Consider the following 72,089-nt stretch of genomic DNA (forward strand, 5'->3'; position numbering starts at 1 on the left):
TCTTCTGTCAATGGGATAAGGTTCAAAACCTTTAAGTGATTCTCTCACCAAAAGAGGAGGCTCTGATGAAGAGATATGACACCTAAAAGTCCTCAATACCCCAGAACATGAAAGTAGATGTACAATAGTTTCTTCTCTGCTAAAGCATAACACATGATTACAGATGCTAACACTTGACTGGAGAATGAAACTCCATTTGATTCTATGATAACCTCACTTACTGCCATTTTCTATTTAAAAGAAAAGATGTAAGGAGAGGATAACATTACTTTCTGGGATTCTTCCTGGGTTTTGAACTTTGCTAGATGTTGGAATGCTCGCTGATGATCTATCATGTATTTGAAATAATACACTTCTCATTTCAAGAATGTGTTTAGTTTGATTTTGGCTGCTGGGGCTATGCATGTGTCACATCGCCTGTGGCATTTCCGTTCTTCTAACCATCTCCTTTGAAGTCACATAATAATCACTAATATTTGTCATTTGCATATTCATTCTAAACACGCTTGATGGTTCAATCCATAAATTTGTTCTTGCTGTAACTTCTTATATAGAATTATTCGTAATTACCTTACAATTACTCTTTCACTATATTCTTCACAGACGTCAGTCAGATTTATCAAGTGTAGCCTTAATGTCATCCAAACTTTATTGCCATAACTGCAAATACCCAGGGATGTCTTGCAGTACAAAGCCATTAGCACTAACTGCTCATGAAATTCCGTGCCTTCTAGAACCTAATGGACTTGCAGTCATTTCTCAGGAGCTAAAAAGCTGTGACCACCAGTGTGTTTCATGTTCACTTACTTATTTCTGATACACAATCATTTATTTTCTCCCTGAGCTTACAAACGTAGTACTACTCAGTTATTTACTCTCCATAAACCATCTAGTCACACTTATGAATATCAAATCATAATAGAGATGATAATACATGAATGCTTATAATAGGCTTATTAAAACAGGTCGTTACATTCTTATTATTGTTCAATATTGACATCAACAAAGTGAATGGCAATAAAATGATTATGTTTCAGAATATGTAATAAAAATGCACAAAAGAACGTAATAAAATGTTATTATGCACCATAAGGAAAATAAATAGTTTTAGGAATGAAACAGTTGAACCATTAAAAATGTTGCAAAACGGATTTCAAAGTCCTTTGTGGCTAAAATATAATATCAGATAAAACCATGACGTAAAAGTTACATGGAAAATTAAACTAGTTCATTTCAAAAGTTGAAACCATATAAAAGTTGGATAGCTGAAGAAAAATATATTTAAGTTTCTATCACACTCAAATACACATAAATGAATAGTGTAATTTTTCTTAAACCAAAAATGGTATATTTAATGATTCTGTTGATAAAATACCTTGTATTAAGTGAGACAAACATGAGTTGCTGAGATGTTTAAATGGTTCACAATTATGGAATTTGGAAGAAAACTGTTCCTGATGATATTTCAATAGGAAATGGAGATTTTATATATCTTAGCCAGTTATCATGAGTCATAACTGTAAAGAAGGATCAATGACAGTCTAAAGAAATGCCAGACAGTCTAGACAGGCTGACACCTATAAATTGCCTTTAAATGTGTATAATATAAAGTGGGGTGATGCAGAGTCACTAGACAATGTACAAGAAAAAAATCAAAATGATAAAACTTGTATAATGTAATGTGTGAGTCTCATTATAAACCACTCTGTAAGTCCTATGTAGGGAAGGAAAAATAATTTTCCCTCTACGTCTTCTGAGTTTTCAGCTGAGACTTCTGCAAGATAAATTAAAGAGAAAAAAGAAATAAGTATGTTAATATGTATATCTCATATATGCATGGGAGTAACTCCTGGGGTGGCTTAGAATTTAGGCTCAATGTAGGCCTTTTAGGGAGAGTCAGTGATTTTTAGGAAAGGTGAATGGGCCTTTGGAAGAACAGATGGGAGCTATGGTAGTTTGTGACAAAGTTTTCTGGATGGCGTGTCAACTTTTAGTCTCCTTTCCTGTGATACGAGTCGATCTTCCCTTGCTGATGAAGTGCTCTGAAAGGAGATTTTTGACCTGGAGTTCTTTTTGGAAGATATGCCAGTCTTTAGGTAGATTAAAGCGAATTCAGAGTGTAAAGAGCTACACTGAGACACATTAAAATTTTCAAAAGTTTTTTTGCACAAACATCGTTTTCAGGCAATGCCAAACCACAGGTGGTTAGGAGCTCTGGGAAAGGCTTTTATAGAGCAGATGAGGAAGGGAAGCAAGTAGATGTTTTGATTGACAATAGTTTAAGCAGTTGTCTCATTACGGGGAAGCCTTGTTGTTTGCCTGTGATTGGCTGTTTTCAGGTATGAGTTCTTCACCTCTATCCACTTATGGATATATGGATATATATATATATATATATATATATATATACACACACACATATATATATAACAATATATGGATATATGAATTTACTCTGATTTAGATTTCCTTTATTTCCTATGGGCTGTCAAGGCATTACAGCCCCCTCAGTCCTATGGTCTCTTGTTTAATTGCATTACCAAGAGAAGGCTTCTTGCTGTGTGTGCTGTTTTCAATTGCCTACGACTCAAAATAATCAATATACCTAAGTGATATATTCTGGGGATGAGATAATCTTTATATTCTTCTATTGTTCGCCTAAAAAATTTCCAGAAAATGTAGGGAGAAGGCTACTTGTTTAGAAGTCTGAAGGCATATACTGTATTAGATATCAAATATCAGGCCAGGACACAGCTTTACTAAGTGTGTCCAAAGAATATTTATTTTGAAAAAGTTTTGTAGGGAAAATATCTGATCTTAAGTCAGTCTGGGGAGTAGAACATAATACTTCCTATGCTAGGACCAGTATGGTAGCATCAGCATATCAAGTGCTTTTAGAAGGTCTGATGAAAAAACATTTAACTTCACTAGTCTTCTACTTCTCAAACTCATTATAACAACTATTCATGTTTTATGTAAGACATATAACTACTTTCTTAAATCATTAAGTCACTGTTTAGTGAGGAGTGTCTATTGGGAATGTCATGTCATTGACTTTTTTTTAAGATTTTATTTATTTATTCATGAGACAGAGAGATGCACAGAGAGGCAGAGACACAGACAGAGGGAGAAGCAGCTCCATGCAGGGAGCCTGACGTGGGACTCGATCCCAGGACTGGATCACACCCTGAGACAAAGGGAGATGCTCAACCACTGAGTCACCCAGGCATTCCTGTCATTAACTTCTTAAAACCAAATTTCATTGATTATTTACCAGACAGAGTAACCTATTTACATTTATTATCACAATAAAAACTAGTGGACTTAATAGTATTTAATTTAGTCGTTCTGTTTTATTCATTTATAGGCATATCTTGCTTTGCTGTTCTTCCCTTTCCTGCATTTCACATATATTCTGCTTTTTACAAATTTGAGGCTTGAGGCAATTCTGTGTCAAAGCAAGTCTATGGCACCGTTATTCTGACAGCATTTGCTCAGTACATATCTCCATGTCACATTTTGGTGGTTCTCACAATGTTTCCAACTTCTTCATTAATATTATATTATTATATTTGTTATAGTAATCAGTGATCAACAATGCTACTATTGTAATTATCGTGGGGCGCCATGAACCATGCACATGTAAGAAGGCAAACTGAATCCATAAACATGTGTGTTCTGACTGTTTTGCCTACCAGCTGTCCCCCTACCCTGTCTGTCTCTCTTTTCTTTTCCTGGGCCTTCCTCTTCCCTGAGGTACAATAATATTGAAATCAGGCCAATTAATAATCTTGCAATGGCCTCTAAGTGGTCAAGTGAATGGAAAAATTACACATATCTTACTTTATATGAAAAGGTAGAAATAATTAAGCTGAGTGAGGAAAGCAGGTCAAAAGCCAGAGAATCTGAAAGCTAAGCTTTTGGCACCAAACGGCCATGTGGTGATCGCAAAGGGCAAGTTCTTGAAGGAAATTAAAAGTGCTAGCTCCTCCAGGGAATACATGAACGACATGAAAACAATACAGCCTGTTGCTGAGATGGAGAAAGTTTTGGCGGTCTGCGGAGAAGCTCAGAGCAGCTACAATATCTCTTTATGCCAAAACCTAATCCAGACCAAGTACCCTAACTCTGTTCAGTTCTAGGAAGGCTGAGAGGAGTGAGGAAGCTGCAGAAGAAAAGTTGGAAGCTGGCAGAGGTTGGTTCATGAGGTTTTTTTTTTTAAAAAAAGAAGCTGTCTCCTTGACAGAAGAGGGCAAAATGAAGCAGCAGATGCTGAGGTTAGAAACAGCAGCAAGTTCTCCAGAAGATTGAGCTGTGATCATTAATAAAGTTGGCTACACTAAACAACAGATTTTCAATGAGACAAAACAGCCTTCTTTTAGAAGAAGATGCTATCTAGGACTTGCCTAGCCAAAGAGGAGAAGTCAATGTCTGGTTTGAAAGTTTTGAAGATTTCAAACAAGACTCTTTTGTTAAAGGGCTAATGTACATGGTGTCTAAGTTGAAGGTAGTTCGTTCACCATTCTGCAAATTGTAGGCCCCTCAAGAGTTATGCTACAATTAATTGCCCGTGCTTTCTAAATGGAAACAACAAAGCTTGGAGGGCAGCACATCTGTTTACAACATGGTTTACCAATTATTTTAAGCCTGCTGTGGAGACCTAGTGTTTAGAAAAAAAAAATTCCCTTCAAATAGGACTGCTCATCAACACTACATCTGGTCATCCAAGAGCTCTGATGGAGTTGGTACCACAAGATGAATGGTGTTTTCATGCATGCTGCCAGGTCATGCATTCTGCAGCCCATGGATCAAGGAATCATTTCAACTTTTCAACAAGTCTCATGATTTAAGAAATCCATTAAGAAAGAAGGAAGGAAGGAAGGAAGGAAGGAAGGAAGGAAGGAAGGAAGGAAGGAAGGAAGGAAGGAAGGAGAAAGAAAAGAAAAAGAAAGAAAGAGAGAAGAAAGAAAAGAAAGAAAAAAGAAAGAAAGAAAGAAAGAAAGAAAGAAAGAAAGAAAGAAAGAAAGAAGAGAAAAAAAGAAAGAAAGAAAAAAGAAAGAAAGAAAAAGAAAGAAAGAAAAGAAAAGACATTTCATATAGCTTCTACAGTTAGTGATTTTGCTGATGGATCTGCACAAAGAAAATTGAAAATCTTTCGGGAAGAACTCACCATTCTAGATGTCATTCATGATTCATGGAAAGAGGTCAAAATATCAATATTAACAAGAGTTTTGAAGAAGTTATTTGCAACCCTCACGTGTGGCTTTGAGGAGCTCAAGACTTCAGTGGCGGAAGTAACTACAAATGTGGCAGAAATAGCAAGATAACTAGAATTAGAAATGGAGCCTATAGATGGAACTGAATTGCTTCAATCTCATGATCAAATTGTAATGTACATTTTTTAGATTACTGTACATTTAATAGACTACAGTATAAACAACTTATACATGCACTGGGAAACCAAATAATTCATTTGACTCACTATATTGTGATATTTGGATTGCTGCAGTGGTCTGGAACTAAACCCATAATATCTCCAAGGCTTGGCTATTTATATGTCTTTCATCCCTTGTTTCCATCTTTGCCAGAGGGAATGCCCTATACATGTTTTTCTTTTTAGTAGTGTCACTAATGATAGAGATAGAAGCATAGATACATTAATACAGATATAGATGGTAGACTCAATTCAATTTTACTAAGGGACTGCTTTAAGCTTGTGAAAAAAACTTTTTTAAAGATTTTATTTATTTATTTAAGAGAGAGAGAGCACGAGCAAGGGGAGATCCTCCTGAGGATCTTTTTGAGATCTTCATACTCCCTCAACCTCTCTTCTCTTCAAAAGTCTGGACTTAAAAAAAATAAAAATTAAAAAAAAAAAAAAAGTCTGGGCTGGCCGTTAGTCCCTATGTATTATAAAAGAGGGGCTTTATGTCCATACAGGTACCTTAGAGTGAACAATATCAGGATGGTGGGGGACACTTTCTTACTATACTGTATTTTGCAGTCTGGATCTATATGTTATTATGACAAATCTACATCATTCTTCATTGTTCCAAAGACTTTCACATAATTAGGAAACAAGATGAGAGAGTAGAAATCATTGCTTGCCACACTTTGTAGTTATAATTTATATATGTCAAATATATTTTGTTGTTTCCTTGTCCTCTTATTACACAGTAGTTCAACTAAACACATTTTGAATTTTACTTTGAAAAAGAACTTGTGTATGTACAAACATATATAATATATATATTTTATATAATAGATATAGATATATATGCATATATATAGATATAGATAGATATAAAGAGTTTAGATTGATTCTATTTAAAGTAATACATTTCAAAAAAAATAAAGTAATACATTTCATGAAATGGTCATCTGAATTAAGCTGAATGATTAATGTGAATAAAAACAAAAACAAAACAGACAAAAAAAAAGAGAGAGTAGGTTTTAGACTTGAAGAAATTAAAACTCTTTATGTGGTAAATAAAATGACTCAAAGTGGCAAAACAGGTGACTTTTCTTATACCATTTGGAGGAATCAGCCCATCAGAAAACTGGTGCCCAGAATAGATGTGAATCAGAAGAGGTAACGTGAAAAATCAATGACTGCACTGTATCGAGAAGAAATACTTGTCAATGGGGAAAGAAAATAAAAGAGTATTAACTAATAGTGCCCCAGCCAGATAGAATATAACTATTATCAATTGACCCATGGTACTTCATTTCCTGGGCACATAAGGGAAGAGAGACAAAACCAATTTAGGAAAAGAAAATTTCTTCAAACTATTCACACATTGGAATGTGGCCAGTGTCAACAGACCTGTAATGAACAGGGAATCCTAGCATAGAGGCAAATAATATACAAGTGGAAGATTCTCCTTCACTTGAGTGATTTTAGGTAGAATTTTTTTCTTCCTCTATTGAGGCCATGGGAGAATTTAACCCGTATAAGGTGTATAGTAAAGAAAAGACATATTTACAGTTATGAGAAAATGTTAGAAGATGTTATTCCAGCAAAGGAGCATTGGTCTTTACTATGAAGGTTGGAGAATTGAAACAAAATACATAGAATTTTTAAAGGGGAAAATACAAAAAAAAAAAAAAAAAAAAAAACAACAATTATAACGTTTACAATGGAAAATCATGACTTATGATGTTCTTATTAATCAGTGATTCTAATAAATGTTATCTATTTTCAAAAATTTTGCAACTGGTAATATTTTCATTTAAATACTGTTTTTCATTTATTTGAAGGAACCCAGGGTTTTTTTTAAAGATTATTTACTTATTTATTCATGAGAGACAAAGAGAGAGACAGAGACATAGATAGAGGGTGAAGCAGGCTCCCTGCAGGGAATCAGATGTGGGAGTTGCTCCCAGGACCCCAAGATCACAACCTGAGCTGAAGGCAGACGCTCAACCACTGAGCCACCCAGGTGCCCCTAAGGAACCCAGTTTTTTTTATAATGTCTTTTAAATCGTATTACTAAAATTTTGCCATTTTTATATGTTTGATATTAAATTTAAAGGTATAATAAGTTCATGTTTTAGGAAGGATTTTTTTGTATTTAATATAATTAATATTCACAATCACATTTTTGCCCTTTAGTACTGTTTTTCTAAAATCCTTTTTAGAAGTTCTCATATAAAAAAGAAAAAAAAGAAGTTTTCATATGGAAGAATTATTCTACCTTAGATATATATATATATACACATATATATATATGTGTATATATATATATATAATATATATAATATAAATAATATTAACTCTCTGGGATTGTTTTGCTTTTTTTTAACAGTTTGAAAGGAAATACTGTAGTAGGATTTTATATTAAATTATCTAATTTTAATAAGCTTATAGTTTATAAATGTAAATAATCTTTAAGTTGGCAGTACTTCAATCAGCAAATATTTGTCAAGAGTGGACTAAGTAAAGGCCTGTTTTAAATTTTGAGAGAAAACAGTAAACAAAGAGATAGATTTAGCCCTCTTGGTCCCTGTAAAAATGGATAAATTTGATTTCAATGATAAATATTAAATCAAATAAACCCATCTGTGTGTAACCATGTACTTCTTGTAAAGAATACAAATAAATGAATGTATATAAAATAGATGATGTTTGAAAAGATTTTGCTGAGACATGTTCACATCTTTTGATCCATGTATAAGCATCTAGTTGGTTATATTACTTTGTATTTAGGAGAATTATAAGTAGAAAAAAAAAACAGGAAGAAAGAAAAAGTAATATTCTATTGTGTTACTACAAATGTATAACACAGAACTGTCACAGCAGACCCACGTGATCTTACTGAGCACCAAGCTTTATCAACTCAAGTGATACCATGAGCTCCGGAACAGAGAAACATTTTTTTTTCTTTAGGGAGCCAGAAACACATCAAAAGCTGCCGTCAAAAATTGTCTCTTCTCTTCTACATATTATAGTGCCTTTAGTTCTGTTAAGCATAATGTATATAAGCACACTGATCAACTAGGAGAGCTATTGATTTAACTTCTCCATTATCTCTCCTTTAAGTCTTCAGGAAAGGTGCTTAGGTGATTTCAGTTTTCAGTCAGCCCTGCCCCATAAATCTATAAATTTCAGGGTGATTTACAGGTATATCCTTATAAAAGTGTGACTTTGCTGTTTTTTAAGCCAATAATTATTAAGAAAGTCTGAGATTGTTCATTAGGGTATTAAGGAGATTTTTATTTCACAGATATAGAGGGAATGGGTTATAGGTCAATCCAATAATTTGGATAGCTTGATTAATCAATATGATTAATAAGTGCAAACTGGTTATCATAGAATTATGATACTTAAAACAAATTTAAATGAATCAGATAAAACCCATTATGTACTTATCACAACATTCAGCACATAATATGGTCTGAAAAATATTATTTACAAGTGTTCCAAAATGAACAATAATAAAATTAGTTTTCAAAGTTGTTTAAAGTGTTGAAAAATAATTATTTTTTGCACTAGCTAACATAAAATTTATGCTATATTGTAGGGATTTGCCTAGCACTTATTGTAAAAATAGTCTCACCTTGCTAACAAGGGATATAGGGAAAATCAAGTCCTAAGACTTTCTGTGTATCATTAAAGGTATATTTTATATATATAAAATAAATATCAGAAATAGAAAGTTAATAACAATAGAAAAGGAAATCAAGACTCTAAAGATATAAATGTATCTGCCTGTATATATTCCTAGAATAAATAAATACTCATTATATTAATTTTATTCTAGAAATATTTTGAGCAGTTTTATATAAGTGGTTTTTCTCTCAATTGATGGAATGCCTGTTATTCATTTATGAAACCAAAAATATGTGAATAATACAGAAAATCAATGTAATTCCTTAGATATTCTTCTAAAAAGAAGCATTTTTAGCCTCCCTGAACTATTGAATGAGATAGATCAAGGAACATATATTTGTAATGTCACAAATAGCTTACATATTAACCATATATATCTTACTGTCAAAATGCCTAAAATCATTAAAACTTTGACTTAAACTCAGTTTTACTAAATTTGTGATATTGTCCCATCTCTTTAAATAAATATCTCAAATTTCTTACCAATAAAATGAGAAAAACAATAATGAAGGATATCAGAATATGTCACTTTAAGATATTGATTATTCTGAGCTAAAGATAATTGGAAAAAAAAAAAAAAAAACACATCTGATCTCCTGACCCACAAGATTGTGATCTGAGCCAAAACCAAGAGTTGGATGCTTAACAGACTGTGTCACTCAGGTGCCCCACATCTTTTGCGAGTTTAGACAGAATTTGTGTCTGCAAAGCATAGCAATTTAATGAAATTAATTAATTAAAATAAATAGAGCGTGTGTATGCGTGTGTGTGTGTGTGTGTGTGTCTATATATTTTAGAGAATAAAGAGAAAGGAGGCTGGGATATGAAACATTCAAAGAACTCTGAGTACTTTCATTTGAATGGGTTGTATTCAAAAAACTAAAATTCAGTAGATTGTCAGACTCTTACGTGCATTGCAGGTCTAACATACTCATTTTGAATAAAGCTCAGGGTTTATATTTACTTAAAGTCGATTGTTAAATTATACATATTTATGGAGTAGCCTATGAAAAGTATATATATATATATATACACACACACATACATATACACACACACATACTATTCACACACACAATGGTGCATACACAACGTGGACAATATGACAGTGAATAATTAGAACTAATTTTAGAGTTTGTGATTTATATAACTGTTCATTCTATATGTAAATTCTACCGCATGACATATCCAAGAAAAAAAATGCTCTAAGGACAATAGTTCTAGATGTTTTAAGATTTAAAAAAAAAAATTGATGACTTTGTAGTTGAATTTTTTAAAAGCTGATACAGTGTTGTTAGGAGAAAAAACAAGAACCCATTTACTATACCTGCAATCAAGCCTATACCATGGAAATATCCTGATATATGTATGACAATAATAAAAAAAAAAACTAACTCAGCAAGAGTGATTGTGAAGTTTTTCTTTTAAGCACTATCTATCACAAAGGTGATCAAACTTTACACAAGTAAGCAAACCAAAAAAAGAAGCAAAGTACTTTTACAGGTATCATTGAACTGTATACATTAAAGGTAATACCTTAGTTGTTAAGGAGTTTATATCCAAAAAGAACTTACACAACTCAACACCAATCATCATCATCATCATCATCATCATCATCATCATCATCTAATTAAAAATGGATAGAAAACCTGAATAGACACTTTTTTTCCCAAACAGGGTATATGGATAGCCAATAAACTCATGAAAAGTTGCTCAACTCCTTAATCATCAGGAAAATACAAATTAAAATCATAATGTGATATAACCTTACATCTAGCAAATGGCTAGAATCAAAAAGTCAGGAAATAACGAATGTTGGCAAGGATGTGGAGAAAAAGGAACACTTGTTTATTGTTGATAGGAAGGCCAATTGGTATAGCCATTATGGAAAACAGTATGGAGTTTTCTCAAAACAAATAAAAATAGAATTACCATATAATCCAAAAATTCCATTACTGAATATTTATCCAAAGAAAATGAAAACATTAATTTGAAAAAAAATGTGCACTTCTGTGTTTATTGCAATATTGTTTACAATAGTCAAGATATATGAAGAAATCCAAGTGTCCACCCATAGATAAATGTATAAAGAAACTGTGATATGTATGCATGTATGCATATAAAAAGAGATATTACTCAGCGATAAAAAAGAACAAACTCTTGCCATTAGCAATAACATGGATGGACTTACAAGGTTTGAGAGTAAGTGAAATAAGTCACACAGAGAAAGACAAAAATCCTACAATTTAACTCATGTGTAGAATTTAAGACACAAAACAAAGAAACAAAGAGACAAAAACAGACTCAAATACAGAGAACAAACTGGTGGTTAGCAGACGGCAGTTGGGTAGTGAGATGAGTGAAATAGATAAAGGGGATTAAGAAGTACGAATTTCCAGTTACAAAATAAATAAGTCACAGAGATGAAAAGTAGAGCATAGGGAATATAGCTATAGGCAATAAGATGCTACTAACATTGTTTGGTAACCTGGTGACTATGCTTGTAACAGGGAGCACTGAGTAAAGTATAGACTGCTAAATCACTATATTGTATATTTGAAACTAATATAACACTATATGTTAATTATACCTCAGTAATAACAGTATTATATCAATATTGGTTCATCAATTGTAGCAAACAAATCACATTAATGTGAGAATCTAAGAATAAGAAAAAATGTGTGTGTGTGTGTGTGTGTGTGTGTAAGAGATATGGGAGCTGTCAGTACTTTCTACTCACTGTCTCTATAAACATAAAATTGCTCTAAAAGCAAAGTCCATCACTTATTTTTTGAGGGAGTAATGGCTCTGATATAGTTGAGAAAATATTCTTTTTAGAGTCAGAAGTAAGGGATACGGGACACCTATTTGGCTCATTAGTAGAGCATGTGACTCTTGATCTAGGGGTTGCAAGTTAAAGCCCCGTGGAGAGTGTAGAGATTACTTAAAAATGAATTTAAAAAAAAGAAGTAAGGAAGTAATATAAGGAGTTGGTTTTGTTTTTGTTTGTTTGGTTGTGTTTTCATTTTGTTTTGTTTTGTTTTTGCTAAACTACCTTCCATCTTTAGCCACAAGCAGCAGGTTCATCCATTCTTTAACCATCTTTATTAAATATGTTATTCTTCCAAAAGTCTTTTTCATTTTAAAAGCATTTTTTGAAAGACTTTACACATATTAACTTATAGGCATCATTCCATGTATTCCTACATCTTGGGTACCATTTTATCTCATGTTACAATTTATTTTGTATCCATTCGTTTATATATGTATGTCTTTTATTGAAGTATAATATAAAAAGGTAATTTCATAATTTGGGGGGAATATAATGAGGGAAGCAATGAGATTTTATGACCGGTTAACAGAGTATTTTACGAATTGGGGTTTCTGGATTAGCTACACATGGTTAATATCTAATAGGGGCACAACGCTTTGGAGTCATCTGTTTTGTTTTTTTTTTTAATTTTTATTTATTTATGATAGTCACACAGAGAGAGAGAGAGAGGCAGAGACACAGGCAGAGGGAGAAGCAGGCTCCATGCAGGGAGCCCGACGTGGGACTCGATCCCGGGTCTCCAGGATTGCGCCCTGGGCCAAAGGCAGGCGCTAAACCGCTGCGCCACCCAGGGATCCCTGGAGTCATCTGTTTTACTGAGAATCATTCGGTACCACTACTGAACAAAAACCTACAAATTATCATGTAATTTTAATAAGTCTGGGAACTTTAAGCAGTAAGAAACAGTGAATTTAGATAAGTACATTTTCCCAAACGATCGTTGGATGGACTTCACCTCACGTGACATTGAAAGGATGTACCATCCATATTATCGTATTATTTCCCGATTTCAAATATTTTTGAGATGTATTAAATCTATATTTATTAAAGAAGTCTCTAAGCAAATACTTTTCTTTTTTTTTAAGCAAATACTTTTCTTCCTCAAAGTGGCTTTCCCTTTCCTAGAAAACCGTAGATTGTTAGTTGCTTTAACACCTTGATCCATATATTACCTTGATGAGTTGCAGAGAATTTAAGTTACTGGTTTCCTATATAAACATTTTCCTCACTTGGAGTTCACATATTTTACTTTATCAAGGAAATGGATTGAAAATTTACATATCTAAGTGATTATAAAATGTAGGTTGATATCACATTCCTCTGACATGGTAAATGTCATAAAAAAGCAGAAATTTAGGAACATTAGGTGGAAAGTATGTTTTATACAATGTTAACATTTGAATATATTTTCAAAAGTTATGGAAAAATTTAGAAGCTTAAGAAATTTGTGATATTCAAAAAGGAACCTTCATAAAAGACTAAAGTTTAATTTTATAACATATCTTGGTTAACTGTATTTCTGATACCATGTACACTCGGATTACATGAATTGGATCTTATTGTTAATAGTGGTAATAGTAGTACAAATGTTATTTGTATTTGACTAGTAAAGTTAGAACAAGATAATGCAAAATAGAATTGAAGTTTCATCTCATATAGACCATAGCACAATTATAATATGAGTATTTGCCACTACTTTTTTTTCATAAAATCTGCTAAATTAATACTCTGTTTAAAAGAAACCTCTTTATGGATGAAAACCAAATTGTTTATAACTATCCTAGAAGCAAGATCTTTGAAATGACCTTCTACTATCTTAGAAAATACGCCCATGTTGGACTTTCCTTCAATGTGCTTTGATAGTCATTCAAGCTTGTCTGATTTAAAATTAAAATTAGTCATGAGAAGAATTATTCCTTTAGAACTCTTAAAAAAATCCATTCACCTCACTGCCAGCTCTCAGACTCTACCATTTGGATTATCTCAAGACCTCATGTAAATGTATGTTTTTAGATATCTCCATATGGAGAATAGTTAATTTTAAAAATAAGGAGAGACTCTGAACTGGCCTATAACTTTTGTATGCTAAACCTTCTACAGAAAAATAATTTTTGGATAAGAATTTGGCAAATGTACAGACATCCTATTTAAATTCAACATGTTCAAAATTCTATTAAGACATATTCTTAAAATTAAGAAGGTAATCCTGATGTATGGGTGGCAAATTTGTTTTAAAATGAGGGAGGATTTCTCACTGAATAGTCAAGAAAGGATTGACATCTATCTACCTTCAGTCTGTTGGAACAGCTTCTCTTCTAAATATATACGTTGCCTAGAGTACTGATAAGGTTGTTATGAGAAGGTTTCAGACTAATAAGAGAGAAAAAAAAGCATACTTTAATGATATAAAAAAAGGATTTGAAGTAAGAAATGCCTGCGTTCAAATTTTAACTATAATGCTCGTTGGACCATTACTCTGAGAAAAATAAATTGACCACTTTCATAATCTTTAAAATATATTTAATACTATCTCATTAATATATGCATATATTAAGATATACATATATTACTGTTTTAATGTATTAAAATTATTAATTTAATGAATTATAAGTGGCAGAGGCTCAGTTGTTAGAATTAACGGTCGATACTATTTCTATTGCATTATAGAACACATTTAATTGAGCAAGTGCATTCTCTTTAATTCAAGGAAAACTTTTCTAAAAGGAAACCGGAGTTTCAAAGTTTTTTTCCAGTTTGCAAGTTCACTTAAGTTTGCACCAGACACTATATCTAGTTATGAGATAAAGAAAGGCAGGAAGTCTTGTAAAATGGATAGGAAGGGGTGTAAGAAATAATCCAGTTATCAGTCTTTCTATCTACCTCAATTTGCTTTCCATTGAGGCACATTTAAATGTAATCATTGATCCTCTTCAGGGGATCATGCCAATCTCCAAATGACACTTTGCATATTGATTATGTTGAGCTAATGTTACTTGAGAAACAGCAGTTGCAGGAAGCATTCTCTGACCTCTGGTTTCTACCTAAACACATAATAAAATTTCCCATGAGAAAGATGTCCTTCCTGTACCAGGAAGAGAACATTCTTATCACTGGATACTGAGTTGATGGATCTGTACAAACAACCTTACTAAAACAATCCTTATCTTTCATTGGTTTCCCCCATATATTTCCTAGTCCCTTTCCCACATTTACTGCCCTAGCCCAAACCCATTTGTCTTGTCACTTTTCTAAAAATGGATCAATTCTTTGTTAAAGAAAAAAAAAAGTATATAAACTCTCAGTCCTGACTGCCCTTTTGAGTCTTCATTTTCCTTCTGAAGATTTCTGTGTGAATGTAAAATTATCAAATAAAATCGGTATGTTTTTCTTTTGTTAATCTGTCTTATACCAGTTTGTCAGACCCAGTGACAAAATCTAGGCGGGAAGAGGAAATTGCCCTTTATCAACTCAGATACCTCAGGAGAGTAAGTTGACTAAAAAAATGCAACTCAGTAGCTAGGTTCAATGTGGGAGGAGGAGGAGGCAAATGGAAACCAAAACATCTTTCCCAAGAAGGTTTCTGGGAAAATAGAAGGATTTTGAGACTTAAGCAGTAAATAATGAAGGAAGCAATAAATAGCATTTATATTATACAAAACACTGGAAAGAAAAGAATAGAGGCAGAAATTTGCCAGATTGGGTGTGAAACTGAATCATTGGAATTTAGGATGACAATATATGGGACACATGATAGGGAAGCCTGACCAGGAGGGGGTGGTATGAGGAAAACAAAAAAAAAAAAAAAAGAGGAAAATCAGCACAAAATGGTTGCCTAGGTACATTGCACAAGCATCTAAATCATCAGCAAGGAAGTGAACTTATGAAACCTTATCGACATGTCTTCTTTTTGCCATGAAGTGGGTTCAATTATCCACTCCTGCTCAATTCAAATCACTCTCTCTGAACACTCTTCAATAACTAGGATGCTTATCAACCCAGTCCCTTCATTACATATAAATCAAGTATGAGTTCTTGACTCTTAAGTTTATAGTCAGAAAGGGAATGTCATTGGGCAGTATTAATAATTGGGCGGGTCTGCTGAACACCAGCTTAAATTTTCCTTGGAGTCAAAAAAGAAGACCTCGTCTTACATTATATGCATAAACCTTACCACACCAAATGTACTATAAGAATATTCAAAAGCTAAGGAAATGATATTTGAATATGTGCTGAGACATGAGAAGATAAAGACTATTAATTTGATTTCTGTATTTTCCTAAATTAGACTGCCCTGGAAACATAGCAGATATTTACTATCATAGTGAACAGTTTCAAAAAGGAGCATAGTATGGTAAACTTTTGTAAGCAGTAAAAAAGTGTCTAAAATGAGAAATTATGTAAACTGTGATCGAGTTTATGGTATATGATGACCTATTTATTTTTATATTTTATGTACTCAAATTCCAGAGACAACACAGGAATTAGTTACTAGTGCTAAGCACCTATGGGTTCTAATATTGGATTTGGCAAATGATATCTCCACATCTAGCTTTTGCTCTCATAAACAGTGATAATAAAGCAAGTCTTGTTCTGCTTATCTCAGATATAAGATGAAAGGAAAAATTAGAAGGACACATATGAGGATTCCTTGAACATTACCTAAGTAGTAACTATCTTAACTAGCATATCCGATGAATCAGATGAGTAACAGCAGGATGCTAGAAAGAGATTATTTTTAAACTGCTTGGATTTGAAGGAAGAAAATCGTTGATTGCTTTATTTATTGCAATTCCTTTTTAATCTGTATATGTGTATACGCTTTAAACTTAAGCCTTTTTTTTTAATTGAACTAATTCAGGTTGAAAACCTTGTAAGCAATGCATTTAGAGGATTATAAATCTCATTTTAAATAAAGAACTTGCTTTTAGTATATCATTTAACTGAGAGTTGGAAGGTCAGCATTTGAAATATTGGAGTATTATTTTCCTAATTAGCAAAATAAATTAAACACATTAAAATATTTGGCAATCTTTTAGTAGTCTTGTATTTTGAAGTAGAATAGAAATGAAATTTAATTTAAACAGAATATGATAAAATTTAGCATTATTAACTTTAATAAATTAATAATTATAGAGAGGACATGTGTTTTGAAAAGGACATTATTAGCTTTACTTTTACAAAATTCAGTATTTTCATAGTTGATGCATAATTCATTTATGCAAACTAGATGTATGACATTAGACAAAAGAATTTTTCATTTAAGTATATGATTGGTAAATGATAATATTCTGGAATTCATTATTTTAACATATTAGTTTCTAAACATCTAGAAATAATTTTCTTCAAATTGTAATTCAAAACTCAATATGCTTTGGGTTATATTTTTGCATTATAATACTATCTAAAGTTTGATGATTCGTATGGAAAGCATTAGCTCTTCCTTTAAAAAATAAATGGATTTTTCAGCTTAATGAAAATCACAGTTCATATAATCTGATTTCTATTAGTTTTACTCAGAAGAAATGCTAAATCATTAGAATGTTTTTATTTTTACTGTTATTGATTAGTTTCTAAGTTCTTCTAAGACAGATTTAAGCAGCCAACTTGCTAAATGTAATGACAAATTTAGCTCAGGCAATTAAATATTCAATAAAAAAAAAAATCCTTGAAGTCCACACTTCAAACAAACAATCTTATTGGAGAGAATAGCTTTTATATTATTGTAGAGACAACTTAGTATTTGATGAAATTGTGCTTGACATTTGTTTTTGGATATTCAACATGTTCAAATTGTCTTGCTCTAAAACACTAAAGAAAATATTTGAAAATTCAAAACACCTGGAATATTTAATTAATGATTCTTGGCACATTTTATTAAAGTTGAAAAAATAATAAACAATGAAGTAGAATTATGCTAAGAAAATGATTTAAAAGGATATTTAGATATCCTTTTGTCTATTATTATGTTTTCACCTCCTCACTGGATGAGTAAATTGTCAGTTATCTCATTTGCCTCTTACAAGAAAATTGAGTGGTAATTTTAGAAAGGGCCTTAACAAAATAGCGAATTTTGTCATAAGTATCTAACACATGGTAGTCGTTCAATAAAGAATGAGAAAGGAAACTACCAAAACATGGACAAGAATACTGTTGGCATCCAATAATGATTTTATAGAGAAATTTTAAAGAGCATGAAGTCAGATTTTTCTTCATTTCCATATTTACCTTGGAGGCAAAGATTGAGGGAAAAAAAAACTGTGCATCATATCTTATTATTTGTATTACTTCATTTTGGCTCTGTGGATTCTTTTCACAACATGCAGTAACATGGCAGATGTGTTGTAGAAGGGTGTTTTTCTTCTCAGAAAGCATAATTTTGCTCTCTACATCAATGTTGGCACCATATCTCCACAGAAAGTGCTGAGACATAGAAGACATGTAGAGAGATATTTACAGAAAGTGCAAGAACTCAGGCTCCTAGTGATGTCTCAATTTGAAAAGAAATCAACCATGACTTACTTCTATTTAAAAAGTGAGAGTCTGACTAATAGTAATCTACCAATAAAAATGTGTTAAAATATAAATTTTATTTATTCTTTACTGCAAAAATATTCATTAAATATTACTATGGGTTATCTCCAAACTTTGAATCTATGTAGAATAAGGTGACAAGTTATATGTTGATTCGACATTTACTCTATTTATTAAATGCTTACTTAACATAATCCGTATATTATCATTATCACTGAAATATAACCAATATCAAAATGGTCAACAATTTCTTTTTTGAAGAAAATTACAATGATGTAAAAAGAGAAACCATAAAAGAGAATAGGTCTACCATATGGTATGTTAAATGGTAATAGGTATTAGGGAAAAGTAATAATAAAGGGAAGGAGGGCGGAATGGCAGCAAAGAAATGGTGGTGGAAATTTAAATAGGGAAGTCAAAGTAATGAAAGATATTGAGAAAGTGACTCAGGTAGGCAAACCGTGAAAAGGCATTTTAGGCAGAGAGGGAAAAAATGCAAAAAAAATGCAAAAATGCAAATCCATTTAAGATCTGAATATACCCTGTGAGCTCTTTTTTTTTTTTTTTTTCAAATTTTTATTTATTTATGATAGTCACAGAGAGAGAGAGAGGAGGCAGAGACACAGGCAGAGGGAGAAGCAGGCTCCATGCACCGGGAACCCGACGTGGGATTCGATCCCGGGTATCCGGGATCACGCCCTGGGCCAAAGGCAGGCGCCAAACCGCTGCGCCACCCAGGGATCCCTGTGAGCTCTTATTTGAGGAAGAGCTAGAGATTTCTGTGAAGAAAATGAGGAGGGTAATAGTTTGTGTGTGCCTGGATAGAAAGGATAGAAAAGATGTTAGATTGTGTATACCCATAGAAGCGTCACCACTGTAAGATAATCAGCTTTCATTTAGAGACATATAGGGTGCCACAGGAGGGCATTGAGCGGGAGAACATACTCCGATTAATGTTTTTTTTTTTTTTTTTTTTTTTTTTTTTTTTTTTTTCAGGATCACTGTGATTGCTTTGTGTGGAATAGGTTAAAGGGGAATTAAACAAAGTAGAAGGAAAACAACTTCTGAGATTTGTAACAATCTTAGTGATAAGTGACTTGGACCAAGGTGGCCTAGAAATGACATGTCTTGGGATGGACATAGAAGGCCTTATGGGTACAGACAAAAGAAGACACATGGAGAAAATGTGACCTAAAAATTGGAAGACTAGAGAAAACGTTTAACTAAACTGTGGAAGTCATTGGGAGGAGGAGATATTTTGTTTACTTGTTTGTTTGTTATAAGAGTTAGGAGTTAGGTTTTTGATAAATCCCATATGCCTACTAGATAGCTGAATACATGATTTTTGATGCCAGCATAGAGGTTTTGATAAAAATATAAATTTAGGGATTATTAGCATGCTGATGGTATTTACATCCAGGAACTGTAAGGGAGGATCAAGAAAGAGACTATCCATGGGAAAGATACATGGGCCCCAAAGACTTGGGGCTTTAGTCACACCAATGTTAACATTGGGAGAGTTGGGGAGAAAGCACCTTACCAGCCTGAGATGGAGCACAGGAAATAATCCTTTAAGTCAAGTGAAGACATTTTTCAAGGGAAAAGAAGACACAAAGTTGTGTCAAACACTACTAATAGGTCAAATAAGATGAGTTCTGAGATTGGATTTAGCGGCAGGAAGGTAATTGGTGAACTTGACAATGGAGGTTTCAATGGATTAGTAGCAAAAGCCAGGCTGAAATACTTTCAAAAGAAAATGGGAGAGGGATTTGAGCCAGTGAGTGGGGAATGAAAAACCTCTCAGTTTAGCTGCAAAGGAAAGAGAGAAACAGTGATAGTTGTAAAAAGGGTCAAGAGGGATTTTTTGTTCCCCCTAAGATGGGAGAAATAATGCCATGTCCTCATGCTAAGAGGAAGGTCTGAGTAGAAGGGGGAAAGCTTGGAACCTGGCATATTTGTTAAATATGCTCCAGAGGGTCCCAGGTCTCTCAGTAGTCGCCACTGCCACCATGAGGTGGCGGGGACAGTTGCAATGGCCCAGCTGGTGAGGGGGGAGCGCCAATGCCACCTGACTTATTTATTGCCCCTGGGCCGGAGCTGGAGAAGGTGTCCCTGCCTGCTGCCACTCCAAGGATGCACTTTTCATTTTTGCTGCAACTCCTGGAGAATGTGTGTGACAGGCTGACAGCTCACACGCTCACTGTGGCCTCTGCTCTGTTGCCCCAGGCCTCTTCCTAAAACCTCAGCTCAGCTGCCTCAGCTGGGATCCAGGGCAACTAGGAAGTGAGAGAGGCAGGGGGCAAAACGAATACATCTTCCACTTGTGCTTGGAGGGACAATTCTGGGGATATATCTCACACAGGTCTTGCACAGTTGACGGAGACATTGAGTGTAGCCGTCCACAGGAATTAAATCTATAACTCCCTTTTTATTTGCCTTTTCCATTCCCTAGCTCCCTTCTCTCCCACCCTCCTCCCCTGCTCCCTGAGTTCACTTACCCTGGGAAGTACAAGCACCCAGGCCTTCCTCCTGGCTCTGTTTTGTGAGGCACTCAAATTAGGCAAAGTCCAAGGATTTTAATTCTAATATTATGTATAATGTTAAAAATATAGGCAGCATTTAAAACCGTGAAGAATGAGTTAAACATAATTAAATGTTATGCAGTCATTAAAATATTTTTTTGAAGAAAATCCAAAATGTTCATAAAAGCTAAATCTGGGGGAGTATCTATAGTTGTGTTTTACATTAATTCTTTTTTTAATTAAAAACAGTTTCTTAAGTAATTTATGCCATCTTTATAAACATGAAAATACAATAAATATTAGTTATGGAGATAAATGCCATCAGCAAAGCATAAAATGCAGGGAGAAAGTCTGTGTATTCTTTTCCTTGCCTGCAGGCAAACTGCACAAATGATTGGGTTTTAACTAGTTCAAAAGGTAGAGTGAAAAGAATGAATATATATTTAAGGAACTGGAATGTAGCAAATAATGTGCCAGAAGGAAAAAAAAAAAAAAAAAAACCTCAGGTAATAGCAGCTTTGAAAAATTTCTTATTTTTATTTATGTAATTGAATCTATACTGTGTAATGACCAATATTATTGACAATAAATAATATATACAATTATAGAGGTAAATGGTAAGACTTTTTCATGCAACATACATGCTTACAGCCTTTTTATGTGTTTTAGTTCCTGAGGAGACATCCACATTTATTTAATCACACTAATGTCTTTATACTTTTTTTTCTTTCTTAGTTGATGGCTAATTTAGAGGCTATCCATAGATCTAAATCATTTACACTGTTTCATTCCGTGTTTATTATCTGGTCCTTATCTATGCCATACATCAAAATTAATGTTTTTATGAGGGTTTTAGTGCATTACTGGAATCATGACATGTTAATGAAAATTATGGTATTTTATTTTATTATATAAATGGGTAATCTCCTACCAACATGTTGCCAGAGAAATCCTTATAGTCTATTATGTTAATAACTCAAGGGTATGTAAAATCCCCAACTGAAAATAATGGACTATAACCTAGAATAAATAAATAATAGATTACAGAGATATATTTAACCATCTTATTTCAGTTACCAATAAGATGCTTTTAAAAATGAAGAGGAATGTATTGTCCTTATAGGGTCTTTGTATCCTTGAGATTTAGTAGATCATATCATATTTAAGACTATAATTGTTCCCTTATAACATTTATAATGACTCCATGAATATTTGAAATTTCTATGATTTTATATGAATGTTGAATCTGCTTATATATACAGTGTAAAACTTGATTATGATTTCCTATTTAGGCAAAACAATGAATTATGTTTGAAAATAAGACTAAAGAATATTATTATGGATTAATTAAATAATGAATTAAATAATGAATTCATTAAATAATGAATTCATTAATTTTGTGTTGTTATTCTTTTATTCTGCAATTATTTGCTAAATATCTTGTATTTGCCAGGCAGTGTTTTGTGCACCAGGTTAGAAGAGAAAACAAAACAGGCCAAAGTTACTGCTCTCAATCTAGTGAAAGGAGACAATCCGTAAACTAGAATTAGAAAACTATAGGACTCCAAATGAAGATCAATGTCAGAGAAAAATGAATGGGAAGGGGAAGGGGTTAGGGATTAGGGTGAGAGTGGCACCAGAATTTTAAAAGGGAGTGGAAAGGAAGTCTTCACTGAGGGTAACCCTGGCAGAGGGAAGAGAGCCAGCAGGAGGAAAACTATTTCAAAGAGAGTGAAAGGGAAAATAAGGGAAGGTAGAAGAAATGTGTGGGAAATATCAGAAAGGGAGACAGAACGTAAAGACTGCTAACTCTGGGAAACGAACTAGGGGTGGTAGAAGGGGAGGAGGGCGGGGGGTGGGAGTGAATGGGTGACGGGCACTGGGTGTTATTCTGTATGTTAGTAAATTGAACACCAATAAAAAAATAAAAAAAAAAAAAAAAAAAAAGAGTGCAAAAGCCCTGAATTGAGGCAGGAGATGATTTGGTGTGTTTGAGGATTAGACATGAGCTTTGTAATTTTGAAACAGACTCAGTGAGGGAGAAGGGGGCTATCTGAAAAAAGATTGGCAGATGTTATAAGATTCTGTAGACCACAACAAGGAGTGATCTGCACTGAACCTTCAATTCTTTATCAGAGTCCTAAAGCCACAAGATCATCTTCTGTACTTCCAAAATAAAGGCTTGGAGTCTCTATTAAGGAGAATATTCTTCATGAAAACTCAAGAATCGCCATTAAACTACATGAATCGAGCAACATGGATCATATAGATCCATGAATATCCCAACGGAATGTCAGTATCTATAATTACTTTGAGTTTCTTGATCCAGACCATTTGTCAGCATATGGAAATTGGGTCTCTTTATCCAGAAATTTAAAGCATTATTAAATTTAATGGATTTATATAATTGTAAATCACTTTCATTTGTTATAATGAAGACAGAGCTTTTACTTAAACTATTAACTTTGACAATAGCAATCTGAAGACTAGCAAAAAATTATAAAACTGCTAAGCCATATTCACTCATTTTAGATCCCAGCAGGAGATACACATTTAGCATGCTATATTAAAAACAGGGAAGAGGAGGCTGACATCGCAAATGTGGATTTATTTCATTTGTTGTTAATTATTATTCAATTTTTATGTTAATATTTGCAAATCCAATGAAACTTACATAAATAATGGCTACTATATAGCATCTGTTATATGTAATGCATTGCGCAAAGCATTTTACATTTGTTACCGCATTTTTGAATTGTAATAGTGAATATATTTTAAATGAATGTTTTATATTAGAACAGCTTTAGGTTTACAGAGAAAATTCCAAAGATAGTGTAAAAATTCTCATCTGTCCCACAGTTTCTAGTATTATTAACATATTATATTAATTATGACACATTTGTTACAATTAATAAGCTAATATTAATATATTAACTTAAGTCTATATTTTATTTAGATTTCCTTAGTTTTATCTGATGTTCTTTTGTGTTCCAGGATTATGTGTAAGACATCATATTACACTGAATTACAGGTCTCCTTAGGCTCCTTGTTACTGTGACAGTATCTCAGACTTTTTGTATTTTTCATGACCTTTATAGTTTTGAGGAATATTGGTCAAGTATTTTGTAAAGAAATCCTTCAGTTGTGACTTTTCTGTTTTGTTTTGTTTTGCTTTGCTTTGCTTTTTAATGATTAAAATGGGATTATGGTTTTTTAGAAGGAAAACCACAAAATTAAAGTGCCATTTTCATCACATTATATCAAGGGCCATGATATGGGTTGAATTATATCTCCCTCCCCCCACCCCCCAAAAAAAAACAAAGTCCTTAATCTCAGTATCTCAAAATTTGTGATCTTACCTGCAAAGAGGTTTGTTGCAAAGGTAATTGGTTAAAATGTGTCCTTCTGGAGTAGGAGGGGCTCCTAATCCAATATGCCTAGTATCCTTCTAAGAAGACAGCCAGGTGAAAACAGACACAGAGGAACAAACACCATGTGCTGATGAAATAAAAAATCAAAGTTATGCAGCTATAAGCCAAGGAATGACAAGGATTGCCAGGGACACCAGAAGCTAAGAAAAGCATGGAATCCCCTAGAGACTTTGAAACTTCAATAGAACATGGCCCTGATGATGCCTTGATTTCAGATTTCTAGACTTCAGAACTGTGAAACAATACATTTATTATATTTATATAATGTAATACTCAATCTATGGCACTTCGTTACAACATCCCTAGGAAACTAATATGGGTGCATACTATTCATATTATTTATCGCTATTGTTATTAACCTTGATCACCAGGCACAGGTAGTGTTTGTCAGGTTTCTCAACCTTAAATTACTCATTTTTCCCCTTTTCTATCCTGCACTTTTTGAAAGAAGTCACTATGGATAACCCACATGCAAGGAATGGGGAGTTCTGGTCCACCTTCTTGTAGATGGAGCATATACATACATTATTTCGAATTCCTCTGTATAGGAGATTTGTCAAATCTCCTCATGTATCTTAGTCACTCGTGCAATCAATCATTTAGTTATATCACTATAAACTCATGGGAATTTTAAAATATTTTTTGGTTATAATACAGTAATACATTATTTTGTGGCTCGTATCGTTCCATGTTTGGCCATTAGAAGCTCTTTTGGTTGATAAATAATGTGCATACATAACCCCATTTTAATTTAACTAATTACTTCTGCAAGAACCCTATTTCCAAATAAGATCACACATTGAGGTACTGAGAGCTAGGATTTTAATTTATCTTTTTTTGGGGGGGACACCATTCAATCCATAGCAGTGCCTTTGATATGATGTGATAAAAATAACACTTTACTTCTTTGGTCTTTTTCCTAAAAATTCATAATCCCATTCTAATCATGAAAAAAAAAAAGACAAAGCAACATTAGACAAATCCCAAATAAGGGATAATATACAATATGGGTATAAGTAGTGATATAAACTGCATATATGTAGTGATTTTATGAAAAGTTTTAGGCATTATCATAACTCTAAATCACTTATAATTTGCTTTCATTTTTTCTTCTTTGCCAAGTTTCTTCATCCTTCATTAAGAATCTCTGACATCTATACTTTAGTTCTAAGCTTATTGTCAAGTTTCTGCTTCAGAAGATTCTACTATCTTGTCTATGGTGTTCTCATGTTCCATATCCACTGCAGTGATATTAAGCATTTTTCCCTAAAGTAAAACAATGCCCATGCCATGCCCTTATGGAAAAATGTCCCCTGGCTTTCCATCACCAATCAAATAAAATTCTACTCCCACTCAAGGTTTATATGATCTATTGCATACAGACTTTCTAGTACCACCTGTCTATTCTCTTTCTCAAACCTCAAACTTCAGCAAGTAGAATTTTCATCAGTGTACATATATACACCAAATTATGTATCTTATTCATATTGTTCCCACTAGCCAGATTACACACATCCCACAGCCAAATGTCTGAGTCATATTTATCTTTTCTGGACAAGAACAAATGTAGTTAGCTTGACTAAACCTCTCCTAATCTTTGCAGTTAGAAGTAATCTCTGGTCTCTGAACACCCCCTGACATTTGGGTATTTCTCTTTTTACACACCACTCTTGATTTCATCCATGGATCTATGATTTTTGAAAGCAGGATACATATCTTAGCTCTTTTAAAAATCCTCCACCGCACCTAACACGATATCACCCATATTTAGTTTTATATTTATCGTGAATTCATGTGGCCTAGGTCAAAAAAACATATTTTTAATCTTCTGCTAAATTGACAAAATTTACAAACTTTTTTTTCTGTCAGTTACATCCAATAACACAATAAGTGATTCAGTACCTCCTCCATATTCAGATCTCCATCTTCAGTAAACCATTTAATGGAGTTTTTCTGACTAATGCTAATTTATAAAATCAGAGATTATTTTAGCCCTGTCTCCCTCTTCCCATTATTCTCGTATTTTATTCTGTATTTATAAGAGTTGTTTTTCTCTAAGTACATAATCATATCATTGATTTACATATGAATGTTGTACTTTCAAAGGTAAGGAAAGAGAGAGAATCTCTCTAAGAAGCCAAAGCTAAAGAAAAAGTCCTTAAATCTAGGGAAATACTCATAAATGAAAATAATAGTTTCTTATATAAGCCCTTTATCTAAATTAGCCAGTGACACTTTTAAACATCAGGGAAAAATTTAGTTTCCTGCTAAGAAACACTACAGGGCACCTGGGTGGCTCTGTTGGTTAAGTGTCCAACTCTTGGTTTCTGTTCAGGTCATGATCGCAGGGTCCTGGGCTTCAGCCCTGTGTTGGGCTCTGTGCTTAGCAGGGAGTCTGCTTAAGATTTTCTCTGTCTCTCTTTGTTCCTCCCCCCCTCATCCCCACTCTCTCTCTCTCTCTCTAAAATAAAGAAATATATCTTTACAAAAAAAAAAAAAAAGAAATGGTATAAAGACATAAATAATTGAGAGCAATGATGGGGTGAAGAAGCAACTGGAAAGCTAGAACTGAAATAGAAAAGCTAAATATTAACATGCTTTCTCAAAAATAAGCAAGACAACAGACTTTAATATTGCCATTAGTTAAATTCATATGGCCATTGCCAATTCTTTCCAAGATTGGTAAATATTTCCCAATATTTGCTTGTCCAAATAAAAAGTATTTTTCTAGGGCCATATTTCTTTTCAATGACTCTTCCTTCAAGGACTATAATACATAGTTACTTTCAAGGACATTTTTGATGGGACAAACTGATGAATCACATATGCAATAAATTTTACATTGAGTTCTTAATGTATATCTGGTTCTATTCTTCACATATTGGACACTGCCAATAAATCATGGTCATTCTCTCATTCTGTCAACATCTTAATAAATAGACAAAATATAAATAAGTTAATACATAGATTTTAAAATGATCTTGAGTAGTAATGATTCTTATAAAGCTAAATAAAGTAAGATAATATGTAAGGGTGTGGCTGAGGGTGGGGAGAGCCTGTGTGTGTATGTCTGTGTGTGTGTAATTGGGAAGTCAAGAAAGACTTCCTTGATACATACCATTTAAGTTGGAAGCTTGGGTGAAATGAAAAAGTGGGTTCTCTGAGCTCTTAATATGGATACAATCCTTTATTGGGGTTTTTGCAGCCTGAAAGCAATATAGTTGTTTAAAGAAAGTGAAAAGTATTTGAGCAAGATAAGGATTTGAGATACTGTAATTCTATTTTGTTGCATACCTTGTAAAGTCTGTAGTTAAATCCAGAACTTTCTGTGTCTTTCTTCATCCCTAGGCACACTTGATTGCATAAGAGGTACAAGTATTGTGACTTTTTAATATAAGAAACTCCTTTGGAGTCTCAGGGTGATGGTTAATTTTATGTGTCAGCTTGAGTGGGGCACAAGATGCCTAGATATTTGATTAAGTATTATTTCAGTGTGTCTGGAGGGATATTTCTGGAAAAGATAAGCATTTGAATTGGCCAGTTGAATATGCAGATGGCTCTCCTCAATGTTGGCATCATCCAATCCATTGAGGGTCTGAATAGAACAAAATGGTAGGGAAAGATTGAATTCACTCTCTGCCTGAAGGTTTGAGCTGGAACATCAGGCTTCTTCCCTCAAACTGGGACTTGCGCTTACAGATCCAACTTATACTATCCTAGTTGTCAAGCCTTCGGACCCAGACTGTAATCAACACCAATGGCATTTAGTCCTTTGAATTACACCATGCCTTTCCTGAGCCTCCAGTTTGTAGGCAGTTGATGGTGGGATTTCTTTGCATCTATAATTGTGAGGTAATACTTTATAATCGATTTGATGTATATAATTTCTTCCTCATTTTGTTTCTCTGGAGAACCCTGACTATAGATTCAGTTTCTGTTGAGATAATTAAAAATAAAACCCATTTTGGCCTGAAAGAAATCTCCAGTAGTTATTTCTTAAAGGAAACACAGATGTGACCAGAATTTCTTAATTCTAGGATGGCATTTATTTTTGTAGACATAGTATCACTTTAAAAGTAGTTTAGTAGGAGAAATGTTAACCTTGCATAGAATATGTACATACAAAACCTTTAGAACTACAGAAAATCTTGTATTTATTCATATCACGATAAAGATTGGCAATCGAGCTTCTTTTATAGTCTGGTTCTAGTCTTCTCAATCCCCTAAACACATCGACATGGCCACACTATATTTTATAACCTGTGCATGTGATTTTATACTTTTAAGCAACCAATCATTCACAACGTAACTACCCATATATTATTTTGTCTTTAATTAATATTTTTAAAATATTTTATTTATTTTGGGGATCCCTGGGTGGCTCAGTGGTTTAGCACCTGCCTTTGGCCCAGGCAGGGTGTGATCCTGGAGTTCCGGGATCGAGTCCCACATCAGGCTTCCTGCATGGAGCCTGCTTCTCTCTCTGCCTATGTCTCTGCCTCTCTCTCTCTCTCTCTCTGTGTGTGTGTGTGTGTGTGTCTCTCATAGATAAAATCTTTTTTAAAAAATATTTTATTTATTTATTAGAGAGAGCATGTGTGTGTGTGTGTGTGTGTGTGTGTGCAAGCAGAGGGGCTGAGCAGGAATCCAACACAGGCCTCCATCCCTGGGACCTTGGGATCATGACCTGAGCCAAGGCAGTTGTTGAGCCGACTGAGCCACCCAGGGTCTCCTAACTAATATTTGTTTGAACTCATAGTATATTTTCCTGGTTTCATTGTCTGTTGATCATTAAGTGATAAGCACGTTTTGTGTAAATTCGGATATTTTGACCTTAGATATATGGTCAGGGTTATAGTAGTTGACAATTAAAGAAGTAGTAACAACAGACCTTCTACTGGGTGGGGGGGATTCCAAACCTTCCAAGATATGTGGCAATTACTTTGTGTATAATGTGTTGTCTGTGACTTTAAATAAATTATAATTAAATTAAGTTTTTCATTTTAAGATTATCAAAATGTAATCTTTTTTAGAAAGGATTTTAATGTTTTGTCATCAAGATTTGGGGCCAAACATTTAAATTACAGATCCATTTTATTGTGTTACCAATCTGGGGCCAAACATTTAACTTACAGATCCATGTATTGTGTTACAATGACAATCAGTGGAAGATATACCACCTTGCACTGCTCACTTCACTCTGATACAGACAGTGTGAATGCCATAACTTATTGCACATGTATACACTACTTAAATTTGGAGGGCACACACAATAGCAATTTTTCATTACGGTTGGATATATTTAATAATCTATTAGTAAGAAGCCTATATAGCTTGCTTGGATCTTTGTGTAAATTTTCCAGTAACCTAGGATTCCAGCGCCTTTCAGATGGCACAATTTGACTTTCACACACTGAATAAATACTAGGGTCAGACTAGCTGACTTCTGCTATTGCTTCTTAAATCCACCTTATATATGTACCAGACATTGGTAATCTGGTTTCTCTGACTTAAAGATGTCTTACTGGTTTCATCCTAGTCAGGCCACATTGTTCTTCAAAGAACCCAGCCATTTTCTCGGTGCTGAGGTCTGATAAGTCTTTGATATTGTAGTCATTACATTCTGCTTTTAGATCCACATATATTTTCCTTTCTGGCTGCTAGCAATAGGATTTTTTTTTTTCCAGCAACTTCTACATGAGAGACCCACAAAATGCCCTCCCATAATCTTCCCCCTCCCCAAACAGGTCAAGCTATTTGACTGTTTTGAATCTTAAATTAAGAAATCTTTAATTTGCTTCCTCTTCTCCAAAGACTTATCCTCTGCAGGGGGCAACACTCAGTGATTTGGCCTGCTGTGGTAGCCTTCATGCAGGAACTTGGGTGGAACTTCTTCCACTTGGTCTTCTCATAGAGGACACTCTCGGTGATTCCAAGATGACTTTCAGTTTATGTCTGCATCCTTATTAACTCCTCTCATTAGAGAAAAGCAAGTGCAAATGCACACAGGTGTAACTTTGCCAGAACACACCCTCTGGTACTTTCCTCACAGCTCCTCTGCCAAGTGCCTGGCAAATTTATTTTGGCACCAATTAGAAGATATCTTGATTTCAGGAAAATAAAATGTAAGAAATGTGCTACTTTGACTTTGGCAACATATTATGTAGAGTCACAACTTTCGTATTATGTCCTCGGGCTGAATTTAGAGCTGTGGAATTATGCTGTGAAAGAAACTGAATGGGGGAAAATAAGAGATAAATGGTAATCTTGATTAGCATGTTCAACTCTTCTCACTCCTTAAGGGAAAGTGACGCTGTTATCTACCCATCTATTCAAGCCAGGAAACTATGTATCATCAGACTTCTTCTGCTTTCTCGTTTTTCTTGTCTCCCACATATAATCCATCACCAGATTGTGTCAGGTCTGTCTTCTAAATATGATTCACTTCAGTCTATTTCTTTTTCATTTCCACTGATATACTTCAGTCCATGCCACCAGCATCTCTGGCTTGAGTTACTCTAATAGCCTCCAACTAGAGTCTCTGCCTCCAGTTGTGCTCACAAATCAAATCCATTTTCCACACTGTAGCCAAAATATTATTTTTAAAGTACAAATCTGATCATGTCACATCCCCAGTAAACTCTATTATTGGCTCCCCAATGTTCCCAGGGTGAGACTCTATATGGCTTACTAGGCTTTTCATATGGACCCTATTTCCCTTCCCAGCTTCAGCTTTTAGCATTATTCTTCCTAAAACCCAGTGATACAGTAAACTGAACTTGCCTTCAGGTAATTTAACACACTGTACTCTTTGAATGGAATGTTCTTCTGCTCCATTACTCTGTCAAGACCCAAATGCTCTCTTTAACCTTCACCTTAGATGCCACTATTGCAGAAAAGTCTTACCTGACTCCTGAATTTGTTCCTATACATGTCCCTAATACAACATTGATCATTTTGTATGGGGATTGCTGGTTTTACTAACCTATTTTTATTTGTAAGCACTCTGGTGTCTCGGGATGAAGGCAGTGGACAGATGTATTGTATGGTCCCAAATTTCTTTTAAATATTCTGCATTTCACTGTTATTAGGTAGGGCATATAATTGCCAATTTTCCAGTCTTCATTATTGCTTTTTTCTATACCTGCTCTATACATTTTAAGGAATCCTGCATTTCTTCTGGAGACATTTAATTTTGTGCCTTCTATATTGCCATGTTAATTCTTTGGTGCCTTCCTTTGTTTAGAGTTATATCCCCCGAAATTTGCATAATGGTTGAGCGTGTCTCAAAACACATTACATGAATCCTATTATCAGTGTGAGTTATACATAACTTATTCACAGTATCTGTGGCTTATTACCAAATAAATAAACCTATCTGAAATTGTAAGACCTACATGTGCTGTTTAAATTTTCATTGTGGATATAAAGTGAATTCCTTAACCAGTAATTATAAGTTATATCATTACCCATACAATGGTTTACAATAGACAGTCTTTATGTTATTATGGGTGGACAACAAAAAAGAATTCAAAATTTAAAAATATCCTTGTAAAAAAAAAAAATATCCTTGTGAGGATTTTGAGAATATAGAGTAATACAACAGGTTTTTTCCTCCTGAAATTTGCTTAACAATACCCATAACCTTAAATAAAACAAAAATATTCCATAAAATTTAAACTGTATTTTGTGGCCAACCATGTTTCTGATTATATAAATGAGCTGTAGTAACATAGGATTGAAATAGCTTAAGTTCAAAATGATGTTTATTTTTCAGAAGAATATTGTTTATAAAGGCTGGAATTTCAATGATTTACTTGAAATAAATCAAAGTACTATGAACGATACCACTTTATAATGTTTTGAATAATCTCCTACAAAAAAGCAAGTAATTAAGGAGTTTACCTTTTAAACTCTATTTTCTTTTTAGTTTTTTGCCCACTGTATTGGGTTATTCTGCAGTAATTCATTTCCACCTGGTGTTTCAGAATGTGACTTTATTTGGAAATAGCATCTTTGAAGATGTACTTTTTAAAGGATTTCAAGATGAAATCATTCTGGATTTAGGATGGGATCTAAATCCAATGATTGGTGTCTATTATGAAAAGAGAAAAGGAACCCAGACACACAGGTAAAGAAGGCCACAGGATGGTGGGGGCAGAGATTCGTAGAGTTAAAGAATTCCAAAAGTCACCAGAAACTGGAGAGGACAGGAACAATTGTCCCGTAGATCCTTTGGAGGGAGTGTGGCTGTTGACACCTCATTTTGTACTTCTGGCTTCCAGAACTATAAAGAGTAAATTTCTGTTGCTTTAAACCACTCAAACAATGGTAATTAATTATGATAGTCCTAAGAAACTAATATACCTATCAAGCACACAATCCTTTGAAGATTTGTTTTATCTCCATTCATTTTCCTATAATTTTGAATTTTTCAATTGAAAATCACTCTCTGCTTTTGAAGATTTTCAGAGTTCAAACATTTCTATCTACAATTTTCCAATACGACAATCAACTACATTTTAAAGACAATGACAACATTTGATTTTCATCTTCACTAAATATATAGTACCATGAGAAAATTGTATGCAGTTTTTAAAGAAGAATATATTATATTCATTACCAGAAAAGTAAAGAAATTTTAGATATAACAAAAAGCATTGTTCATTCAGCTGGAGTGAAAATCAGATTTATTCCTTTAATTATTTTTTTCTTACAATCTATTTAAATGTGGCATCTGCATAATAATTTCAAGAGGGTTTTTCTTTTTTTAATGTTCCATTAGTGGAAGATCTACTTAAGCTTTGCAGTAAGGATGTATTTCAGCCTCATAATTAGGAATTATCATATTGTTGAAATCCATTATAGTATTAGGAATTTGTTATGGACTAAATGTTTGCGTTTCTCCAAAATTCACATGTGGAAGCACTAATCCCCAACATGATGGTATTTAGGGAGGGCTTTTGGGAGTAATTTTAGTTGACATGAAGTCATAAGGGTGATGCCTTCAAGTTGAGATTAGTTCCCTTGTAAGAGTAAGAAGAGACGCAAGAGCTCTCTTTCTCTGTCTCCACATGCACAAAAAAAGAGGTCACGTGAACATACAATAGGATGGCTGCAATCTGCCAACAGGACAAGGACTTTCACCAAAGCATCAAATTGGCTGGCACCTTGATCTTGGACATATCAAGCTCCAGAACTATGAGAAATCAATGTTTTTGCAGCAGCCCAAACTGACTAAGAGAGTACTCTAATAATTTCAACTATTTCAAGCACAGATACCAAGCACAAATATCTGTTTTAAGTGTAGGGCTATGTTTAAGATAATGAGTTTTGGTGATTACAGTCACACATCAACATGCATTGGAATCACCAGAGGAATTTTAAAATTATAGGTCGCTGGGTCTTACCCAGGAATTTCTGACTCAGTAGATTTTTTTGGTTGGGGTTCAAAATTTTGCTTCTCTAGGCCTGATGTGATGCTGTCCTGTGCATCTGTTCTGTGGAACAGTAGTGTTTTATTTCTATTTGCCTTTTCTCCCACCTAAGTGGGTGTCACCATTCTGTAGAAGATTGGATGGACATGGACATAAGCACCCTGAGGTCCCAGAACTATCTTTTCAGTTGTGAACTAAAGGTTGACAGAGATTATCACTTTAAGTTGGATAATGATGAAAATGAGCACCAGTTATCTTTAAGAATGGTCAGTTTAGGGACTGGTAAAAATGGTGAATTGCACATTGTTGAAGCAGGGGAAATGAATTATGAAGGCAGTCCAATTAAAATCACACTCACAACTTTGAAAATGTCCATACAGCCAACAGTTTCCCTTGGGGGCTTTGAAATAACACTGCCTGTGGTCTCACATTCAAATGGTGGTTCACAGACTGGGCATGTTGGTGGAAAGCATTTAGTGGCTGTGGAGGAAGATGTAGAGTTAGAAGATATGGCAGAAGAGGATGTGAAAGTCCTTAGTATATCTGGAAAAATGTTCTGCATCTAGGAGATGGTAACAAGTTTCCATAGAAAAAAGTCAAACTTGCTGCTGATGAAGATGATGATGGATAACAACAATGATGATCAAGGATGACGATGAAGATGGTGATGATGATTTGGAAGATGATGAAACTGAAGAAAAGGCTTCAGTAAAGAAATCTACATGAGATACTCGAGCCAAAAATACACAAAAATCAAACCAGAGTGGAAAAAACTCAAAACTATCAACACCAACATCAAAAAAATCAAGAATCTCTCAAAAAAAAAAAAAAAAAAGGAAAAAATTCTCAAAACACAAGAAGGACCTAGTCCTGTAGAGACATTAAAGCAAAAATGCAAGCAGGTATAGAAAAAGATCCTTTTCTTCCCAAGGTAGAAGCCAAGTTCATCAATTACGTGAAGAATTGCTTCCAGATGACTGACCAAGAGGCTATTCAAGATCTATGACAATGGAGCAAGTTTCTTTAAGAAATAGTTTAAACAGTTTGCTAAAATTTTCCATTTTATCTCATTTCCGTAACAGTTGATATCGGCTGTCCTTTTTATACTGCAGAGTGAGAACTTCCACTACAGTGTCTGATAACTGCTGTCCAGATTCCACTGTCAAGAATGTGTTGTCCAAATTGCCTGTTTAGTTTTTAAAGATGGAATTCCCCCTTCGCTTTGTTTAAAGTATGTATGGAATGTTATGATAGGACATAGTAGTAGTGGTGGTCAGACAAATAGAAATGGTGGGGACATGAAAATATACAGGTGAAATAAGCTCAATGTTGTAATAAGGTGTAGAAACGAATTTGCTTCTCTAAAGGTTTTCTGCTGTTGTCAATGCTGTAGGTCTGAGAACTACTCATTGGGAACTTATGGGTATAGCATGAAGAATCCTAAGTCTGAATTCTATATCTTTCCCTAATAACTCAGAAGTATATTCCATCAATTTCCTTATCTGTTAGAATAAAAATGTTAGAAGAAGTTATCATATAGTATTCTTATGTTAAATAAAACAATACACATAAAGCTCATAATATAATGCTTAATACGTTATAAGTGTTCAAAGGAATATTGATAATATTCCAGCCATCTACTTACTTCTCTCAAAGTTGGTTGATCCTAGAGTTCTAACTATATACTTCACTGTCAATTCCATATGTGTGTGTTTGAGCATGTGGGCATCTGACTGGTGAAAGAGAGAGATTTCTGTGCAAATTTATCCAGAAAGGTTTTCACACATTTTTTTTATTATTATCTTATGATTATCGATATTTTGCTGTTTTAATCTGAGGTTAATTAATGTAGTTTGGAGCCACCAAAGTTTTCAATAACATAAACCATTCTTCAGAATCCCGATTATTGGCATGGTCAGTTTACATTACTCAAATGTTTCTATGAGGTTTAGTATAAAAAATACAGATCTCAGTTATTTTCTTTATTTCTCTCTCTCCCTAAGCATCTAGCACAGTAATCTGTAAACGATGGGTGTTGACTAATTATCTGCTGACATTTCTAATTCTGTCAGAGTTACCTTTACACGTAATACTCAGGCAGCAAACACAAATAATACATCTGAAGAGTAAAATTGTGTTGTTTTGTTGGTTTTCTTTACTGTAAACGATGGGTGTTGAATAATTATCTGCTGACATTTCTAATTCTGTCAGAGTTACCTTTACACGTAATACTCAGGCAGCAAACACAAATAATACATCTGAAGAGTAAAATTGTGTTGTTTTGTTGGTTTTCTTCTATTTTGGTTGTGATTGCATTGTTCTCTCAAACAAGAATCTGGCTAAAGATTATTGTTTTACTACTTTCATTCAACTAACACATAACCAGAAGCAGCAAAGTATAACATGTCTTTCTTGTAGCAAACTTCTAAAAGGACTTTACCAGTTAAAACACTTTCAAAAGCCAATCCATTGGCTCATACAACAAATTGGTGTGTGAGCCAGAATTCTCTCTTGGGGTAACCGTAAAATACTTAATAACCTATTGGGTGGTAGAAGCAATACTGCCAGAGAGATGGAATTGCTTCCTAAAAACATACAATCTTCCAAACACTGAAAAGGAAATAGTAACAAAGTTTTATGTGGTTATATTTCAATGGCAAAGTCCCAACTAAGACTAATATCAATGTTGTAAATCATAATACAACATAAACATTATTTTTTTTAATTTTAAAGACATTTTGAAAGGAAATACAAATATATATATATATATTTTTTCAGTCTGAGACTATAAACTTAAAACCCTGACTAAATTTTATCTGGTGTGGGTCTATAAATATTTATTTTATCATTTTATTCCATGCTTTGCTACAACTGTCTCTAAACCTGAAGTCTTTTTCCAATTCCATCTTTTTAAAAGAATTCCTGTGGTTACTAATTTAAATACTATATTTCTTTTCTTTATCTTTCCTCTAAATAAATAAATTGCAAAATATCCTCCGACTTATTCAGCAAGTTTTTATTTGTAGCAACATGAAAAAATACTGAATAGGTATTGGTTTATTGAGCAACAGGCTGGTAAAAATAATGAAAGATACATGTTTACTTACTAAATATCTTTTTGTGGTGAAATAAGTAATTACTCTTGAAACCTATTTTGTAAATTATCCTGTGAAAGGAAAAAGATATTAATAATCATGTTGTAGTCACTTTTTCTTTCAGTAATGAATTGAGCTAGAATGGATTGAAAGAAATTTGGCTTATTATCAATTTCCCTTGATCCCATGGAATTTAAGTGTGAATCGCGTCAAATTAGATTGTTGGAACTTAAGAAGTAGTATTTGGTTGTAAAGAAAAAACAAAATTTTCAACAATTTCAAGATTTCTCAAGATCTGCTTCACTATGGGAAGTCAGATATTACAATTACTATTATTTAGAAAGTAAAATTAGACTGATGGTAATAAAGAAATTCATGTATTTATATACCTTACATAGTTATACAGACTGTCAAACTGAATATTACTAAGGTTGTCTACTTATTTCAAGTAACAGCAGATCACAATAAAACATGATCATAATTCTCGAAGAGTTTTTATACTGTGAAGCAAACATTATTGACAAAATACTAACTGTTAAAATATTTAAGGCACTTTTCCCTACAAAGTTGGTGTTATAAATATGCACTGTCCAATATGGAAGCTACTAGTCATATGTGGCTATTTAAGTGTAAATGTAAATTAATTAAATTTAATTAAATCAAAGATTTTCTCAGTCCAACTAGTCATATTTCAAGTGCTCAATAGTCACATGTGACTAATGGTACTAAACTAGACAGAGAGGATATAGGATATTTTCATCATTGCAGAAATTTCTGTTGGTCGATACTAAAGTATTTTCCTTAAATCAGTATAGTTTTGTTTTATTAACAAATATTCTGTATTTTATTAACAATATTTCATAGATGGTATTTATTTCATGCATTTTAATCTAATAATTGAAATGTTTATATTCATAAACTTTGTTTATACAGGTTGTGCTTACACAAGAATATTTTAGGGAAGATTTAACATATTTTTTAAAATGCCTATTGAGCATGCCAATATTTGATCAAGTCAAGTTACTGACTTGGAGATGTCTATGAAATCAAATAGTAGCAAGCCTAAGAAATTTAAGCCAATCAAAGACACTTGATAATTTATGTCCAGCCATTGATAAGAAAATATTTATAATAGCCAGAACTGAATATTACTTGCCTATAGGCGTTGCTGTCATGACACCACTGTGATCCATGGTTACCTTCTCTCTCTTCTCTTAATTAATTCAAAGGAGGCCCTCCGAGCACCAAGTTAATTAAGAGTTATGAATTTGGTTAATTTCTCACTCTCTATTCTTTGTAGATCTTAATAAATTAATTAACATCATTTGAAAGCTTGATATGGTACCCAGAAGTGATACACAAACTTAGCTCACAATCTTCAGATCAACTCTATAAGATAGCAACATCTTTGCTCTATATCTATTATCTTTGCTCTATATTTGAGTAAGTTGCTATTCAATGTAGTAAAGTCATTATTGAAAGGCTGTCTTTCTTCTATAAGTCATAGTATAAAATAGGGCATTCTCTTAATTGCTGTGTGTGCTCTGCCTCTTGCCAAGCTAAACTGGCTTCACTCACATGTCATGGAATAAGTAATGCTCCAAAGGAAAGTTCACCTATAAATGCGGCATGTGGGGGATCCCTGGGTGGCTCAGCGGTTTAGCCCCTGCCTTCGGCCCAGGGCCTGATCCTGGAGTCCTGGGATCGAGTCCCAAGTCAGGCTCCCTGCATGGAGCCTGCTTCTCCCTCCTCCTGTGTCTCTGCTTGCTCTCTCTCCCTCTCTCTGTGTCTCTCATGAATAAATAAATAAAATCTTTAAAAATATAAAATCTAAAAAAATGTGGTATATGTATTAAAACATTTATGAAATTCATAAAAGTAAAAAAAAAAAGAATGAAACTTCTCAAAAAAGGAAATGAAGAAAGAGAACAGTACAGAGCAGAATCAAAATACAAAAATAGAGGAGAAAAGTAAGGAGAAGGAAATAGAGAATAGATAAGAGAAAAGAAGAATAAAGAATTGAGAATATATGAAATAAGAAAGTAGAACTAAGGATGAGAAAATAAAATCTGGATTTCTGCCCATTCCTTTACAATCTAGTCGGTGGACATCTACGAGTTTGTTAGATGCTCTCCTAGATGATTGGAATAGAAGTGTCAATGAAATATGCTAATGGAATCTTGTCAGAACCAGCTCTGATGACGTAATATCCCTGAGATTTGCCTATTAAACTTCCACCAACCTTGTTCCAGTCTATGGGGCTGTGACCTTCATTCTACTATCTCTTACTTAAAATCTCAGAGTGAGGGGAAGGAATCACCTCCTAATCTGCTTATTAAATGAATAGTCCCTTTTATTGTATCCTTGTATAGAAAAAATAATCATCTTAGCTATAAAATAAATTCTGTCATTTTAATTTTCTGTCAAAGTTGAAAACTTATTTCCAATTTATGTTGGCCCTCATTCTCACACTGAGGGTAGCCTTTCTTGTCTTCCATTTTTCTATCTCAAATCATGACTCATTTTGTCATTGCCTAACAAAATTCTATCCCATAACCTTTGCTTTTATTTTTTTAATCCCCGTATTTCAATCCAGCATGCATGATGAACTGGGTGTAAAAGGAACAATTTTTAGGAGGGGCTATGTTATGGGTTGAATTGTTTCTCCCCCAAATTCACATGTTGACGTCCTAACACCGAGTACCTCAGAATGTGACCTTATTTAGAAATAGTCATTGGCAATGTAATTGGCTAAGATGAGATTGTTAGGGTGAATTGAGGTCTGCTGATGTGGGAAATTAAAAAAAAAAGTAGAAAAATGCAGAATTCAATAAAAACTGATGTTACAAAACTTCCTTTGAACAGGCTTTGTGCAAAATATGTCTGTATCATTTGATCTTTATAATCAATGACAAGTGCCTTTTTAGCCTGTTCTACTCTTCTATTTGTCTTTCTTTGCATCAAACTAAGATCTCTTCATTATTCTAGTGTTACAGGTTTTGATAACTAGTAGAACAACTTCCTCAATCTTGATACTTTTCCTCATGGGTGTCATGGCTATTTTTTTTTTTTTTGTTCTTTCTTTGAGTGACAAAATAGATTTTTATTTACTTATTATTTATTTATTTATTCATTCATTCATTCATTTTTGTTTTAAATATTTTATTTATTTATCTATTTGAGAGAATGAGAACAAGTGGGGGAGGGGTAGAGGGACAGGGAGAAGAAGATTCCCTGTTGAACAGGAAGCCCCACTCAGAGCGGGGCTGAATCCCAGGACCCACGGATCCTGAACTGAGTTGGAGGCAGATGCTTAATAGACTGAGCTATTCAGGCACCCATTAATATATATTTTAAGCTTACCCACTCTAAATTATAATTATGCATTAATTTGGATAGATTTGGCATCCTAACAATACTATTCAATTAATGAAAATCTTGTATTTCTCAAATTACTTAATTTTAAATCTTTTAATTTCTCTCAGTCTTGTATCATGTAAAGTCATTAGACTTAGTTTGATCACCTTTATATGTTTATATTTTTATAATGTTTATGTTACACATAAAAATACAAGTTTATGGGATGCCTGGGTGGCTCAGCTATTGAGTATCTGCCTTCGGCTTAGGGCATGATTCTGGAGTCCTGGGATCGAGTCCCAAGTCAGGCTCCCTGCATGTGGCTTGCTTCTCCCTCTGCCTGTGTCTCTGCCTCTCTCTCTCTCTCTCTATGTATGTGTGTGTGTCTTTCATGAATAATAAAATCTTTAAAAAAAATGAGAAAAAAAATGAGACAAGTGGTATCAAGTGGTTTAAACAAAATTACAAGTTCATTTTGATTACTGGCTTGTATCTATTAACTTTCTGAATAAGTAATTTATTTGAAATTTGTTCTGTATTGTTTTTGTATGTGATTATATGTCTGCAAAAAACAAGTTTTATTTCTTCTTTTACAGTTTTTACACATATCTTAAATCCTTTGTATTGTACTCCCTAGAGTATAATTAAATTTTGTTAACTTTTTGTCATTAAGTTTGTACTTCTTACAGTTTCATTTATAGCTACACATAAGCTATGCATATAAGGTTTTTGTCTTTGAAATTTTATCACAATTCATGCTTGTTTTTAAATGATCATTTTTAAATTCCTTATTACATCAGTATGCTGAATTCCATAATTTAATTGAAGTGTTAAATCAACTTTACATTCATGAAGAAACTCAATTTAATTGTCATATTTTTTCATTTCTTAATTATTCTTTTGATATATAGCTGTATTTGGTTTGCTAATATTTTGTTAAAGATGTTTAAAATATGTTTATGAATAAGATTGGCTTACACTTTCATTTTCTTGACATTTGGTATTAAGGCTATTGTAGTCTCTCATAATATAAAAAGTGCTTCCTCTTTTTCTATACTCTGATGACATTTGTGAAAAATTAGTATTATTTCTATAAATTTACCAGTGAATAATTCTTGCCCTGAAGTAGTTGTCTGTTTTCATTATTTTCATTTCATTTAGATTCTTTTTTTGTTTTTGTTTTTAAGAATTAATGTTGTGTTCTATTTCTTTCTGGCTTAATTTTAGTAAGTTGCATTTTTCAGGAGATCTTCCATTTCACCTAAAACGTCAAATTTATTGAAATATAATTATGGTATCTTTTATACTAGCTTTAAATATCTTATTGTCAAATATAACCCAAATAGAAAAAATAAGACAAATATAAACTTCATATCTTATTATTAAACAACTGCTCCATTATAATCTTCGCAATTTATAACATTCTTCAATGTCTCTGGTCAAAGAACAATGATATTACTATTAACTTGTTAAAATATCTACAAATGAGTACAGAGCTAATCTGTTGGAAGCATTACAGAAATATACAATGGTTGGAATAATCATGATTGGTGGATGTTTTCATGGAGGAGATTATAGAGACCATTAACTGGAATGAGAGGTTGTTTTGAAAGTAGATAAAAAAAAAAAAAAAAAAAAAAAAAGAAAGTAGATAAAAGAAAATCTGGCCATGTAACTTGGAAAAAGAGTTTAGAAAACAATGAAGTTCCAGGATTTTCTGGGAGCCACCTTTAGAGTTTTGAATATGTAGGATATTTAATATTTTTACTCTTTTGTTGTCTAAAAATATAACCTTTACGAAGATTGCCTTTCTTCCTTTCACTTGTTGTAAGGTAATATAATCTCTAGTTGAAAAATCAATGGAAAATAAATAAATAAATAAATAAAACGCAATGGAAAAAATGTATGAAGATAAAACATTATTTATAGGTACAACATTTTTACTTTGAGTAGACTTTTTTAATTGTAGTTTGAAAAACAACTTATCTGGCCTAATCAAATTCACACTATGGGAACCAGGGACATCATAAGTCACCAACCAATGAGATTAATTCAAATAAACAAGTGTGTAATATCTTTAAAAGTCATCTTTTGGCCACTAATCCTTCTGGGTTTGCAAGAGCTATCCGATCAGTGTTTTAAAGTGGTTATGACATTAGTCTGTGAAGATATACAGGCACAGATGCAGGTCTTGCTTCTGTCATTTACCTTCAGTGATATCTCACATATTTCATCTGCCTCAGTTTTGCCATGTGTAAGATTCAGATAATATGTCACAAGTTTGTGGTCATATGAACAATAGCATCTACTGTTGATTGATCTTACTATGTATGGAAAGCTAGTCCTCAAAAGGTATAGTATGACTTTGGTCGTCACTCTAGAAAGAAATAAAGCACTACTTATGATACATCTGGTTTTATTCTGGTTCTATTTCTTGTTGGACTCATGAGTGACAGAAAAAACTACAAGCAAGAGAAGATATTCCAGCCTAATGAAGATAGTGGACAAATGCAGATAATGTAAGTGGGGCGAATTACTTTTTACCTTATCAGATAGAAGAAAATCAGCTAAAGTCAAAGATGCGAGTAAGTAGCTTTAAAGGTATAGAAATTACTAGGGAGCTGGGTTGTGATACCAAAATATTATCATTATCACAATTTTAAAAAAATCCAGCGTCTTTGTGGTATTTTGATACATATAGTATTTTATAGAGTGCATTTGCCATTCTCTGTGCCAAATTGATGCCTCAGGCTTTATTCATAAGGACAAAAATCGGAGAAAATAAACCATATTTAATTTTCACAAAGTTTAAATAGCGCGTGTGTGTGTGTGTGTGTGTGTGTGTGTGTATGTAGATGCATATGTATATACATATATTTATCTTGTAGGCAGGTATTTTTCTTTCAGCAAATATCTGCTTCTTTGCATTACCAAGTGTTAATGAAGGTAACTTTACCATCCAGGAGCAAACAAAACCTGAATGAATTATTAAGTTATTACAGATTGAAACATTGTAAGTGTGCAGCAAAGCATTTAGTGAACTTTTAGGGCTATATACCTGAAGCACTCATAAAGTCAGAATTGAACCTGCAAATTATCAGGTTCTTAAATTATACTGCAGCATTTCCAAAGCCTTCTTCTGTTTATCTTTCCATTAAAATAACAAAACAAAAAATGTACAAAAAACTACAAACCACAAGTCACGAATGTAGTACCTAGAAAATTATGTTTGAATTCCTATGAAAATAAAGGAGAATGCTCTGAAGCTGAAATATTCATAATACTTATTTAATGTTAGAAGACAAATGAAAAGTAAGTGTAAAAAATGCCAAGCTTTAAGCTAACTTAGGGAAAGTGCTTGGAAATCTTCAACTTTATTTGACTCTTGTGATCCCGTAGAACAGCAATAAATAAATTGTCTCATTCTGTTATGTTCCAGAAAGCCACTTATTGCAAAAAAAAAAAAAAAAAAATCCTTCCTCAAATGAATTAGGTACGACTCAGGGATATTCCCTATGATAAGGCTTTTTACACAGACCTTCCAAATTCTCATTTTTTATCTCATAAAGAATTCACTCAGCCTTTGGCCCAGTCTTCTTAATAGGAACCAGAATGCTTGTTAATAACCAAGCCTTGGTCAAGCAACCCTGCTTCTCTCAGGACCCTGAACTTTGGGTCCCCCCTCAGCGGGAGTCAATAAACAACCCTTTCTTAGCTTCTCCAACAATTGGCTGGCATCAAGGTAAAAAATACTTTTACCTACTGTCCTATCTCTACCACCTCTGTCCATTCATTCTTTCATCTCACTCCTCCCGTCCCTGCTTTTCTTTGTTTTGTTTTATTTTATTTTTCTTGTTTACTTTCCCTATAAAAGAAAAGCAACTTTCTGCCTAACTTGAGACATTTGCAGATGTAATGGGTTGGTACTTTCTCTCTATGGCAATAGTTTTCCTCCCCTGACTCGACAGTCCATTTCCTCCTATTGACAAGTTTTGACATAAAGTTTTTCCTTATCTAAATCCTGATTCACTTCTTATTTGACATAGTTCAGAATAAATATGATATATATTTATATATATTATTTATATTTTTATATATTTATATCTATTATATATCTATTATATATATAATTATATATAAGCATATATTATTATAAATATATATTTATATCTAGATAGATATAATATATATCGATATTTATAATATAAATATATATTTATATTATAATATAATATATAGATATTTATATCTATTCCATATGATTTCACTCATGTGGTATTTAAGAAACAAATGAACACAGGATAAGGGAAGGAAAAAAAAATTAAGATAAAAACAGAGAAAGAGACAAGCCATGAGACACTCTTCTCTCTGGGAAACAAACTGAGGGTTGCTGAAGGGGAAGTGAGGAGGGATAATAACTGGATTATGGGTATTAAGGAGGGCACTTGAGGTAATGCACACTGGGTGTTATATGCAACTGATGAATCACTGAAACTAATAATAATATGTTAACTAACTTGAATTTAAATTTTAAAAAATAAAGGAAAAGAAATCTTGTCATTGCTGATTTTGAAATAAATGAATGAATAAATAAATCCATGAATAGATAATGATAGATAACAAAAAAGAAGAAAGAAAGAAGAAAGAAAGAAAGAAAGAAAGAAAGAAAGAAAGAAAGAAGAAAGAAAGAAAGAAAGAAGAAAGAAAGAAAGAAAGAAAAAGAAAGAAAGAAAAAAGAAATTCATCTCTAACATTTGTTATCCAAAACAAACCAAAGTTATAGCATGACTCACTGTAATAGTACGCTCTACCATTTCTTGCCTTCCCTGAATGTTCTCTCTCACACCTTGACTCATCATTAACACCCTCGATCACAGAGTATAAAACATTCATAAAAATGGAAGAGTGAACTATTTAAAATGCTTACTTTATTTTGGTTCTGCTATGATTATTCTATTCTTAATTCTCATTTTTGGAAGCAAATAACTTTCACAAGAGTCAATATGTAAGAAGTCTAAGGTAAAAACTTGATAAATATGATAGCTATTAATGAAAATTAACCATTTATTTCCAATGGAAAAATCTCCACTAGCATCACTTTGATCAAAGTATGTTTGAATAGTGCTTGGTTGTTTATAAAATAATTTTCATTATTATCTTTTCACCCTCCAAAAAAAGTCTTAGCATATAGAAATTGTATTATTACCTGCTCTTTATCAAGCAAGAAATGATTAGTGAAGCTAAACTAGTGTTTCAAATTCATATAGATAAGTTTCAGTTTCTTTTGATCAATATATTTGTTATCTGTATTACAAAGAGAATATTCTATGCATTGCACCCAGACATTTGTGAAATGGATTTTTTCTTTTTCTTTTCTTTTCTTTTTTTTTTTTTTTTTTTTTTTGCGAGGGTTGGTAGAAAAATCAAAGTTAAGCCAGCACTCTGTTTGTTTGCAGCACTATCCTTAACCTAATTTTTTGCTACTATCTCTATTTTGGCTATACTGCTTTCAGTAAGACGCCTTATTTTTTTTTTTAATTTTTTCTAAAGTAGGGGAGGATAGATTAGTGAATGTACAAAATGATATTTACTGATAATTACTTTTTAAGACCCTTTCTTAGTGAAAGAGCAAACTTTTTCAGTGTTATTTAAGGCAGTCTTTATTTAATGGGAACTCTTCCTCTTGCAACTTGTCAACCACTCATTGATCATGTCTTTTTAAAAGCCTCATTTAAAGTGTTTCTATAAAAATTGGCGAGAAACTGATGTAAAGACAAACAGAAAGTCTTTCTAGTTAGAACATCTCATCTGGAATTCCGGTTCAACCACTTATTAGCTAAGTGGCCTTTAATGAACCATTTAATCTCTCTCAAACATGGTTCTTTTGTCTTGAAATGGGGTTATGAAATAACCACTACTTCAGAGAAATTTGGAAAATATAGAGTAAGAGCATAAGCAAAAGTACTATTTCAAATGCTGTGCACCATATAAATGCTAGTTATGTTTATTGTACTTTAAAGAGCTCGAGGGAAAAAGTTTTTCCAGCAATGGAATGTTTCCCTTAAATATATTTTAACTACTTTTTGTTGTCATGAAGTGAGTGTATATGTAAAAACAGAAAATGAATTAACCAAATATCAATATGCCTATATTCCCCCAGTAATTCAGGGGAGGGTAATAAACATGTGTCGTGTGTGTGCATGTGCATGCGCGTGAGAGTGAGTGTGTGTAGAGGGTAGGAGCAGGCAAAGATAAAACACTTCTCAAAGTCCACACTCAGAGTACGGGCACTAGGCATTATGAACTCTAATTTTGTACTGTCACTTTGGTTCTGATTCTTGGACTTACACATTTTCAGTGGATTTTAAGCAGGATTATTTCAATGATTGTTAAACTGTCAAGGCTCTGATATGATTTCCTTCTGGAGCAAGTCCGCTCCTATTATAGGCTACTGTGTTTTATAGTGGGCATTTCAAGACCTATGACTGTGCTTCATATTCTAATTTACACCCATTTCACGTACTCTGTGGTTTTAACTGACTTGCTTTAGAAAGATCCCAGGAGTTGCTAGGAAACCTCTCTGTTCTTCTCACTTTTCATATAGCATTAGTGTTTCAAATGATAAGGCTGTACCTGTGGGTACAGGAGGATTTAATAGAATCAAACAGTGACAGCAAGGCTATGGCATAGATAACTACCCTCTCAAAGTTTCTTGCTCTTCATATAGATAATAAGGTATCATACCAGTAGGGAAAAGAGCAATACATGTTTTCTTTAAATGCAAAATACTTAGGAAATATAATTTTTTTAAAGTTTCAAAAAAACATATATATACACACATATATAAAAATTTAGTTGACCTCCATAAATGTACATATATAATGCTTATATATGCATACAAATATGTGTATAGATTATATATGTATGCACATGTCTGTTCTCATTATTTATATTTTGGTTTTCTCTTAGATCTCTCCAGTGCTGTGAGGCAAATGACATTGAAGATAAAGATGACTAAGAACTTCTAGAGTTTTAAATTAATCTTCCCGTTGAAAATATCTGTCATTCTCACACTTTGGTATATGGACTGTATTTATATTCTTTGATAAAAAATACTTTCTGTTATTTTGCAAGACTTTTTTTTTTTTTTTAAATAGATAATTTCTTAAAACAGTGCAATGGACCATTCTAATTCATCAAAGACCAGATAAGATAGCAGGTCAATCTGCTGTTGTTGCCTCTTAGCATTCTTGATCATGCGATTTTTTTTTTTTTTTTTCTGGCACTTCAAGTAAGTAAGCATAGCACTCAGAAAAATATTTGAAATAAAATGCAAATAAATAGTGATAGAAGACGTGATTGCTGCATTGTCACTTCTATTCTCCATTAAAATAAACAATGAACTTTTTCTCATACTTTTCATTTTGAGAAAAGTAATACTTTTCCACCTTGTTCAAGATAGGAATGTGTAGGTATATACCAGATAGAAAAACTAGTTCAATCAGGATGAATAACATTTCATAATGACACGTTTTTCTTAAACTACTGTATTGGTTCTTTTCAATAGCTTCAAATGGCATTTTTAAAGGTTAACTGCAAAGAGCCTGTTGAATCTATTCCCATTTCAAATCTTTTATTATTTTCCCATGGATGTTTCAAAGTCTTTGTTATATTGTCGAAGCTGCTCATCTGTGATTACACTGCACTGAGCTGTGTATGTGTCAACTCATTATCCCAAACAATAGTTAATACAGCAATTCTGAAACACAATGTTATTGCATGATTTTGGACTTAAAGAAAATATTTATCTGCTCTTAAATATGCTGGTACAGATACTAGTTTTGTCTTCTTACTTAGGGAAACGTTTTCATTAAAAAGCAGATTTATTTTTGTAACGGCTTGGCCGATGTTCTGGATTTATTGTGTCTAGGATCTATGTTTCAATCATAATATTGCATACTGAACAATAAAGTACACAGCAAAATTAAATAATTGTTTAGAAGTTAGGTTAAAATGGGAAGCAAAAATTCTATTCCATTAGAATATTCCTAATGGGAAATAAATATTATATTTTTCAAAGCTGAAGAATAAACAGGTCGATAGCTCATGTGCTTATATAGCTTTTTTGGCTGGCTAATTTTAAGGATATGGGAAGAAACTTAGAAAAAATTGCAGTTATTTTCAGTTATTTATGACATTACTTCAACTTAACAAAATATTAACATATTCAAAAGCCCTTGCAGTCCCAAATACACAGTCTATTACATTCTTAAAAAAAAAATTGTCCTATGTATGAGTCATAACCATTGTTTGGTTATCCATTCAGCTAAATGGCTGAAATAGAGATATACAGACTCTATTACAGTGTTGATCTCTATCCAAAGGACTTTTTATTATAATTAAAGTTTCTAGTGTGAACACATAAACCACCCAAGTGGTCTGGAATGATGTGGGAGTTACTTACTTAAAATTTTAAAGAATAACTCTTTAAGTAAAACCCTTTTTATTGTGCACTTTAAAAACACATTACTAAATTTTCTGCGTTAGTAAACAGAACAAGAGGCAATAAAAAGAGTTAGTTAAGACTGTCTGGTTTTAATTAAGACTGGGTTTTAACCCAAACTGGTTTGGTTGCTTACTTTGGCAAGTTACTTAGTTTCTCTGTGCCTCATTTTCCCCACCTATAAAGTAGGGATAAATGTTGTAAATACCTTATAGAATTATTCTGAAGATGAAGTATTTTTAAAATACTTGGAATAGAGCTTGGCACATAGGACGTATTATATAAACGCTTTAAAAAATAAAATAAAGGCTTAAAATAAGAATGCATATCATGTTCTGGAATAGAAAGAATTGTTCTAATCCAAATGAAAGAGGATTGTAGTTTGGATAAGAATGCTGGTGGTGTAGATGAAAATAAGCAATCATATGAAAAAGACTTTAGGAAGCCTTTGGCTCTGAAAGATGAATATTATGCTTAGACTTGCCCTAACTCTAAAAATGGTGGGAATATTCACAGAGACAAATTGATAAAAGGAGAATTGGTCTGGGGATGGCTATCTGTCCCCTATTTTACACGTTACCTTTTAAGAATCAGAGAAAAGATGTCCTGCAAGCAGTTAAATGCATAGCTCTAGAGCCCAGAAAAAAAGACGTCTGTGCTAATGGCTTGAATTTGGGCTTCATTTTTGTATGTGGTCATCATTCAGTCATCAGCATGGAAGAGCTCACCTACGGCAAAAGTAAGGAGAGATAAGAGAGCCTAGAAATGACCATCGAAAAACTACAACAAATAATGTCTCGATAGAGCAGGATAATCATTCAAAGAAGAGGAAATCACCAAGGAATTGAAAGAAAAGTGAAAGATTGTTGTGATTTAGAAGCAAAGGAAAAGAGTATTTCAAGAAGTTCAATGGCATCCAATGATGCTGAAATAATTATGATATAAAAATTAAAATGTCCATTAAATTTAGTGATGTGGAGTTAATTGGAAACATGATCTGGAGCCATTATTCTTTTTGAGTAATAGTAGTGGAAACTAACACTAAATTTGGTGAATAGAATGGGAGTAGAGGAGGCAGAGATACTGAGCATTGACCATTAGTTTGAAATGTTTGACTGCTGATCCAAATATTGCAACTGTACAATGAAGTACCAGGGGAAAAATATACATCAAAATAATCAATGTCTGAAATCTGTTTTCTTTTTTTTTTTTAGTTCTACAACTTCATTGTTGGTCCATTTATAGACTAGGTGATAAATAGGTATATTGCCTATATTCTTTCTCGAAAATAAATCAATGAATCAAAGTTCATGTAACCTGTACAAAATTACTTCCTTTCTCTCCATAACATTTCTTAAAATAATCTTTATCCATCTAATATAAACAGAGCTAAACCATTGCTCAAATTATCAACATCAGCAACACCTGATTCTTTTCCCAGAATCATGGCCCATAGATTCTGTGATAATTGCATTAAGTTCAATAAAAAGATAATAAGAATAAATATCTCTCTTGATTTGAAGAAATGGTATCAACTACTTTTATGTGTCTTACCTCAAAGTTTGCGAATTTATCCTTAAGTAAAAATGCTACCACCAAAAGAAGGTGGTTTGTAACTTTTCACAAATATTTAGAAGTTTAGATAAAGGCAACATGTAAAAATGAACCTTTGATCTTACAATATCAGCAGTCCTATATATTGCAAGCATGATGAATGTATTTGAGAAACTTCTTTCAATAGCTTATCCTGAACAACATTTTTGGAACACATAGTTGAATCAGTGAGTAATAACAACAGGCAGACAGGCAGGTAATTTTATCAGACAATATAGTTTTCTTATTGTAAATTTGTTAATACCTAGAAATATCTTTACTTTCATAGAATTTTATAATTTCACTTGAAACCTAGGGTTATCTTGTAAAAATCCCTTACTTCTACATTCTTCACAAGTGACTGATGCTATGCCATACCCCACATCAAAGCAGATGACCTAAAATACAATTTTCTGAGCAATGGAATCCATCAAGATGCCAATCAACTTCCTATACACTTCTGAATATAGGAAATACCTTGGCTCTATTTCCTCAATGTTGTTTTACAGAGGGAAATGCTTTTTTCCACTGCATGTAATTTAAAATCAGAAAGTCCATATTAATCTTTTTCATCCTAGAGGTCAATAAAAGAAATAAAATATAAAGTATATCTGTTTCTGGCAGTCAAGGCAAAAGCATCACATATATATCCCAAACTCGGTTTTTCTTTAAGTGATTGTTTCTTAAAATACTTCTTGAAACAATAAGGTGCTACCAAGATCTGTAAACTTTAGAGAGATGCTTAATATTTTGAAGCCTCAGACATCTCATCAGGTAAACAAGGATATTGATAATACTAACTCAACACTATTAGTGTTTTGCAGGGAATTAAATGAATCATTGTATGCAAAGGATTTAGAGATAATAGTCTATAACAGAAAACGTTAAAACATTTTAGGGCTTAGTATTTCATTATTATTGTTGTTTTTGTTGTTAAAAAAATTTAAACTCCATTGTTCAACATAGAAAGAAGATTCTGAAAAACCAGTTTTGTGAAGTAATTGCTATATTGCAGACAATAAAAGATATATCCTACTACTACTATTATTACTACTACAAAGAGTACTGCATCATTTATAATTACTACTTTTTTAAAAAATAGTAATTATTATTTAAAGAACAATTAGGGAAGCCTGGGTGGCTCAGGGGTTTAGCTCCACCTTCAGCCCAGGGCATGATCCTGCAGTCCCAGGATCGAGTCCCACATCAGGCTCCCTGCATGGAGCCTGCCTCTCCCTCTGCCTGTGTCTCTGCCTCTCTCTTTCTCTCTGTGTCTCTCATGAATAAATAAATAAAATATTTAAATAAATAAATAAATAAATAAATAAATAAATAAATAAGTAAATAATAAAATAGTTAATTTAATTAACAAACAATTGAAAAATTATTGATTTTTAATTAATGATTATTATAGCTTATGATATTATAATTATTACTTATATTTATTATACATTGTCATAGCATATTTTTAACATGCTAAATATCAATTTATCAGATTCTCCCCTAAAGCCTCCAGGAGGGATGCAGTCCTGTCAACATCTTGATTTTAGAAGTCCATTTGCACTCCTGACCTCCAGAACTGTAAGATAATAAACTTGTGCTGTTTGGAGTCACTAAATTTGTGGTGATTTTTTACAGCAGCCATAGGACATGAATACAACCATGATTTCCTCTTGAACTCAGCCCTGTCAGGGTTTCCTCTTCACAACTGGAGACAAAACACTAATTTCAAGATAATCAGCAACAGGGTAGTCAACCTTTCAGTAGTCTTTGACATTAAGGTTTGTTATGAAATATTTTTATTATTCTATGATTATTAGCTCACATTCCTTTTTCTCTTTGTAAAATCTTTTAGGTCTGTTTCTAAAATACATTCTCTGAGAAAGGAAGAGTGTGTTATTTCTGTCAGGCACTTGCCTAGAGCCTGATGGTATAACCACCCTATGAAAAATGTTAATGTCAGTTCTCAACTTGAGACTTTTCAGACCACAAAAAGAATTGAGTAAATACTGGTGTACAGTTAGGATTAATCTTTGTTAGGATTTATTCAAGGAAGCTTTTTCATTACCCCTGTCTTACTCAGAACAAGATTGGGAGAGGAAAGTCTCCTTTTGAGGGCCTTTTTCTCCTCAACTTCAACCATTGGGGTCCTAACTCTATATGGGGATCTGTGATCCCATTTTCCACCCAGATCAATCTACATTTTTGCCTCCTCATCTTGTACATAGATGGCTCTTCCAGTCCAAGGCTCCAGGCTGCCACGGAGCAGAAGACGATTTTGAAGAAAAATACCAGCTCCAGTGTTAGCTTGTGTTTGTGGAAGGCAGGTTTCCTGTCATTTTTGGCATCTGGTTGTTTCCCTAACATTACCACCTGCTCTGTTTTGCCTTAAAAACAACTTTGTTTAAAATATTATGTCCATCAATCATAAGAATCTATACTGGGAGCATTTTCTCTGTACATCTAGTGTGCCATCTCCTGGAAATAGAAAACCTCTACTTCTTCCAACATTTATGCACTTGGCTATAGAGACACACATGCTTTTATTTTTTTTCCTATTGCACTTTGTTCCTTCTCCATTTCCTCTGCTAGCTCCTCATTTCCTTTCCAATTATTTGAAGTTGGAATAAACTAGGATTCACTACTAGGGTATCCATTCTTCTCTGTATGTACTCACACTTTTTTTTGCTCATGTAGCTTTAAATGCTGTTGTTATGTTGATTACTTTGAAGTCTCCAGTTCAGAGATTGTCTCTAAGTTCTTAATTCTAATATATAACTACCTGTTCAAAAATATACAAGGATAACTGATAGGTATCTCAAAATCAATATGTCCAAAACAAACAAACAAACAAAAAACCGTAATTCCTCTGCTTAAACTGTTTTCAGCAATCCCCAATATTTACCTTCTCAATAATACTGCCACTAACCTTTCTGTCACTCAGGAGAACATACATCACTGAGTCTTCTTTTTCCCTCACACACCACATAAAATTTATTATCAAGTTCTCCAATCTAGCCACTCATCACCACCTTACATGCCCCCAAATCCTCAATTCAAGCTATTATTCCTCTCACTTAGTTTAGTGTAATATCTTATATCATCTCTTTGTGCCAACACAGTTGCCCAGAACTTGACTGCATACCTATAAAAATGTTAACATAAATGTTTGACTTGAGATTTATTTTTAATTTAACACATGTCACCTCTACTTGCCCAAATGTTTTCAATAACTTTCATCACACTCAGACCAAAATCAAAATATACACAAGGCCTGGATGAACGCCTGACTAAATCCCTTATTGCTCAGCTCCCACTACTCTGCTCCTCTCTGACTTGGCTCTAGTCACACTTACTTTTTACTTATTCCTCAATATGCTAAGCTTTTACCCTTGAAAGATTTTTGCACTTTCTGTTCTCTCTCCCTGAAATACTCATTCCTCTATCAGTCATATCTCATTTATTTACCATTGTGCTTCCTTAAATGTTCCTCTCCAGATAACTTTTCATGACCGCACTACTTTAAAAAAAAAAAAAAGTATTGTGGGAAATTTCAAACATATATAAAAGTGAGAGAGTAATTTGGCAAACCACTGTCAGGGAGGAAGAATTTCTTATGCCCTTTGAGATTCTTCTGGCTGGACTAAGAATCAAACTGATATGAAACAGATTAATAGGAGAAAATCAAATTTAATAGCATACATATGCACAATCCACAGAGACAAGAAGCTCCAAAGACTGTGAGGCAATCTGACACTTATATGAGGGGTGGGATAGGGTCTGAGGATACAAGAGAGAAAAGTCATTAGCAGGAAGGTAAAAGGAGATGTTCAGAAAACAAAGGTTTCCCTATAATGTAGATAAGCTTCTTGGATGAAGAGGAATCTCTGTTAATGGTACCAGCAGGCAGCTGAGGGGTAAAGAGCTTTTCTTGAATCTGCTGGGTTTTGATTTTTTTTAACTCAAAATAACATTCATGCCAAAGTAACCCGTCTTGGGGCTGTCTGGCCTTGGCCCTGACACCACCATGTCTGTGTTATTAATTTCAATAATTATCACCTTATTAAGCAGAGTTTTGATCTTATAGATGTTCAGACACTTAACTATGAATAGCCTAGGTGTTCAGAACCAAGCTGGCCCATGATAGAAATTAAAATTGGCCCAGACAGTCCCTAAGCCAGGAATGGCTTAAGTAACTTTTTTTTTTTTTTTCTATTTTCAGAGGTTAAGGAGTCTGTTAATAAGCTTTTGACTTAGGATTATCCTCTAAATTCCTGTTACAGTATACTCTGGAGGTCCACCAAAAGGATAGGAAGAGATGGAGATGCAATTGGGAACCAAACCAACCTGCAAGACCGTTAATGCTATGAAGAGACATTGCAGGCATGGAGAAGGGAAAGGATCGGGCCCCACACCAGGCACCTCAGGCATGGAGGATCCTCACTGGGAAGATGAATTCCCGTAACACTGGGCTTTGAGAACCAAAAGGGCTTAACTTCACAGAATTCTTACAATCAGTGGGGCTTAACACCTGGAACTTTAAAAATCAGCAGGCTCAGTTCAGGGAATACCAGAGGATGATAGGCAACTGAGGCCCCACCTTAAAGAAACAGCATAACAAACAACCCCACTAAGATGCAGCATAGAATCAGCAATTTGAAAAATGACTGGATTATACAGGAAGACCTATTTACTAATCTCAGAAGGCATGCTGGAGGGGCAGGGATCTTTAGGAGACTTCAAAAACAAAAGAGCTGGCAAAAGCATTTCTCTCCCCTCATCAACCAGATACAGGGACACCTTCAGGAACCAGTGCAGCACTAATACTTTCACTTAACTTGCTGACACCCAGACACTGTGCTTTTCTACAAACCTGTCCCCTCCAACCCACCCTCAGCGGTTCTCCAAAGAAGCTACAGCACCCACTCCACCATAGCAGACCTGCACAAACCTTGTCAACACCATACTCCCTGCCCTGCAATCTCCAGCAGATCCACCCCATCCAACATGTCCTCCAAAGCAGCACCACAAAATGATGGTGAATAGGCAGCTCCAAGAGGGCCAGCACCACTCTAAAGTGACTCCTGCCCTGGGGAAAGAGGAAGACAGCCACACAGACCAGTTCAACTGAGGCTGCAGTAGCGGACTGGGGATAGACATCTAGCCTGACCATCGACCCTACCTGTCAATGAAAGCTTCTCAGAGAACAACAGAGGGAGAGCACCCTATTGTTTTATGGAACTGCAGGTCTGACAAACACTTCATCTAACTCAACTCAAGCCCAAGGTGGCCCCAGACCAGCCCATGAATAACATAGGGATCAAACACTGCCAATAGCAGGCAAAAAGAACCGTTGCAGACAACTGGACTGAATGCAAATGCAGTTCAGCCACAACAATATGGTGCATACAACACACATAAATGACATCCCTGAAGTGCCAGGTTTTGGTGAATGGGGGACAGTGCACTGTAGGACACTACAGGACTTCTCCTTCGTATGGCCACTACCTCTAAGAGCAGAAGACATAGCTGAGCTTCCTAACACATAGAAACAGACACAGAGTTGAGGAGACAGAGGAATATGTCCCAGATCAAAGAAGAGGGCAAAATTGCAACAAGAGAGTGAAATGAAACAAGCAGAGACAACAAGAGACAAGCATTATGCCTCATAGAGAGTTTAAAGTAATGGTCATAAGGAAACTCACTGGGCTTTAGAAGCAAATGTGTGGAAGACTCCAGTGGAACCCTCAGCAAAGAGATAGAAAACATTTAAAAAGGACCAATTAGAGATGAAGAACTCAATAACTGAAATTAAATATACACTAGAGAGCATAAATAGACTAGAGAAAATAGATGGATGGATCATCAACCTGGAGATAATGGAAAGCAATCAAACTGAACAGGTGAAAGAAAAAAATAATAAATGAGAATAGATAAGGGAACTCAGAGACACCATTAAGTATAACAACACTTACATTATAGAGATTCCAGAAGGAGAAGAGAAAGAAAAGGGGCAAGAAATTTATTTGACGAAATAATAACTGAAAACTCCCAAATCTGGGGAAAGAAACAGAAATCCAGATCCAGGAGGAACAGAGAGTTCCCAACAAAATCAACCCCAAAAGGTCCATACCAAGAAACATAGTAATTAAAATGACAAAAACATAGTAATAATGAGAGAAATTTAAAAACAGCAAGAGAAAAAGAAAATAGCTGTGTTTTCAAGGGAAACTCCATAAGGCTATCAGTTGATTTTTTACTGGAAACTTTGAAGGACCAGAAGAAAGTGGCATGATACATTCAAAGTGCTGAAAGAAAAAAAAATCTGCAACCAAGAATATTCTCTCCAGCAAGGCTATCATTCAGAGTTGAAGGAGAAATAAAGAGTTTCCCAGACAAACAAAAATTATAGGAATTCATCACCATTAATAAGTGAATAAATAAATTAATGATTGGATGTTTCTGGCTTATTCCAGAAGGCTACAACACTTTGTGACCAGAAATAGCCTGGAGCATGAACGGGAATCTGAAGGGTATTTAGTATACTTTACACGATAGGCATGGAAAAATTTAACAAAATTAATTTAGATCTGCTTTAAGTAGGATCCCATTTGTTAGGCAAACTGTAGGTAAAATAAAAAATATATATAGCATTTATGGGCCCTCTAGGAATGTGGATTGACCTCCTTAAGTCCTATTGAATAGCATGAAACTTTAGTGGGAATGATTTCCATGAAGCTTCTTACATAAGTAGTCAGAGATAATTACTGGGCCTATTGAAATTGTACCCTCTTATGGAAACCATCTTCTAAGGAAGGATTATGAGAGTAAAGCCTTTGAGAAAAACATTTTATGGTGGAAATGTACTCAGTAAGAGTATTTCTGAGCTCAGAACATACTGCATTTAAGATTCCCTTCCTAAAATTTAGCAGCATTATGATTCACTCCAGTATGTCTCCTCACCTCTCCTTTATGTCTGAATGTGTATGTTTCACTCATCTATAAAGTTTTGACCAATTTTTCTCTGAATCAATTTTGCCTCTCTTGCAACCTCTCTCTCTTAATCTCTTTCTTTCCTTTCTTCTCCTCTCCTTTTTTTTCTGTAATGTAAATTATTCAATGTTTTCCTACGAGTCCCATTCAATGTTCTATTGTACTTCTGGTAACTTTGTGTGGTGATCTTAATAAGGATTAGCCATGATGCTTGAGTAAAGAGGTCCCTGATAAGAATTTGGTGTTCTGGGACCAGAGCAGTTGCCATGACACAATATTAGAAAGGAGCAGAACATTCCCCCAGGAGTTTTATAAAGATAAGTCAAAATTGGAGCTTTGGCTTAGGGTAGGGAAAGAGGACTTCTGATAAACCAAAAAGTCAGGGGATGAAATGTAAAATATGTGGAAAAGCAATGGAGTGCCTAGGGGCATAACATGTTGAATGTGATTTTGGAATTAACAGTAAAAAGCTCCTTATAGGGGTACCTGGGTGGCTCAGTCGGTTAAGCATCTGTCTTTGGCTCAGTTCAGGGGCCCAGGGTCCTGGGGTCAAGCCCCAAACCCAGCACCTTGCTCAGGAGGAAGCCTACTTCTCCCTCTGCCTCTGCCTGCTGTTTCCCCTAGTTGTGCTGTCTCTGGCTCAAATAAATAAATAAAACCTTAAAAAATAAATAAATAAAAAGCTGCTTATTTTTGAAACTAGGAAACTTGTTACAGGTTATAGAGACGTTCTGCTACATTTAAGCACATTTTGGCACCACAAGAGTAGAATCTGCAAGAGAGAAAAAAGGAAGATTATGTTTAAACTCAAGAAACTATGGATATTTTTGGCATAGCAGATATTGATAGAACTGTAGGTAAATAAGAATTTTAAAATATAGTAACACCTGTTTATATATAAGATATATACATATCATATATATCATATATTCTAGTTACCATTTTTCATCAAAATCACGTTACCAGCAGTATAAATAATAGAAAAAAGTAACTTTAACATAGCATTTGAATTTGGGATTTTTTTCTGCCTCATTGTGTTACTGTGCTACCCACCTCCTTACCTGAGATTTGGACTAAAGCCATTGTGGGAATGTTATGTTGTCTTCAAGGGCACCTGAACTCCATGGCTTCCAGAGAGAAGTCCATAATTAATCCAGTGTGACTATATCTTGTACCTATTTGACAGCATGTTGCAATGAAAAATTGCATTGAGAATGAGAAATGCATGTTGTGGCCCTAACTGTATAACACTTGGCATTAGGCAAGTTACAAGTCTGCCACTTAACACGTTTATACATCCAGCCTATCTTCAGAGGAGTTTCAAGGGTTATGCCATAAGTGAAATTGTGTGATAAAAAATGATTTCAATGCAAAGTGCTTTACTTAAATTATAGCATAGCTTGCACCATGCCATCATGAGGAGTTTAAAGAATTCTTAAAACTCTGCATGTCCAAGTAAATATTAGCAATTTCTTCATTCCCATTGGCTTATTATATGCCTTTTCCTATCAAATAATCAGAAATATTTAACTGAAGTAACTGACCCAAAGAAGTTTTTATTCTTTTAAATCCCCTCTAGTAACGTTTTGCTGGCCATTTAATAATCATCTTTCGGGTATACATTTAATTGTGTGTAATATTAAGGAAAAAATTCTGAATCCAATTTTGTCAGACCCACCATCTGTCTCATGTTAAAGGACACACTCTTGATTTTTATGCATGCAAAACAAATCATGACTTAAGGTAAAAGATAAAACTGATCATCTGGAAACCTGGAGATCAGTGGAAATAGCTGCCTGCCAGTGATGAACCCAAAGCCTTTCCCACACTCAGCCCTGGCCTCCTTCTCTGCCAGTGGTGGAAGGGTCAGCAGTCTACCACCTTATAGCTAACTCTCTGAGAAAAAAGACGACCGAGGCCACAGAGCCCCAACAAGTTCCCCTCTTTGCTGGGTATATGTTGAAGCTTTCTTTAAGATATAAAGTAACTTGCTTTCTTCAGTCCTTTCCCACTTTCTCATTTTTTCTTCTAGTTCTTTCCATTTATTTATTGCTACTTTAAAAATTCTACACTGGAGAAGTTTTGTTTTTGTTCTTGTTTTTTTTTTAATCTACATTGGAAGAAGAAAAATAAGATATCTAAAGTCAAGTTAAAAATAAAAATTTAAAAAACCCTAGAGACCTGGGTAGTGCAGTCAGTTAAAATGCCCAGGGATCCCTGGGTGGCGCAGTGGTTTGGCGCCTGCCTTTGGCCCAGGGCGCGATCCTGGAGACCCGGGATCGAGTCCCACGTCGGGCTCCCGGTGCATGGAGCCTGCTTCTCCATCTGCCTATGTCTCTGCCTCTCTCTCTCTCTCTCTGTAACTATCATAAATAAATTAAAAAAAAAAAAATGCCCAGCTCTTGGTTTCAGCTCAGGTCAAGAGACTGAGCCCTCTGGAGGGCTCTGTGCTCAGCATGGAGTCTGCTTGAGATTCTCTCTCCCTTCCTTTCCAACCCCTGCACTCTCATGAGCTCAATATCTCTCTGTGTGTCTTTCTCAAATAAATAAATAAATCTTTTTTTTTTTTTTTTAATCTGACCATTGGGATGCCTGGGTGGCTCAGTGGTTGGTCAGCTCAGGTCATAATCCCAGGGTCCTGGGATCAACCCTCAGCTCAGCAGGGAGCCTGTTTTGCCCTTCCCGCAATTATGCTCACTTACTCTCTTTTGCTTTCTCTCAAATAAATAAATAAAATCTTTAAAAAATCTGAGTATTAATAAGTTCAGTAGAAACATATACACAAATGAAAATTATAAAAAATGAGGAACACATGAGTTAAGTGAAGACAAGAATAATGGAATAAAGGTAGAGATGGCAAGTTGGCAAAACTTACAAATAATCAAAAATCTCAGGGAGAAGGAAATTTTTAGTTACAAGAACATAATCCAGGAATAATCTTAGTAAACCTTAGGCAATTATGATTGTGTTTCCCTTAAGACTTTGGAATGTTTTCTTTTACTGTTGAAAAAAAAAATAGCTAGAGAGTATATTTGGGTAAACAGTGAATCAGTAAATAAAACTAGAATTTGGATTCAGGGTAAACCTATCTTAAAAGTCTTGACGGCTACTTAATGATTATTTATTTGATTTATAGGTAATAAAATTACTATTTAAATCTCCTGAGTCTCAGCTTGTGACCTGACTCCTAGGGTTGTTTTAAGTACTAAATCATGGACTTATGTAAAGTATCCATGTTGTATCTCTGCCCAGCAAATGCTAAAATTGAACTATGACTTGCTTGTTGTCCCCTCTAAAATGCATTTGTAAAGCCTTATTCATTTTGGATTTCTTAATTTCTACACAATGCCTGGAGCACAAGAATGTTTATTAATGAAAAAGCCTTATGAATATTTGAAAATTGGCAGCAACTTATTGGTTCAAAATGTCAATGATATTTAAGTACTTAACTTCTTTTTATTTTATAAGGGTAGAAAAAATAGTCAAATTATTTTTAAAAATACCTTCAGACTTGTTGAAATACTTTCATTCTGTTGGCACGAAAAAAAAACAAAAACATTGTTTAAAAATCTAAGCATTTGAAACAGAAGATTAATAAGTATATTTTGTTTGAAGGTGATAATTTTTCATTAATTGACACAATTTCTGCTGGTTTAAAAAATTCTATAAAACATGCATAATTCCACTGCCTCTCATAATCATTGTGCCATCTTTTATTCCCTGTAGAACGCAGAAAGCTTTATCTTTTTTCTATAACAATGAGTCCTTCCCACTCCTGAAAATATCTAACAAGACTGATTATTCTTTACTTTTCAGACAGCAGTGATAAACACATACATACACACTCACAGATTCCAAACAAAATTCAAAGTTTATTTTGTTGTTGCTTTTATGTTAGTGGTAAAAATGGTGCATGTTAAAAGGGATGATTCATAATCTCACACCAAGGCATACATGTCTGAAGTGCATCCAGGACTATTTCAAACAGCTGCTTTTGGCATTGAGCTAAATTTAATGCCGTTTGTCTCAAGACTACTCTCTACCATTTTAAGTGACAATGCACCTGGAGTACCATCCAACTTGTATTAAACTCTCCTTTTCAAAATGTGCAAGTATAGCTAGAAATGCTGATTTGATTTAAAATGTACTCACATGCCAGGAGTTATATCTGATAGTTACTTTTCCAATGTCATAAAATATGACATATTTTTGTAGAATTCTTTGTTACCTGAAAACTAATTACTGCAAGAGCAAAAAGGAAGTCTTTTAAATTATAAAATTGTCCCTTTTCATTATATATATATTATATTATATTATATTATATTATATTATATTATATTATAATATAATTATATATATTATATTATAATAATATATATATTTGTTGATTTTCCAAAACAAAGGTCTGCAAAGTATGACCCGTGTGTTAAGCCTGGCCCATGGACACTTTACCTTTTTAATACCATTGATGAGCTAAGAATGGTTTTTAAATGGTTTTTAAGAGAAATAAAGCCCAAGAAGAATTTGTGACAAAGACCACATGTGGACTTCAAAGCTTGAAATATTTCTTATGTGGCCCTATAGAGAAAAAATTTATAGACCTCTGTTCTAGAGTGATTCTCTAACCCATACTTCTATTTAGAGTATGTTTTAACAAAATATTTCAAAAGAACAAGAAGATATTCTCCCTTCTTCCTGTGACATTTTGGCGATTCTATATAGCCATAATAGATGCAATTCCTTCCCATTAACACATTGATCTGTCAAATTACCATGATTTATAAAATTAGAGGGTTTTAACTTAATATTTTTATAGCTATTTCTCTCACTTTGGACCTAATTTTCTTGGTACATTTTGTTTTAAGTGTGCAAAATGAATGTTGACTCTATGTCTGCACTAGTACTAATGTATACATTTTAAAAGTCTGAATTTAAGCCATAATTTTGCCATGGGGACTCTAAATAGACATACCAGGCTCCTAATAGATCTGGGGAAATGCTGAATTTTTATTTATGTCTTCAGGTGACAAGCTGTGATGGATGGCCTGACAAGGTCCCATAGTCTAGCTTTGCACTGCCAGGGAAATGATCGTGGCATCGGCCTGCCAGTTTAGTTATCAACAGCTAGCAGCCTTAAGGCAGCAGTTTAAAAGTCATTTGTTTGCACTTCTAACAAGTACATTCCATTGTGTCGTTTATTCAAGTAAGCATAATTTTATAACAAGTTGTTAAAAGCCCCTTTGTCAACAATAAAAGTCTTTTTTCCTGGTATGAACAGGCCTAATAAGTGAATATCTTGAAAATTGTGTACTCTATTTAAAATCAAAGCAAACATTTTACTAAATATTGCTAAAGTAATTAGTGTGGCACAATTTTTTTGTTATTCTCCCATCAAGTCCTTCTTAAGTAACATTTTTTTTTCTTTATCACAGAAATTGCTCATTTAAACTGAATTATTACTCTCCCTCTTATCACGAGGTGAAGGCTGTCATCCTGTGCTGTTGTCAGGGAATGCATATTTCCAAGAGGAAGGTATCTAATTTTAGCAGTCATAGCTAAAAATGATGTTACTGTTAGTTGTCAGAGGAGTGATCATTAAGGAGTCTATTTTCTCTTTGATGCAAGCAATTCAGATCAACTTTTCAAGGCACTTAGAATTGCCATGAATATTCCTCCAATTTTCACCTCATTCTTGCCACTGTCTTATCAATGTCATTTGTTATGAATGTAATACAAATAATAAAAAACATTTTTCTTGTTCGCTTTTTCCAGATATAGCTTTACTTAAGTCAATTCTTTTTTAAAACCATTTGTGACGATTATTTTGAACTGACTAATTTAAAAAGTAAATCCTATTTTTCATGTTTGTGCTAACAAAATTCTGCGTGTTACATGAAAGTTTTCCTAAATGCAAAAACATCTAGATTTCAATATATTTAATTTTACTGACAGTAAGCTTTTGCTTCATTTCCATGAGGCATATGATGGGAAAATATTCGGATTTAATCTGGTGCTTCCAACATCCTATACCTGAGCTTAATAAAGTAATCAACTGATTGTAACTTTCTTTTAATTTTGTCCTTAGGAGTCTCAAGTATTGGGTCATAATTAGGCATCGTATCTGTGTTCATAAAAATACCAATTTGTAACATATTTTTCTATAAAGTAAATGTGACTATATAAAACAAGAAAAAAAAAACAAATGAAAAGAGATTTCATAGAAATATAAAAAGTATTTGAAAATGTTTGACATAACCTACAGAGTGTGGCAAATAAAAATAATATTGAATTTAGGATGGAGATGAACAGCTGTTTTTCTCTTGCTCTTTAATGGAGACCTCTAGTAATTTATTTCTAAGCCTAATATAAAGACTGAACCTTGGTCTCACTGGGTTTCAAATGACATTTAGCTGCTTGAGACGTCCGGCACACTCTGCCAACACCATGCACAGAGTAGCCCTGTTTCTCTGGGTGATAGGTTCCATAGAAGATATTTTCGATCTGAAGATTACTGTCATCTTTTTAGAAACCTGATTCATGGTTGTGGAGCTGCAGAATTGAGAAAGAAAAATGAATTTAGTTTAGTTTTTGGTTATTGTGACCCCAAGGGCCTTCTGACCTACTCTGGGTTACATCCTTTAGTGGCAACACAGTCTTTGAAATACACAGGCAAAGAGTTGTTCTGTTATATTTTCATGTACAGGCTCACAAGGACACTGATCCTGAGGATTTTCACATTTCCTGCATCTCCTCTACTGTCTACTCATGAATACATGCAATATTTGCAGTGTTATGAAGCTTCTTTACATGTTGTAGCATATGTTTCTCCTATTAGCTCAAGCATGGTCTTTCCATGGTAGCTAATTGGGCTTCCTTACAGCATGGTGGCCTCAAAAGGTTTGGCCTACTTTTGTGGTAGCTGAATGCTTCAAGAGTTAAAATCCCATTGGATCAGGGAGAAAGGAGCCTCACTGTTTATGATCTGGCCTCAGAAATCACACAGCCTCCTTTTCACTCCATTTTATTCATTATAGCTAAGCCAGGAGCCCTCACTGATGGCAGGATGCCTAGATCACATTCTAGAAGTGCACATAAGATGGAGATGTTGTGGTTATATTTGGAAAATCTACTGCACAGGCAAATGAAAACCAGACATACCGTAAGTGCTGCATGCATATTACTGGTGTGTATATGACTGGTATTATTGCCACTGTACTCCTGTAGACTGGATGCTGTTGCATTGAACCATTTCATGACTATTACAACCAACTACAAAATGTCTCTTAACAAAGTTCTGGTCTTGAGGTGCCTGAGTGGCTCAGTTGGTTGAGCGTCCAACTCTTGATTTTGGGCTCAGGTCATGATCTTAGAGTCATGGAATTGGGCTCTGTGTTTGGAGCAGAGTTGGCTGACACCAAAAGCAATTCACCATCATCACTTTGATTTTGCATCACTGCCTCCCAATTCAAGGCTGCATCAAATTTACCTGCATAATTTCAGATGCTCCTGTCGTTAACCTTCAATGGTGCTGGGCGATTTATAACTCCTACCAATCCCAAGACTCACAACATAATGTGGGGTCATTTACTAAATATTCTCAAATGAGGGATTCTTAAGTAGGGCAACCAAGGAAATTTCTACTTCATAAAGTACCTTATTCCTGTAGTAAATGGACACAGAAAAAGGAGCGGCATATAAATCTGGCAGTGGCTTATGAAAATTCAAATACAACATTTCTACAAGATAAGCATGAACAGAATATATATAGCTACATATATACTGTTACATATGTAGCTGTACACACATATAAGTTTAACACAACCTCCTATAAATATGGATATAGTTTTTAAATTTTTCAAATGATTTAAAGAAGAAAATCAGACGATGTAGGAAAATTATACCCTAACATAATCAGTGAATTTATCTAAATTATTAGTACAAAATCAAGTTTTAAGTAAAAACCTATTTTTTGTTGATAATTTATAGAGTACATACACATACCCACAAATTAGTAAATATAAGTATATATGTGTAAGTATGTAAATACATACACATAAGTCTATAAGTGTATATATGAATAAATGCATATTTCTAAATATATATTTACATGTATAAATGTAGTCTGTTTTTATATATACTCAATAGTATTTAACTGTTTTTAAAATATTCTTATTACGATATCTTATAAAACAAATCTGCAAATAAAATTTTACATACAATCGCACATATTTTAATACCCATAGACCATTCTTTTTGTTCCAGCTTGTTTTGTTATGAATGCCATTTCAGCTACTGATGCCATTAATTTAAAAGCTGTTTTATTAGTAAATACATCTCTAACTACACTGAGCCTGTAACTATAAAAAAAAAAAAAAAAACAGAAATAACACTGCTTCCTGAATTTAGATTTTTTATCTTTAAATTCCAATAAAAAAATTTTTAAATGATTTGTATCTTTTGAATATCACTTATGTTAGCTCATCTTGAAAAGGTCCTAACCTGCTATTTGGTGTTTGGCCCTTTGAAGTATGTTCATAAATCCAGAGATTATGATGAATGCTATAATGCAAGCTTGTAAATGCAGCATTATATTCCTCACTTTCTGTGAAAAATCACTGTTCTGCTACACTTTCAAAATCTATTTTTAAGATTCCCTATTGTACAGATCCAGATAGCTAATCACTTATCATAATGACTGCTTCTAAACATTTAACCTGCTGACATGCTGATGCATCTTAACACAATAGCCTGGCAAAATTCCTTGACCTAGAATCATCTAATGATTTACACAGAAATACATATGCCCATACATATCCCCGGTGAGCTGTGTAAACTCAAATAAGGGGAGGAATCATAGTTGTTTTGTTTATCACATATGTAAATTGTTTTCACACTCCCTAGAACAAAGAAGACACTCCAAAATTATTTCTCGAATTAATGACTAGATAAATTAAAGATCAATTAAGTGACAAGACTATAGAGCTAGGGGCATGATTGCTCTCTCGAAACTTCCAATTTGTGAAGTTCTACTTTTCCTTTTATAAAGCTGCATCAAAGCTTTCAAGGTAAAATTTTAATTCTGTGGTTCAAAACCAAAACCCGGCCATCCGTTCCAGAGTTTATACAACTTGGGAAGGGAAAATACAGAATGGATGTTTCGTTCTGGGGTAAATATTCTGATGTCTGTATTCCTCATCCTCCTTATCATTGCCCGTCCTACACACCCCTCCTATAGACCATCCCTATCTTTGCTCAAGGCTTCCCCAACTCAATAAATGGCAAACCTATCCTTAAAGATGTCCCTTCTAACCCCTCTTTAATCTATCAGATATCCTACCTGTTAGATTTCTAATACTTATATCTACAATGTTCCCACTTACACATGATTCTTTACTGATACCACCCTGATCTGAGTCAACATTGTTTCTCACCTAGATTGCTACAATACTTACCAAGGATGTCTTCCTTCTGTTCCCTTTACCCAAACTATTCTCCACTAAAGCAGATAGGATGATCTCTTTCTCTCTCTCTCTCTCTCTCTCTCTCTCAAGATTTTATTTATTTATTTGAGAGAGAGTGAGAGAGCATGAGTGAGGAGTGGCAGAGAAACAAACAGACTCCTTGCTGAGCATGGAACCAAACTTGGTCTGGATCCCAGGATCAGGACCAGAGCTGAAGTCAGATGCTTAATCACCTGAGCCACCCAGGTGCCCCTGGATGACCTCTCTAAAACATGTGCTGGAATTTGTTGAACCTCTAATTCTCCCAGTAATTTCTCCCAACATATTAAGGATAAAGTCAATATCTTTCTGAAAATCTCCTAGACTTTCTGTGATCTGGCTTCATTTATGCCTCACCTCACTCCTCAAGTTCTTCAAATGTCACCTTTCAGGGAGGACTTTGCCAGCTACTCTGACAATTATGGCATACTTTGCCTGACATACTGTTCCTTTTCTTTGCTTTTTCTTAGCACTCCCACCACCTGGCACACCTCATATTTTACTTATTTGATTATTTTATTTACATTGCCCTAGAATCTATGCTCCAGAGAGGCAGGAATTTTTGTTTATTCTCCTGACTGAATTCCAACACCTAAAGGGTAGATACACTCAATAAATACTTGGTGCATAAATTAATGAGTGGTCTAGTTCATCAGCATCACTCTTTACCTTTGGTGCCTTATTTTTGCCTCCCTTCATGAGCCTCACAAAGGTTCAAATGAACAAGAGCTTAATCCTCTAAGAACACAAATCACATCTCTGTTCTTCCATTACTCTTATTTCCATAGAACATGAGAGAGATATCTGGAGACCAAATTAATAATGGCTAATATAGTTATCAAGCACTTTTAGGTGGTAGGAAGCTGCATCATGCCATTCCTTATATTATCTTAAAATGTCTATAAACCTACATAAACTCTATGGGGTAGCTCTTTTAATTATTCCAATTTCATAAGTTAAAAAAAACAAGTCTGAAAATGGTTACGTAACCTACACAAAGTCATATATTCTGTGTGTTTGAATCCAAAGGGTTCAACTGCAGAGCTTTTATTCTTCAATTCAATACTGTAGCACCCTCTCACTGCTCCAACCTGCTGTGCTCTAGTCATTAGGCAAACACGCTTTTGTTCTGTCTTTCCGGTTTCTGTTCTCCTTTCTTATTATGGGTTACTATGGTTTCCTTGGCATCCTTTGGCTTCCACCATTTAAGAGCTACAATTTTATTTGAGCTCGGAGTAGATATAGGGAAAAAACAACCTTCAGTTCATTGGATTCTAAGCTACTTAGTTCTGCCTAATTTAGATGACAGAGACTCCCCCTGTGGTCTACACAAATTCAACAGAATTTGGTATCAGAATTTGACATGGAAGCCCCAGCCACCAATAAAGACTTCATTTGTTAGGTTTATATTTTATGCATAAATTTCCTTCCAGAACCTGTAGGCAAGGGAGATGGGGAATGGAAAAGAGATTTAAGATACTTGGGAATGCAGGTACTTGCTTGATTTGTTCTTGTGAAGTATGCCCAAAAGTTAATAAATAAAGAATGGCCCTTAAAAAAATAAAAGCAGAGTAAGAAACTGCCAATTTTAGTGATTATAAATTCATTCTAAATTATATAAGAATATATATGAGAGTAGTAGCACATTTTACCAGATGAAACAGTAGTTATACAGTACTAGTGTCTTCTGTTCAGTACTGAGTAATTTGTAAATTATAATCATGTGACCAGAAACCTAAAATTAAGTATATATGCTTACCATCACTTTCTGTTAGTCCAGGAAATGACACATATGACAGATCATTAAATAGTATGGAAAAATATTTTAAAGGATATTACACAGCTCAAATTTTGCAGAATATTCTTTGAAATATCAAGAATGACACTTATATGTTTAGTAGAGATAACGGTAGTACAGTGGTTGTAATAATAAATGTAGTTAGCATTACACAGAATTTAATATATGCCAGGTCTTCTGTGTTTCACATTGGGAAACCCATGTAAGACTCAAAGCGATCTATAAGACAGGGCTTTTTACTATCTCCCTTGCCTAGATGAATAAACAGAGTTAAAAAAACTTACTAAGGTTACAGAGCTAGTAAAGGCAGTCCAATTTTAAAATGAGGCATTCAGCTCCAGAGCCTGTGCTCTTTACCATTACATGATATATTTTTGCAGAAAAAAAAAAAAAAAAGGTCGATCTAGAACTAAGGAAATAGGATTGGTGAGATTTAAGTAATTTCACTAGAAACCTAGATACAACTGTAAGTGAAGATACTGGGAATTCTCTGCAACTTATTAAAAAAAGATGCAATACAAGAAACTAATCCTTCTAATCTAGATTATGTGGTTCACATGGTGGCAGAGCAACTGAAGTTCACATGAAGAAACGCTTGATGATAAAATGCACGACTGAGGGACGCCTGGGTGGCTTAGTGGTTGAGCATCTGCCTTTGGCTCAGGTAGTGATCCCACGGTCCTGGGATGGAGTCCCACATCAGGCTCCCTAGAAGGAGCCTGCTTCTCCCTCTGCCTGTGTCTCTGCCTCTCTCTCTCTCTCTCTCTGTGTGTTTCCCATGAATAAATAAAGAAAAGATTTTAAGAAATGCACAGCTAAGAAAAATCTATCTTTTCTAGCCATATATGGAAAGAATATTCTTTCCTTTTAAAGAATAAATATCAAAACTGCAATACTTAATTATATTGTATGTAATGCAAATTTTTATTGTGTTTTTAAGAAATTGTATCTGCATCACTCCAGAATGGTTTGGTCATTATTAGTTAATCATTCATTAAATCTGATGTTAATACATCATACACCAAACATTGCTGATTAAATGCATGAAAGGGTGCCTAAATGGATTTGTTTTTTAATGTAGAAAAACACTGCAAGAAAGTCAACCAAAATGAATGGTGATTTTGTATTAGTCATTAGACATGAAATGATGAACAAGAAAATCTATTTGCATAATGGAAAATACATTTAACCATAGTCATCACTACCTCTTCTGTCTAAATAGACAATCTAAATATGCAGCTTAATATACTGGCATGGCAACCAGTCTTCATGATGCACCTTCATTCCAGAATGTTTTGGTTCTCATTTTTGGAGTAATATTCACACAACCTTGCAACTCCCATGGAACACTGCTTCCTGGTTTAAGACTCTTTATCTATTATCTATCTATCATCTATCTATCTATCTATCTATCTATCTATCTATCTATCTATCTATCATCTATCTATCTATCATCAATCTATCCATATATCATCTATCATTTATTTTTCAATCTTACTACTAAATTTTTCAGCCTTATTACCATAGTTTTGGTTTAAATTCTCAACGTTTTTGACTTCAACTCAGCTTTGATTCCTCACAGCTTCTTGTTCCTACTTGAGATGAAGGAATGCCTCATTTTCTTTAGGATGTCTAAATTCTCTTCTTGGAAGAAGAGAAATTCACTAGCTTCTCCTTATCAAATCTCTCCTCATTTCAGATCCATATTTCATCATTTTCTCTCATGTCAACTCAGCTGTAGACCCCCTAACAGCTTCTTAGAATCATTTCTTCTTTTACATATCTTACAATCTATCTAGAAAATCTTAACCCAGTCGGATACATTAGAAAGTTGAGAATTTTTCCACAAGGGCTTTTCTGTTCTTATCAAGATCATCAAAAAATCTTGCACCTAGTACATGCACAATCCCTTCTGTAAGGATGATCAAAATAGCACACTACCAGCAAGTCATGGGAGCCGACCAATAAGCAAGGACCCACTTTGACTAGAGTTCAGATACTAAGTGCATAGACTACTTCCTGGCCTTTACTCTCTAAGTACCCACGTTAAGGAAATCAAACATCTGGTGTGGCCTTCTAAATTCAGAATGGGTTAAATAATATTCTCCTTTTAGTACCTTAAAGACTTTCTTTTCATTTCTCAGAAAGTAATGTTTAATTGTTTTTTAACAAACAAAAGAAAAAAAAATTAAGCTAGTTATGGAGCATATATTCCAGACTATCCATATAGAAATAGTTACTACAAATTATTGAGAAAAGATAGGCACATCCAATTTTAAATTGGTTAATAAATAGATAGATAGAATAAGAAACCCTAAATGGCTAGGAAAAATTTGAAAAAATATCTAACATTTGTGTGGTCACTAACATGTAAAATAAAACAAATGTGATAGCATATCCACCTTCAAAATTGGTGTAAAATTAGTTAACACAGTGATGCAGAGTATATGCTCAAATGAGTGTTTTCAAATATTACTTTGGTATAATGTTTTTGGAGACTAACTATAACTAATTATCAAAATATTTTAAATTCTCATATGTCAACCTGGTAAAGGAATCTCTTATTTTTCCCCAGAAAATCATTGCAGATTTATGGGTCAAGATTTATTTAATCTAACATTATTTATATGTGTATCCTTGGTAGTAACCTACCAGAAGATACAGAGTAAACAAATATTGGAACATCCTTACCAGGTAAAGAAACACACTGGGACATGAAGAGTGTTTATTTCTGAGTAATATTGTTATTATTGATGGCTTTAATTTTATTATCCCAGATGATTACAATTCACACAAAAAATTGTACTAATTTCATAATCAAAAAGATTGAATGTATAAATAATACAATTGGTTATCAGGAATGAAAACAAATTAGAAATAGCCATAATGGGAGTGAAAAAATCTTTAGGCTTGAAGAAAGGATGATTGAAATAAGAGTGAGGAATTTTTTTTTTACCCATTAGTTTTTACTGTCATTATAATATCAGATCATGACGTGTAAATGTGCACACAAACAAGACACAAGCTATTTTTTAGAATACTTTTATATAGAATTATCAAATATCACTATTTTTAATATTTGATGGTCTTCAAAATTCTGAAAACACCTTTAATTGTTATTTTCTAATCCAAAAACCTATTATCTGTTATAAAAAGTTTTAGAGGACATTTTTATACTCCATATTATTGGGTTCATAGAAGTCTTTATTTGTAGAAGTCTTTTGTATTTCATTTTATTTTTTTTTAAGATTTTATTTATTCATTCATGACAGACACACAGAGAGACAAAGAGCGAGAGGCAGAGACACAAGTAGAGGGAAAAGAAGGCTCCATGCTGGGAGCCTGACATGGGACTCGATCCCCGGTCTCCAGAATCAGGCCCTG

The 72,089-nt window shown here is 33.8% G+C and overlaps 1 pseudogene; it reads left to right on the forward strand.

Annotated features, from left to right (window-relative positions):
* The first annotated feature begins 20,124 nt into the window (after window positions 1-20,124).
* On the forward strand, window positions 20,125-34,952 carry LOC112642721 (nucleophosmin-like; annotated as a pseudogene).
* The last annotated feature ends 37,137 nt before the right edge of the window (window positions 34,953-72,089 follow it).

The sequence above is a fragment of the Canis lupus genome, chromosome 19, assembly GCF_003254725.2.
Source record: "Canis lupus dingo isolate Sandy chromosome 19, ASM325472v2, whole genome shotgun sequence".
Classification (NCBI taxonomy): domain Eukaryota; kingdom Metazoa; phylum Chordata; class Mammalia; order Carnivora; family Canidae; genus Canis; species Canis lupus.